Below are 72,089 nucleotides of genomic sequence, written 5' to 3'. Positions count from 1 at the left end.
ACCAAACATTTCAAAAGGAAATGTCTCACTCTGACAATTTTACCCTTCCCGTTTGATCAGTTTGTAACATGAGATATGCAGCATTTTTATCAGAAAACATAACGTTTTAACTAACATTACCGTTCTGAAATATGGATGTCTTTTAACCTGAAGACATGACAGCCAGTGACGTATAGCGTAGTGACGGGCGAAACATGGAAACATTCTTCCACGAGATGGCAGAAGGTACAATGCAATGCATAAAATGCAAAGTATCTACCTCAACCTTTCGCTCTTTGCTTACGACTTGTTGTAAAGTTGGCCATCTGCCTCGGTGACCCCACAGAGCTGCCTGCCTGAGAAATTGCATGCGGCGTCCCTTCCGAAACACCCCTCCCAATCCCAATCATCGGCGTGCTGCTGTCACAAATAATACAGTCCGAGTTCATTCAGCCGGAATGGCAAATCACCATCGTAATTACGTCGGCGTAATCGTATCCCGCAGCAATGAGTGTTACTGGAGAAGCGCCATTAGCTTGACTGCGTGACCAATTGGCTGGTCAACCAGGGGACGCCACAATCACAGGATTTCAACGGCGTAGATTGTGTTGTGAAAAAGCTTAATCGTGGCACACATATACCGTTTTTGTTTTTTAATGAGAGAGTATGACAGCATATTAGAGTCACCCAGTGAGAGAGAAAAAAAGCAGAGACGTGATTTAAAGTGATCGTGATGAAATTTAACATCAGGATGAGATTTGAAGTCAACGTTTTGACATGAGGAACCCTGTTAAATTAGAGCTAACATATAAAAATTAACAATTGACGAGAGCGTATCCTCGTGTAGCGACCGAGGCCCACGCGACCGTCCATCCATCCATCCATCCATTTTCTGAGCCACTTCTCCTCACGCGGGTCAGCCTATCCCAGCTGTCATCGGGCAGGAGGCGGGGTACACCCTGAACTGGTTGCCAGCCAATCGCAGGGCACATAGAAACAAACAACCATTCGCGCTCACAGTCAATTTAGAGTCTCCAATGAATGCATGTTTTTGGGATGTGGGAGGAAAGCGGAGTGCCCGGAGAAAAGCCACGCAGGCACGGGGAGAACATGCAAACTCCACACAGGCGGGGCCGGGGATTGAACCCGGGTCCTCAGAACTGCGAGGCTGACGCTCTAACCGGTCGGCCACCGTGCCGCGACCACGTGACCGCTGATCCCAAAATAATTTCTTTACTACAAACAATCTATCTTTGTTCATCTATCTATGCCAGTGACATATCGTGACCGACATAAATAAATGCTTTTCGATTAGATGGCATTATTTCAGTAAACTGCATGTACAACCCCAATTCCAAATCATGTTCAACCTATATTGAATTGAATACACTACAAAGACATACAAAGATATTTAATGTTCAAACTGATCAACTGTATTGTTTTTAGCAAATAATCATGAACTTAGACAGGTGGCAAAAAAGACTCATCAAACACCTGTTTGGAACATCCCACAGGTGAACAGGCTCATTGGGAACAGGTGGGTGCCATGATTGGCTAGAAAAGGAGCTTCCCTGAATTGGGGCCAGGTTCACCTCTTTGTGAACAAGTGCGTGAGAAAATAGTCGCGCAGTTTAAGGAGCATGTTCCTCAACGTACAATTGCAAGGAATTGAGGCATTTCATCATCTACGGTCCATAATATCGTCAAAAGGTTCAGAGAATCTGGAGAAATCACTGAATGTTGCAGCCGTAAAATGCCAAGTTAATGCTTATTTGCTAAAAACAATACAGTTGATCAGTTTGAACATTAAATATCTTGTCTTTGTAGTGTATTCAATTAAATGTAGGTTGAACGTGATTTGCAAATCATTCTATTCTGTTTTTATTTATGTTTAACACGTCCCAACTTCATTGGAATTGGGATTGTATATATGACTATATGAAATATATATATATATGGGATAGGCTCCAGCACGGCCGCAACCCTTGTGTGGATAAGGCGGTACGGAAAATGGATGGATGGATATGAATATCATAATAATATATGAATGACTGTAGTCTCCCACCTCTGCTGAGCAATGGTCCAAAAAGAATCTTAGTATAAGGAGGCCCGTGAAGGATTGTAGGTCTTCATCCTGCAACAAACAAAGTAAATAAGTTTGTAAATAGTGAATAAGAATCTTGACAGTCTCCACACAGCATTTTGACGTTATCAAAACTCAGACCCTCAATTTGGACACAGCGACTGTTTGTCCCCACCTATTGTGATAAAGATTGTACCGCTGCCTTCCTGGATGGAATGAACAAACCCGTAATTTGCAACAGGAGGCAGATTTGTTTGTAGTCACTATATAATTTGCAGGAAAGTCAACAGTGTTGGTAAATTGAAGTTGGATTGAAGGTTTGCTTCTGGTGTAACAGCAAAATGCAACATGAATGGATGCTGTTTGGCCTCCTGGAAAAGGTAAAACTCAAAATCAAGTTTGAAGGCTAGTTTAACCTTAAGGACTGTTGCAGCATTCTGACTGGTCGAGTGGGTAAAACAACTTTGGACAGACTTCAACTTTAACCTTAGATATCTTGACCTAAGGCTTTTTGTTTGTTTGTTTGTTTGCATTCCATAATCTTGCCCAGGTAAAGTACAATGACTGAAACCCCTGAAAGTTTGAAGAAGATTGTTTAAGCATGGCGACTGGTAGACAGATGACCCCCCCCCCCCCCAAAGAAAATCTACAGTGGTTCCTCTGTATTACAGTAAATATTTGTATGAAAAACACATTTAAGGTATCAAAACCAATACAAAACCATCGAACAAAGACTTCTTTTATTGTGGTTTAAAATTAGTAAACAGTTTTCTTAAGGTAAAGAGCAAAACCGACAAAAGTTTACAGAGTATTTATTAATAAAACGATTGTTTTGATAGGGACAACGGTGAAAACAACTTGTGACCTGTGCTTCCTAGGCTGTCTGACAAAGGATCCTTAGTCTTGCAAACTGATGAAGAAAACAAAACAACAGACCTCAGCCAAATTCGATGGAGTCTCTTGGCTTTGCCGGAGCCACACTGACAATTCCCTGTTGTCTATGTAACCTTGACGACTGAGCTTCTCTTTGTCGACCCGTGCTGACTTTCATGTGTTGGCAGAACCGCCCTGCGACCCGGCATGACAGTCTTGGCTCGGCGTGATTGTCACCGCAGGCTTTGACGACGTTGCGGCCTCCGCTTATGCCCCCTTTGTCTCCAGTGATTCGGAACATCGACACAAGGTAGGAAGAGGGCCACTTCTTCCATTAAGGAAGCTCTTGGCGGCCCAGTGACACGAGGATAATCCAAACAGGAATCAATCATGGCATTGTTACTGGGGTAATAGGTGAGCAAATATGTTTCCTGCTGGCCGTCCTTATTATTCCGCTGTTGGCAGGCCCCCGGGAGCCACTGGAGCAGATGGAATTGAGTTGTTGTCACTACCGGGTGAACGTGTAATGTATTACTGCAGGACAAATGGGACGCCTCACGGGAGATGAGGAATCCTCCCACAAAGAGGGTGAACGACAGTATCCACAAAGACTCCTTTGCTTTTTGGTTTTTGTGTCCCTTGGCAACTAAAAATACATCAACCTTTGGAACAATGGGGATTCTCTGACAGAAAATATTTTCCAAATCAAACCTGACCTCCTCGACCACCAACAATCGCACCATATTTGAGCAATTTCCCTTACTTGTGATTCTTAGATTATCCTGAGAGATAATCCCGTGGTGTGAGGTGTGTTAAGAGTGATTTTTGTTTTTTATTGAAAAACAGTCTGGGCCGACAATCGTAACTGTCAAACGTGGAGCAACTGGTGGTGTTGAGTTTTTGCATCCTTTGACGGAGTAACAGGTGAGCAAATATGCTTCCTGCTGGCCGTCGCTACCATAGTAAATATAAAAAAGGACTTTGCAACGGAAGTTTGGTCCGCATGTCCGGCAGTAAGTCGGACTCGTTTCCGGTGAGGGTTGGACTCCGCCAAGGCTGCCCTTTGTCACCGATTCTGTTCATAACTTTTATGGAGAGAATTTCTAGGCGCAGCCGAGGCATAGGGGGGTCCGGTTTGGTGGCCTCAGTATTGCATCTCTGCTTTTTGCAGATGATGTGGTTCTGTTGGCTTCATCAAGCCGTGACCTCCAACTCTCATTGGAGCAGTTCGTAATGGAAGTGGCTGGGATGAGAATCAGCAACTCCAAATCTGAGACCATTGTCCTCAGTCGGAAAAGGGTGGCGTGCCCTCTCCAGCTCGGGGATGAGATCCTGCCCCAGGTGGAGGAGTTCAAGTATCTTGGGGTCTTGTTCACGAGTGAGGGAAGAATGGAACGGGAGATCGACAGGCGGATCGGTGCAGCGTCTGCAGTGATGTGGACTTTGTATCGATCCGTTGTGGTAAAGAAGGAGCTAAGCCGAAAGGCGAAGCTCTCGATTTACCGGTCGATCTACGTTCCTACCCTCACCTATGGTCACGAGCTGTGGGTCGTGACCGAAAGAACAAGATCCCGGATACAAGCGACCGAAATGAGTTTCCTCCGCAGGGTGTCCGGGCTCTCACTTAGAGATAGGGTGAGAAGCTCGGTCATCCGGGAGGATCTCAGAGTAGAGCCGTTGCTCCTTCACATCGAGAGGAGCCAGATGAGGTGGCTGGGGCATCTGATTTGGATGCCTCCCGGACACCTCCCTGGTGAGGTGTTCCGGGCACATCCCACCGGGAGGAGACCCCGGGGACGACCCAGGACACGCTGGAGAGACTTCATCCTTCGGCTAGCCTGGGAACGCCTCGGGATCCCCCCGGAAGAGATGGATGAAGTGGCTGGGGAAAGGGAAGTCTGGGCATCCCTGCTAAAGCTACTGCCCCCGTGACCCGACCTCGGATAAGCGGTAGAAGATGGATGGATGGATGGATGGACTTTGCAACCGTAGTGTAGTTACCAAGCAAGCTAACAGTTGGCCTAGCTTCTAGTATTTCCTCTTCCACTTCCACTACTACTTTTTCCGGCAGTCTAGGTGCCCTATGACAGTGTTTCCCAACCTATATAGCGCCAAAGCAGATATTTTAAATGAGAAAAATCTCACAGCACACCGCCAAACAAAAGTGTTGCAAAAAGTACAACCCCAATTCCAATGAAGTTGGGACATTGTGTGAAACATAAATATAAACAAAAACAAAAAAGACTGAGAAAGTTGAGGAATGATCATCAAACACTTGTTTGGAATATCCCAGAGGTGAACAGGCTCATTGGGAACAGGTGGGTGCCATGATTGGCTAGAAAAGGAGCTTCCCTGAATTGCTCAGTCATTCACAAGCCAAGATGGGGCCAGGTTCACCTCTTTGTGCGTGAGAAAATAGTCCAACAGTTTAAGGACAATGTTCCTCAACGTACAATTGCAAGACATGTAGGGATTTCATCATCTACGGTCCATAATATCATCAAAAGGTTCAGAGAATCTGGAGAATTCACTGCATGCAAGCGGCAAGGCCGAAAACCGACATTGAATGCCTGTGATCTCAGCCTTTTTTGCCACCTGCCTGTCCCAGCTTTTTTTGGGAACGTGTTGCAGCCATAAAATTCTAAGTTCATGATTATTTGCTAAAAACAATCAAGTTTATCTGTTTGAACATTAGACATCTTGTCTTTGTAGTGTATTCAATTAAATATAGGTTGAACATGATTTTCAAATCATTGTATTCTGTTTTTATTTATGCTTAACACAACGTTCCAACTTCATTGGAATTGGGGTTGTATTTCAAATACATATTTTCTGTACTGTACATACTGTTTTTTTCTGATCCCGACTGCAGTTCAGCACCAGTTTGAGAATCTTTATGGCCATCAAACCGGCGCTGAAGTGCAGTCGGGGACAGAAAAACCAACTGGCGGGCGGCAATTTTGCAATGCTGCTCTGATGTCCTTCCCATGGGCAAGGGAATGAAAATGCTTACAAAAAGCTTCAAAGCCTCAGCTGTCAAATACTGTTGGCTTCATGTCTGCCCAATGATACCTGAAACGAAATATAAAAAGGGAGTGTATAGTGAATTTTGGGACTTTTAAGTACTATGTAACAGATGTCAACGCTGTTAGCTAACAGTCTGTGCATCCCCAAAAACTCAATGCAGTTCTGCTCATCTTGTGCAAAGCCACCACTATCTCATTTAACCATATCCTCTCCGGAGCGTAATATAAGCAATTCTAAAAACATTTTGTTGGGGCATGTCAATTTGTCTTTTTACTTTACCGTTGTACTTTTTTCGCTATTCGCAGCAGGGCTCAGTCCACATCCAACCCGAATAGCGGGTATTACTGTACGTCTACTTTGAGCAGACTGAGTAGAAAATAAAAAATGACATGGCAGTGACCTACATATTCAGCACTTTGGTCATAGCGTGTATATTAACCTCTCCTGTTGTTTACCCTCTGAGGACATTTTGGAAAGCTAAAGTGCCCCTCTGGACATAAAGAGTGTTTCATACCAAATGATGTAAAATGACTTCCACAGCAGCACAAACTCAAAGACACGCTGATATTGAAGACTTTTCGAATGGGTCGTGCACGCCACTGCAGGGTGCAGATTCAGAGGCCAGCTGCCGTGGCAAATGTTGGCGTCCTTTCCCTGCAGGGGGGCATGAGTTATGGAACACATGGAAGACATGACTTTCCCTGTGGTACCGTCACTTGGCGTTAACATTTAACATCTCAGCTTTCATCCTGATTGAGTTCCAGTGAATTAACACCGCAGATCACTAATTGGAAAATGAATTATTTTAAGTATAACGAAGCACACGTCAGAGGCAAAAGCGGATTTAAATTCCTGATCAGATTGCTTCAAGATCTATCACCTGTGATTAGACCTTTATTTGTAGTCAAGAGGCCATTTCACTTTCCATCATCTCTCCACGGCAGCAAATATCTCATCCCTTTTTTTTTTTTTTTTTGCATCTTGGATGTGCTCCAGCTCTGCTAGAATTGATTAACAGTGGCTTTAATTCCACGGGAATGCTGACATGCTGCTCGGCAAAAAAGCGTGTCCTGAAGACCTGCTCCTTAACACTCTCATCATCACGAAGGCCGTTCTGCACATCGGGAGGCGACTGTGATTGATATGTCGGAAATAAACAAGCGCCTGGAATCAGCGTGCTCACCGGATGGTTAGTTTAGCTGCTTAGTATTCAGTTTGCACTTTAAATCGAACTTCCTAGGTGTTTGAACTTGTGCAGATGTCTGATAGATCACCTTAAAAAAAAAAACAACCTCTACACACTTAGGGTAGATCTTTAGTTTATGCTGCGTTAATTGACACTGGGAAATTTCCAACCTCTGATGATTCGAACGTCGCTTGATAACTCGTATATATATATATTCACTGCTCAAACGAGGTGCGCAAGTTGCACACATAGCACCCTGTGGTGTGGTCCGAAAACGTGTTTCTCACGGTGGAGAATGAATTCTCACATATTGCTCTAGAGGTGCTAAATTGGCTAAGTTTGGAAGCAGTCAGCCCACTGATGATCAGTTGTGTGTCTACACCACTTTGACAGGAAGTGACGTGACGATATGCAAATGATCCACGTTATTTCTTCCTTTAAAAAAAAAATTATGATTATTAAATACATTTATACAAATAAACTTGTCACCTGACGTGACAATGGGCATCCTGTATTATTATGCCAATAAAATAAAAAAAGACAGCCTTTCATTTTTATTCATTCACTTTACTTTGTGGTTAAGGAAACATTAACAGGAAACTTACCTACTGTATTTAAAACGACAGCATTGGTAAATCTGCTCAATCGGGTTGAACCTTTCATTGGATTATTTTTTTTGGGGCTGTAAATCTAATGAGTACTTAATGTTGACCTTATAAGATTAATGAGCTGATCTGTTCATCTCGACTTGGACTTAAGTGGGAGAAGAAAATGAGAGGGGGGGTGGAAAAAAAGCTTGTGTTCTCTGAAACAGGACACAACGGCTGTTAGCAATTAGCATAAATAAGACAGCGGGTTGACTTGCAGGCTAAAGGGCATACGTGAGGCTCTCTTGAAAAGACACCTCTTGTGGTAATCTGCATTTCTAGACTTAAAGGGGACATATTATGGAAATGTTACTTTTTAATGGCTTGTATACAAATAGGTGGGTCTCTGGAGTGCCTGCCCACCCATCAAGTATGAAACGAAGCGAACAAGTAAAGTCTTTTGTCTGTTTCTGAATACGTACCTGTGAGCGAGCCCTGCTTCACTTCCACCCAACTAATTAACAGCGGAGCTAATTTACATATTAACCACCCCCGTACTGAGTTTGTCCACCAATGACCTGGCAGCTCGGCTCTGTGAAGTTCCAGAACGAAAGAGCCGCTAGTGCGGTAGCCAAAGCGCTATCATGTCAAAATCAAAGCATTTGAGGATGTCTTGTCTAATTAGGTGGCTTGATGATGCTATGCAATCTAATCTCGAGCGGCACTCACTTTAATTGTGTGTGTTTGGTGAGGGTACCGGGAGCAATATGTTCAAATTTGCCACTGATGAATTTGTACACGGTAAGCAGAGCTACATTGAGCTTTGTCAGAAGCATAGGTTAGCTTTAGCTAACACCATTGGCTTCTGTTAAGCGGTACATACTTGATTGTTGACACGATGGAAATGCTGGGTGCACAGGTTACAGCAAATTTTCTTTATTTGCGTAGGTTAGGGACCGCACTATATCGCGAAAAGCAAAAAAAAAAAAAAAAAAAAGGAAAACAAAGTCTTTGGAACTAGAATGACAGTATGTTAGCAGTTTAAACCATAAATATATGACAGGTTATGATCACCAAACACTTTTTTGAGACTCACCTTATCACATTACACTTAAAAAGGAATGGTTTAAAAATGCAACGGAAGTGCGCATTACATGTAAATACGGCAACGACTCTCTGTAACTTCCACTGACAACCCAGGCTAAACTTAGCTCATCCCGACATACAACACTTCGACGTGCTTCCTCGATACAAGTTATTATATCACTTACCCATTTCGATAGGGCTTTGACAGCATCTTGTGGTATCAGAAAGAGCACAAAAAATGTAATTAGTGAGTTTTTCATCAGAACACATTAGTATAGATTCCACAAAAAGAAAAAAAAAAGAAATTGAATAGGTGAGTTTATAAATAGTGAACGGGCATAGGTTAACTAATTCTATTTTGATAAAGGAATGTCACAAACATGCTATTACAACACCTGAGACCTATTTTAAATTGTGAAAAAAATCAATGTTTTCTTTAAAAACCATGTCAAATCTGCAAACTCGTGTTTGGGCCCATCTTGCATCGTATAGTAGCACCGAAAGCTACTAAGACCGTCGAAGAGAGGGGAATTCACACAGAGCCAAGCTGTTCAAATGGCTCTAAGTTGGATTTGTGCCCGCGGAGACTCACTTTCGGATTAATAAGTATAGCTGTAAACTCATATGCAAGCTTTTAATGCGTGAAAAGCCAGTCATTATACTGTAGGTGATTATAGTGTGTGAAAGCGGGCAAGCTGCCGTAAAAGACAGCAGCCGGTCGGTCGGTTGGAGGCGTAATCTCAGCACAGGTTGGCAGTCGTGTTGGGTGACCTGAAGGTGAAAGTCTTGAGAGTGAACATTAATCATTGCAGAGAAAAGTGGCCCAAACGGTGTTTACATGGGCGGGGAGGGCTGCAATGTAACAAATGTGGCGGTCTGATTTCGACAGTAAGCGGCGGACGTGAGGGGTCGTCTATCGTGTTAGGTGATTGACGAGGAAACTTGAATTCAATTGCATATTTTGAGATTGATCTGGAATGGAAATTCACCAGAGGCAGCACGTGGTCGAGTTCACGTTCACGCCAGGTAAAGTAGTCAAATTGTTTTTTACACTAGTATCTGTACTTGTACTTACAGTAGGAAGAGAATACGAGTCTTTTTTCTACCTCTGCTCTGAAGTTCCATGTTCAAATCTCAGCTCAGGCCTTCCTTGTGCACTTTGCAGAGGTGCGAAAAAAGATCAACATCACATTATACAGGTATAATGTCATTCTCATTAAACACCAGCAGACAATATCGATATTTGCAGCCGTCTAATAAACTTTATGAGGAATTCAATACAATGTAACTGTCAAAACTGGTTAGTATATCTGTCCAGCTATCCCAGGTTTGAATCCCGTATCCAATTCCTTAATTGGAGTGTGTCAAAGTGTGAGCCCTCGCAGCAAAATGATGCAATTTGACTTGTGTGCATGGATCCTCGAAACATTTTTGTATGTCCAGTTACGATAGACATTCCCACTGACTTTTATGGCGATTGCTGAAATTGGTCACATGAGTTAGTTTTCCAGGGCGCGCTACGGAGTGAAATGGCCTCGCACTGATATATATATTTTTTTATTGCCAAATGTTGACTTAAAAGAATTAACATTCTTATTTTTCCCAAATATTATATATTTTCTGGAAGGCTTTTAAGCGTTATAATGATGAGTCATTGTGGCATCATGGTGCATGAGTGTTGAGCACGTCTGCTTAGCAGTTCTGAGGTCTGCGATTTGAACACATCCATTCTGTTTTTGTGTTGTTGTTGTTGTTTTTCATTCGAGGCCTTTTTACTGAAAAATGAACGGTTATCTTTCATTATTTATGACTGGCCGCAGTCTGAGAATCATTTCATAAAACGCCAAACTTGTGGGTAAACTCCCTTTTTTTATTTCAACATTCAAGGCTAACTCTTGATATTTCAAAGCGCAGCTGGTTTGAATGGAGTCTCTGACCATACCAAAACCAGAACTCACTTCTTCCTTAAACAATAAATCATAACAGTAAATCTTGATGTGGACAATGGCGCAGTTATAAAGTTGAAAAATAATGTCCACATTAACACCAGTATCTATGAGTTTGGTCCAGTCACGGAAGGCAACTTAACGATTGAAATGCAGTATTTTTTTTTTTCTAATATGATATTCAAAAATGTATATGTTTGACAAATGACAAGCGAGACCAGCGATTAGTGGTCTGCCCCACAGTCCAGATATACTCAAATCTGAACAAACAACAACAAAAGGCGTCATATAACAGGAATATAACATAAAAGGCATAATTGTGAGTTGGACTCTTGAAATTCACTTTTCAAAAGAGTATTACTTTGTTCGGTCATTAAACTGTGAGGTGAGAAAAAAATTGGAGTTTTACTCTTCAAATGTACCTTTTACTATTAACAACAGTGACTTCCAGAAATGTTTTTTGTACTTTTATTTCTTTTCCTATGTCTAACCTCGAGTCATCTGGATAGCAAAATTGAGAACCGATTTTCAGAGTACAAATACGGTACAGTGTGATAGTTATAGAATACATGACATGACATCATACAACCCCAATTCCAATGAAGTTGGGACGTTGTGTTAAACATCAATAAAAACAGAATACATCCATACTTCCATTCATTTTCTGAGCCGCTTCTCCTCACTCGGGTCGCGGGCGTGCTGGAGAACTAGCCCAGCTATCATCGGGCAGGAGGCGGGGTACACCCTGAACTGGTTGCCAGCCAATCGCAGGGCACATACAAACAAACAACCATTCACAGCTACGGGCAATTTAGAGTTGTCAATTAACGTACCATGCATGTTTTTGGGATGTGGGAGGAAAGCGGAGTGCCCGGACGGAGAAAAGCCACGCAGGCACGGGGAGAACATGCAAACTCCACACAGGCGGGGCCGGGGATTTGAAGCCCCCCGGTCCTCAGAACTGTGAGGCAGACCATGCCGCTAAACAGAATACAATGAATACACTACAAAGACCAAATATGTATCTGGTGCCTTCACAGATGTGTAAGTTACCCACGCCATTGGCACTAACACAGCCCCATACCATCACAGATGCTGGCTTTTGAACTTTGTGTCCATATCAGTCCGGATGGTTCTTTTCCTCTTTGGCCCGGCGGACACGACGTCCACAATTTGCGAGCTGTAATGGGCTCTGCAAAATAATTTGTAACAACTGAGCATGTCCTCTCAATCAAAAAAAGTGCATAGGCTACCTACTACATATGTAGACTGACACACCAATCCAACAATAAAGCAATTACTCCTCTCTCCGTGAGCTTTTGGGCCAGTTAAAAGCCTTGATATAATTGTGACATAAATCTGACATTTGTAAATTAGCAACGTTTTAATTCCTACGGAATTTATGGTTACACATAGCAGTTGTGTTTTAATTGGTGGTAGGATCAAGAATTGTTCCTTGGAAAAATGTCTGCCCTGTCTGGGCTCCCTGGACACAAAAAATGTGCGAACCCCTGATCTAAAATGTTTGCGACTTTCTTCGGCTTTATCGAGCGCCTTCCCGAGCTTGCCCTTCGGCGCTTATTTAGTTTCTCTTCCTTTCTCAGCTCTCCTCTGCTTTTGACGGCACTCCGAAGGAATTATTCAGCGTGACCCTCGCCGCTGTGACAAGGTCACGGGCTTACCGTCTCGCCTTTCTCGCCACGTCTGTTCTCGACGCGTAATTGATCTGCTTAGGCAGAGGGAGGGAAGGTCACGGGTGGCCGCGGACACATGCTCTCCATCAGCGTGACACAGGTGTCGCAGACGCCTTTTTCGCCTACAGCCGCCTGTGATGAGCTCTAATTAGTTTGCTGTGGAAAAGAGACGGTGATCATTTCGTAACACGGTCATTGCGACTAAAATGATTCTTGTGAGTCGTATTATCGCAATATTGTTAGAAGACACAGTGCACCGAAATGATAAAACAGCAGCAACCAAAAGGAATTTTCATGCATGACCCCCCACCCAGTAAAATGTACTGAAAATGAGAGCGGAATAGCAAAATGGGTGGTTATCACAACTTCCTCACGGGGTTGGAATCCGGGCTCTGGCCATGCGGTGTGGAGTCAGAATGTACCTGGCACCCTCTTTTTCATGGCAAATTCTCAATATCACCATTGAAGCTTGACGATATGCTCTGCCTACATTAGATGCAGTTCAGATGCCCCCCCCCCCCCCCCCCCCCCAAATAAATAAATAAATAAAAAGCTTGGCAATTTACTGTTGCCCATCTGTTGAGGATACCTGCTTATGATTTGGAGCAAGTCCCGTGTCCCAGCTGAAGGAGTGATTTTCCGTTTTCGCTTGAATTTGCTTCTACGAAATATAATCGTCCATCCATCTTCTACACCACTTATCTCACTAGGGTCCCAGTTGTTGCTGGTTTCTATCCCAGCTGACTTCAGTGAAGAGGCAGGGTACATCCTGGACAGGTCATCATCCAATCATAGCGCACAAAAAGACAATTTAGTCTATATCTAGTCTTCAGTGAACCTAACATGCATGTTTTAGGAATGCAGGAGGCAACTTGAGGACAAAAAAAAATCTAGGCAAGCACAGGGAGAACATGCAAATTGCACAAACGAAGCCTGGGGCCCAGAGTTCAGAACTGTGAGGCGGAGATACTGCCTAAATATCCAAGCAGTGGATATTTGGTTACGCATGAAAAGTACAATTACTCGGGTTGTAAGAGGTCGTAAAAGACTGTGGGAGTCGTAGCATCTGTTTTGGGGCAGGAAATATGTTTGTTTGCAGAACGGCCCGCGAAGGGTTAGGGTGAGCCGTTTGTGGCCCACGTACAGAATGCGACGATGTCACCCAAGTTATTATTTGCCGACTGATTTAGACAAATGCTTAACCCTGATTTTAGTCGACAAAAGAAATAACTGCTTCAACCAACAGAAGATAACTTCCTGTTCAACTTTGAGCAGAGGTTTTGAGAGACCTTTTCGTGTAACCTGTTATGACAGACATGTCCGCCCAATTTTGCGCCGATCGCTGCAACTGATGTCTGGAGCTAATTGTTGTTAGAATGTATATTGTAAATGTCGGTCAGCGCTTCGACTGTGTGCTAGTGTTTCGACTGGCAGAGAAGGCTTTGCTGGCTCAGACTGCCCACTACTACAAGAGTTAGCCTGTTAGCCGTTCATTTTTAAGAGTAATGTCATAGTTTGTGGCATATTTGTATATTAAATGTAGCAGATTGTGTTTTTGTAAGCGATCAGTAGCATGTTGCTAATCATATCTACTGTTATGTCAACTCCTGTCGTGTACTGCTAAGGGCTTGTATCTGTGTTTTATCTTTCTGTAATAAAAGCTGTCAAAAGCTCACCGTGCCTTTGCAGCACCGGTCGGCTGGTCACACAAACGAAAATCTACAGGTATAGTTTAATAGGAGCGTGGTTGGTGCAAGAAGGGGATGGGATTCAGAAAAGAATGCAAGGTTCAATTTGCACAGGCCCGGGCTGCCTTCTCAAACGGCTCGCCTTCATTAATCAGCCCGGGATTGTTCTTGAAGGGCGTTCAGCTGACTGGATCGGGCGAAAAGAGATGCGGCTAAAAATCAGAGCGTAGATCAGAATGAATTTCTCCGGTCTGGGAATCAATCGGGCAATGCCTCGCAGTCAAATAGACCAAAATTGCAAATGAGACAATTGACTCGTCGGCCATTGAGGGCTTCTGTTGACGAGATGTGTTTGTTTATGCGAGTCAGCAGAGGATGTTAATAAAAAGAAATTGTTTCAACATGAGCAATGAATCTTTGATTCCTGCACGGTTTTGAGGCCGTTTGCTCATTAGTGGACTGAAAACTTGCTTATGTTGATAGAACAAAAACACTAGTCTGAACAACATTCTTCATAGTTTTGAATTCTAAAAAGCATACACCATAATAATCTGAACTAGCTTTACTGTCCTATACCGAACAACAATTAAAGCCTAGAAATATTTGGAAAATTACGAGGAAAAATCCAAGGTTTTTTTTAAATCAATTTAATAAAAAAATACATTTAATTTATAATAACCATACTTTAAGATGTAAAATTATGTGCAATAAGTATGTGCAATAATTCAAATTTTAATAAATAATAGTAATAATAATAATATAAAATAATTAATAAAACTATACTGTTACTTTTCACACGGAACAGGAAGGACTACCAGTAATAAAACATTTCTTAAATTTATATTTTAAAAACATTAAGCATGGTGAACTACATTTGTATAAACAGGGCGGCACGCTGGCCGACCGGTTAGAGCGTCAGCCTCACAGTTCTGAGGTGCGGGGTTCAATCCCCGGCCCCGCCTGTGTGGAGTTTGCATGTTCTCCCCGTGCCTGCGTGGGTTTTCTCCAGGCACTCCGCTTTCCTCCCTCATCCCAAAAAACATGCATGGTAGGTTAATTGAAGACTCTAAATTGTCCGTAGGTGTGAATGGTTGTTTGTTTGTATGTGCCCTGCGATTGGCTGGCGACCAGTTGAGGGTGTACCCCGCCTCCTGCCCGATGACAGCTGGGATAGGCTCCGGCACGCCCGGCTCAGAAAATGGATGGATGGAAATATACTCCAAACTTATTATCCCAAAACAGTTTACTATCATTTCAAAATCATCTGACAATTACTACCCTTAAAAATAAATGGTTTACAGATTATTTAAAAAATTAAAACAAATAAAATGCACCACAGCGTCCCATCTTTTTCGGAATGTGTTGCAGCCATAAAATTCCAAGTTCAGGATTATTTGCTAAAAACAATCAAGTTGATCAGTTTGAACATGAAATATCGTGTCTTTGTCGTGTATTCAATGAAATATAGGTCGAACAGGATTTGCAAGTCGTTGTATTCTGTTTTGATTTATGTTTAACACAACATCCCAACTTCATTGGAATTGGGGTTGTATAAGGTTACGTGGCAGCAGTCACTCTATTTCCCTGAGTTCTATATATATATATATAAAAAAGGGTTAAGCCCTGTCGCAGCTTGTATCCCCCTTCACAACCTCCGTGAACAATTTGGTCCTTGGGTGTGTTTTCCTCTCGCTGTGTTGACCTTCTCTTTACTCATGTCCTCTTTGACAGCAACACCATCAGATGGCTCTCTCTCTCTCTCTCTCTCTGGTGGCCCTCGAAAACGCCTCCGAGGATGTTTTCGCCGATACACCTCTCTCAACTTATCTCCGAACAAATATTTGGACTCCGATGTTGTCAGGGAGAGTACCAAAGGAGTGACGGACGCAGGTCTTCAGAGTGAATCGAGCCTCTTTTCGAGCGTGACAAATTCCCACCCTGTGATGGCAGGGTTCAATGGCAGAGCTGGTGTCAGAGCCTCTGGAAACAGGATGTACGTTACATTTAATCTCCGCTCGGCGGCTGTCGGTCCATCAAGCGCGCATTCTTGTCACGATGTGCACTCGGTCAACTCTGTGGGCTTCGCACAGCCATTCAATCCCGCATTGCGCACTGCCGCTTGATGACAAGCAGAGGTGGGGAAAGTGCGATCACTCTCCACAATCTGTACACACTCACTGTACACTGTGTATCATTTCTATGGTCAGAATGATTGGCCTCTTCAATCCAGTAAGCTGTGCAGCTATTATAGGCTTACCTGTAGACAGTATGCATCATTTTTGGAGAGGATTGGATAAAAACTGTGGATACTGCTTAATATTATTTTGAAGCAACGCAGTCAACATCGAATGTTTTTTGTGCTTATTTGTGGGACCGTGTGAGTGTAAAGCAAGTTTGTCGACAAACAAACAGGCCAAGTGAAGCATGTCTTGGCTCCTTTGTGCATTGGCCAGATAAACTGAAATACAGCAATTTATTTGTCATAAATTTTTGTCAATAGTTCGGCCTTGGCACACATTTCCCCTCTCAAATGGATTTCCACAATGTTTTTATATTTTATAGTTGGGCATCCGGCATCTGCCTCACAGTTGAGTTAAGTTTACGGTTTGAATTCCAGCTCGGGACCACTTAAATAGTGAATATTTGCCCGCCCTGCTATTGTATCTATAATGCTAATAAATACAGTGGCTACACAGTAAATAGTAAATGGGAGTGAGCCCACATCCGTCACCATTTAAAGAGCCTCTGAGTACCCTTCAATAAAGTTCTGGTGTTCTAGAAGGCTTTTCCTGACATTTTGTTTTTGCTTTCTCGCAGAAGCCTGAAGATTTTGCAATAACACATTGTCTCCACTTCATGATGACTTTTTCCACTGCGTTCCATTGCATATGTAGCACCTAGGAAATTATTTTGCACCCTTCTCCTGACTGATTCCTTGGAACAATGAGATCCATCCAATGCAGTGGATGATCTCCATGGCTTGTGCTGTAAGATGTGACTACAAAAATGTCAGGAAAAGCCTATTAGGACATCTGAAGTTTGTTTTTGGTTCATTAGAAGCACTTTGAAATGCCGCAAGTGTGTGCCCAGCCTTGTACCCAAGTTATGAGGGTGTGCACGCTTGTGCAACCACATTATCTCAGTTGTGTATGTTGCCGCGAGGCCGCAATATTTCGTGGGAGGAGCTGCAAACAGCGGGTGGATAGAGCGGGCCGGGGGGGGGGGGGGGGGGGGGGGGGGGGGGGGGGGGGGGGGGGCGTGAATACTGCCGCATTAGTTTCCGGGTGTCCCGCCATCATCGTCGAAACGAGAAGACGCGCTCGGGATTTGAAAGCTTGAAAGGAAAATAGGGGACATTGATTTATGGGCTCCTGCCGGCGTCCGCCCTCATTCTTCATGCTGTCTAGGCGCACGTGCACCACACACACGCACACACACGGCTGACGTCAGTCCCAGGAGCGGGACTTCCTCTTCCTCACGGCTGACCACTTATTCTCATCTCGGAGTAACGAGCATAACTCCTCTTCCCCCGTTTGACTGTCACACTTTGGCGGCGTGAGCTGCAGGCCGTGAAATATTGCCACATGTTGTCATTTGTCAGATAAATGTATTTTTTTTCCAACCTCCACTCCATTAGCGCCGTGTTCTTAGTTGTCAGCTAATTAGTGTCTGTTGTTTTGAAAGTTATTTGTGATAACCACCACCTTGCACCATAGCGATAGCACAAAACAAGTCAACCAGTGGCATGCAAAAGTGTGTTGCCGCCGAGGGCGCACCAAGCCCAACCCATTTGGAGACTGCTAGCTTAACGCTAACATTATAACGAAACACCACGAATGGGCTAATGGAAATTAGCATCGATTTGACGGTAATTATAAACCTTCAAACAGCCCTGCGTGATGCACTTAGCCTATCTTCTAGTTTGATAACAATGGGAAACAAGTACAGCACGTGCACGTGCACGTCTGCATGATCACTCTTCAGCACACCATCACGATTTCACTTTACAAAACCTGACACGGGGGAAGCTACCGTATTCTTGAAGAGGCTAACTCAGGCCGACCCAACAGCTCTGTAGCTTTAACTAATGCACTCAACTATAGGGATTCTAATGCATACTTCTTACTTTTGAATGTGGTAATTCAGTGTCTACAGTAAACATCACAGGCTAGAAATGATCGTAAAGTCTGACAGAACTATTACGCTGCTGACAACTACTGTACTGTAAATTTAAATACAGGTAACCCAATAAATGTCAGTTTCAGTGCGCTACTGACCACAGTTTTGACATTTCCACTGAGGCTATTAGGAACTGTTCAAAGAGTAAATCAGAGAAGAAAGAAAAGAAATGAGAGCTGGTTTTCGCATGCCCATGTTTTTGTGAAGCAGCTTTTATATTTTTTTACAAGGCTACAAACCTCAGGATCTGTGCGAATCATTTATTTTTTTTGCTGAACTGCTGTGTCAAGAGGTCATATATATAAAAATAAAAATTCCATTTGATTGCAACATTTCCCTGCTCAATACTATTTGGGATTAATAAAACGACAACACTAAGTAGCATGATGCTAACTAGCCCGGTCCCTCGGCCAAGGTTTGCTAAATAATTGAGCTGATTGCGTCACTATAGCTCACAAGTCCCCTCAAAATCGAATGACCTCATTCAGGATGCTTTGCGCTTTGATTTCTCTACGTTCTATGGAGAAATATTAGCACATTGGTGATGAACATTGAAATGAGGCTTTGTCTTTCAATTGAGTAAAATACACGCATTCGAATAGATCATCAGGGAGGCGGAAATGTGACAGACTTCTCATGACTTATGTTTTGCATTGAGAAAAGGTCTTGGAAGACCAGGGGTTTTCCATCCTCGCTCACCTTACATGAGCGTCGGCTCTTATTTGGCGTGAATATTACACGGCGTGTTCTCTAACTCGCCGCCTTCTCTCAAGGCGACTCGCAAAGTCAACCCCAATTTATTTGCGCTGGATGGACCGCGGCGGTAACAGGCTCATTCACATGCAGCCGCTCACGCCGCATTTCGTCTGCGCGTCTTGACAGGGGCGTCGCGGCGAACCCCCGGTCGGCCCGAGTAAATTAAAAACAGCGGCGGCATTCGGATGAAGGCCCCGTGGTTAATAATTCAAAAATGACCATGCAAAATGTTCAGCCTGGTCTTCGTATCAGTTGCGGAGTGTGAAAATGGTTTGCTCCCAAATTCCAAATGATATGCTATTATCCCACGCTTCCATTACGTTTAAATATCATATGTGTCACATCATTAAAACCCAGGTGCTCTCTGAATCGAGGAAGGTAAAATGAATTTCTTCAGCAATACAGTAAGGAAGATCAGAGGTAGTAGAGTCAGTTCCTAGGTTCGAGGTTTGAATCTCAGCTCTGACTTTGCGCTTTCCTGTGTGGAGTGTGTGTTCTCCCTGTGCTTGCGTGGGATGTTGGGTTCATTTTGAAATTAAAAAAACCCATAAATAAGGCTAAAGCAATAAACGCATCACTTTTGCCGCCATCTTGGTGCCAAGGAACTATGTTGAAGTGAGTTGAGAAGGTTCATTTTGACAAAAGTAGCGCTTTGCCGACACAGCGCACAACACAACTGCGACGCGAATGTGCTCACCGATTACCCACCGTGTCGCGGGAATTATGCAATTTCACCGAATTGACCCAAATTATTTATTTACTACAAATAATGTACCTTTTGTTAATCGATCTTGGACAGCAACAAGCAGAACAATTAAATGTTCTTCCACTAGATGGCAGAAGATACAATTAATCTGTGTATCCACCAGTTGTCGTTCACACAACCGAATAATAGTTTAGGGTTCAACTAAACCGGCGCAGATCCTTATTTCAGTTTACATCTCGTGACATTTTTGTTCGGTGGTGTTTTCAGTGTCAAATACGTGCCTTCGATCAATAAAGGTTGAGAAACATTGCGCAGTAGTGTAAAAGCATGGTTCACGAACCAAAAAAGGCTTTTGACAAGAAGCACAATCCAGATGTCAAACAAGTGCACAGATATATAAAGGATAAGCACACAAAAGCCAAATTGAATCTATCAGCTCACATCTTGGGGAAAAAAAAGAATACTCGCTGACAGAAAACAACTTTTGATTGGACGGTTAAAAGTGTTTCATTGCTATTTGTCACCCGCGGAGCGAAGGGAAAGGCAACGCACAACTGCAGAGGGAGTATTTGTGGTTCAGAGCAATCAATAAATGTATCAGTGGGCCACTTCCAACCGCTGCCATGCATCAAAGCCTTCGATTGCAGGGGGCTTTCTAAGCTGCCGCAACACAAAGTGCGAGGGAGCGGCCATGCATGAGTTGTTCTAAAAAAAGGACATGAGATCTAACAATGGTTAGATATGCGGCATTGAGCCAAGAAATCCAGCTATCTTCTGTGCGTTGTTTGGACCCCACCGGCTCTGTGCATCTAATACCCCCGGGGGCGTGCAGATATCCAGCATAAGAACCCGCAACTCCGAAGGATGAAGTTGGTGGAACTCTGCTTTCTCTTCTCTAAGCCAAAGCGATTGTATTCCCAGATTTACAGAGTCGTGCCTCTCGAAAGCCGCCTTTGCGATTGTCGATCAATTTTATGCACAACGGATCCCAGGCCGCTGTTGTAATTGTGTTTGCATTAGATCTCTTTTGGTAGCACACTGGCAAACAGAGCTGAACCACCCACTTCCACTCCACTGAACAAGAAAATGGGGCCCGGGCTTCGTTGGATAAATTTGCCACTCCTCGGAAACGATCACACGTCTGGCGGAGAGCAAATGTTTGCCGTGCACGTGTGCAAATACGACCGAAAAATAAGCATTTTATGAGTTGAAAGTACTTCAAAATAGCTGTTCACATCTGTGCTAATACTCTCGGACTGACATTCAAGTTGAAGGAGCAATAAATCATGTGCCGAAACGCCTGGGGATGCACCTCGTTGACTGCCCGGGTTGACATGTGGTCTGCCCTGCTGCCCTGACAATGCCCGTCAATCTGTCTCATCCAGGTGTTCCGTAGGCGCGGACCGGCTGGATCGTTCTACGGAACGTCGCATGGTCATAGTGATTTAGTCGTGGCGTCTCCTTGAGAAGCTTCGACTGTAAATATAGCACAAAATATGATCCCAAAACACCTTCGACATCATTTCAAACCTCTCTTGCAACTTTACCCTAAAAGGTGCATCTTGTATGGAAATGAGTGCGTGGCGAAGACTCTCCGTAACTTCCGCGAACAAGCCAGGCTAAACTTAGCTCCTCCCTAACTTAAAAAGATCTTTGTCCCTCAATCAAGCTGCATCATTTTGCCATACTTGTTTGACTCCAATTACTGTACAGTACTACTTCCCTATTTAGCATGAGGCCGAATATCACTGAACTGTGTGCGGGTTTCTGCAACTAGTTGATATGAGTGGCCGACCGCCGGCCTCGAGTTTTGCTGAAATTCGAAATCTGATTTGCAGGTGAAAGGTGTCGCAATATCTCGGGTATATCTGCCAATCAAAAATGCCATATCACATGAGGTTTCACAACATGTTTTAAAGTGTGAAGCCAGATCCAGCCGGTTAAATATGTATAATTTCTTATGTATCTGTGGCTGAAGAAGCAAAGTGCTGAATGTCTTTGTCACTAAAATGCTGAAAGGCACCCATGCAGTCAATGCATGGAGCCAAGATCCTCTCAAATAAATTAATAGCATAAAGTACCCCAAGAACACAGCGACGACTCATCCAGGTCACAAAGGAACCCAGGACAGCATCTAAAGAACTGCAGGCCTCCCTTGCCACAGTGTACATGACTCAACAATGAGGAAGAGATTTGGCAAAAATGGCATCCAGGGCAGAGTTCCAAGGCAAAAACCCCACCGGTGACCAAAAAGAACATACGCATCTTACTTTTGCAAAAATAAATACATCTGAATGGTTCCCTAGAGTTTTGGGAAACTATTCTTTCGAATGACGAGACTAAAGTTGAACTTTTTGGAAGGTGTGTCTTGTTACATCTGCCGTAAATGTAACGCAGTCTGTCAGAAAAAAAGAACATCACACCAACATGTCAAACATGGTGGTGGTAGTTTGATGGTCTGGGGCTGCTTAGTTCCTTCAGGACCTTGACAACTTGGTGTGATTGATGGAATCAGGAATTCTGCTCTTTAACAGAAAATCCTGAAGAGAAAATGTTTGGCCATCAGTTTTGTGACCTCGAGCTAAAGCGCCCTTGAGTTCTGCAGCAGAACTTTGATCCAAAACACCAGCAAGACAACTTTTGAATGTCTTTAAAAAAATAACAAAATGAAGGTTTTGAATGGCCTAGTCAAAGTTCGGACGTGAATCTGATCGAAATGGTGTGGCACGTTCATGGTCGAAAAACCTCCAGTGTTGAATGAAAACAACTCTGCAAGGAAGGGTGCACCAAAATATATTTACAGAAATGCAAACATTCATATTTTCATAGTCTTTTTTCCTTCATATATAAAATCACCATTTAGAAGCTTAATTATATGTTTACTTTGATTGATTGATGAGATTGATCCGATTGTTATATTTGTTTGATGATCTTAAACATTAAAGTGTGGAAACTATGCAAAAAAAAAAAAAAGGCATTCTCTGCAAGAATTTGAGAAGGGGATTATCTCTGTATTGTTAATTCACTCTGTGTTATTAATTTGGGTGTCGCATCCGATGGATCCCACTTGAAATGAAACATGTAAATGGAACGTCCAAAAAATCTGAAATAGGCATTAAAAGCAGTATAAATGCACCGTGCCGCCTTAACCAGTTGGCCAAAATTATGTTAAAAAGGGACTTGAGTGCCCATATGTGCCTGAGTTTTCGCTGTTCTCGATTTGTTTCGACAGACGGCGAGTATTGAAAGAGCGCTACTGACAGCTACCGAATGTAAATGTAAAGCGTGAGCAGTCAAGTCTTGTCTCCCGGCTGCTCCATATAGTGTGAGCTTGTTAGCGTTTACAATTAAGTCAGTACAGTGTGAGTTGGGATTTAAAACTTTCAAACAGTGTCCCAACTCTTTGGTTCAGTGACTTTGTTCATATGCCCCATTTTTTTTTTTTGTTATAGTCATATCCAGGAAAAATCCCATCAAATCTGAAATGTTTGTGTGATGCTAGTGGTGGTTTGAATTGCCATTTTTGCGCGTCTGCAGTCTGTACACCGATTCAAGTTGGACATTAGCGAGAGCTTGACATCACTCCTCTCCTGTGTGATACACAAAGACGGATGTCACAAAGACGGAGGTGGGGCAGAAGAATAACTGTGTTGATATCTATTTGAAAGGTAACGATAACAGGCCGTGGCGTGACGGGGAGCTCAACTGCCGGTACTGTTTGTTGCTCATATTACGTTGGTACAGGCGAAATGCAACATTTCGAGGTTACAAATGGCCTGCAATGAACTAGTTTGTGCTGCGCATATCAATGAAGACCAAACCTAGATAAGTATTTTAAACTGCACATAAACAGTCAGTGCGGTTTTTCAAATGGGTGACATTGCGCAATATCCATGGAATAAAAAATGGAACAAAAAAATTATAAGAATTAATTTGTGCATCCTGATTTATGATGTTACTTATTATATATATATATATATATATATATTACGAGGCCAGCAGACAGTATAATGCAGACACAAATGAAGACGAGTTTCACAACTACTGGAAGTGACTCAGTAAGCTTCAGTAATATTCGTTGTCTTTCGTAGAGGATAAATAATATATGCCTGTGAGTACTGTTATATTGTTTGTCTACATCTTGATGTACCGTTTGTGTTCAAATATTGGTTGCTAAAAGTGTTATAAAATCGCAACAGAGATGCTATTCGTTAGCCCATCTATGGCGTTTTGCATTGTTTGCCAGCATTAAGCTAAGCGGACTTTCGTAAAGCAAAGCTTTAGCGAAGTCAGTAAAAAAATCAGCAGAATGACGGTGGTTATCTCGAAAAACTTGTATGATGGGTCACTTATAACTCAAAGCACCACTGTATACAAATTCCAGACTTTTCCATAATTTCCACCTGACCCTGGTCTGTTCGCCAGTCAATTGCACGGTATAAGCATTCGCACCTGTGGACAATTTAGAAAAAGTGACATCATTTTTTCAGTCACAATTGGCAAAACCTACAGAGCATGAGAGTCTTGAGTGGCTGCAGTTTTTCCCTTGTCTTCCCAAAGTTTGACACATTTCATGCAGCATTGTAACAGAGCCCGCAGGCTGAATATAAGGAAGTTAGCGTTTCACACTCGGCACTCAACATTCTGGAGACACGCTGCCCCCTATTGATTCACAGAATGGAAAACGAGGCACTATAGCATGTTCACATTGCCAATAAATTGGGCCTTGGAGGCTCTGCATATTCCACATCGCCTGTCTGATGTCGGAATTTGGAGCTTTGGCCACGATTGTGTGGGTGTTGCTTTCTCTCTGAAATGAACACATTCTGTACTCTCCTTCGATGGAGGGGAGCTGGCTGGATCCCCGCAAAGTCGAGGATGCGTGTCGAATGCGCTGTAAAATGTTCTGGTGTAAAGAAAGCCAGAGACGTGATGCACCTGACATTCCCTACGTGCTAATCAACCGCGAGGATGCTTAATACCTCGTACCGACTGTTTGTCCCCATGGTAACGTGCTCCCACGAGCGCACATGATTCTCTGAATGTGCGCTCGTTTGTCCATCAGCATGCATCCACGAAATACGCAGGAATAAACACCTCTTCTGATCTTTCCATTCTTCGCTTTTAAAAGACTTTGACAAATGTAGACGCCACCAGGCTGGGACGGACTGAAGCAAATAGCAATTAGATGTATTTATTTATTGATATCCACAACGATAAACAAGAATCATTTAGTGATGCAAGGCAAACACTTGCAGGAGAGGGGGAAAACCCAAGGTTTTAGGTGAAAATTTCCCCCTCAAAAACAATCCCTTTAATAGATCGCCCTAATAGAAAATACAAATTAAAACAGGTGATGAATGGGACTTACTTCTGCGAAGAGACAATTTGCATTTTTTTTTTGGTTTAGTTTCCAAAAGCGTCTTTTTGGGCAGACGGGGTTCATATATTTTCAGTTTTATTTTGGGTTTTTTTCTTGTAAAGCGCTTTGGGTTGCGTTCTTTTTTTTTTTTTTTTGTATGTAAAGCGCTTACAAATAAAGTTTGATTGATTGACTGATTGATTTATTTCTTTTGTACAAAAGTGGTAGGGTCATTGTTACAAAAATGTTTATAGTTTTTCCAAATATAGAAGTGTTTGTACAAAAATATGTATCCATATTGGACAAATTATAAATATTTTTTAACAAAATGGGTGAAGGAATTTAAACATTTTTTACTAATGTACAAAATTGTATATTCTAAGAATTTTGTAAAACAAAATTACAATTACAACAGCCAAACAACAGCATTCACACCTAGGGACAATTTAGAGTCTTCAATTAACCAAGAAATATGTTTTCGTAATACGGAAGCCGGAAATACAGATTTTTCAGTTTTGTGAATATAATTTTTAGATATTTTTTTCCAAATGTCAAAACAATGCATGTTTATAGCCAATAAATACAATGGCAGAGAAATATAAAATAAACATCCAGAAAATAAAAATCCAGAAAATATCTACAAAATTTTAGAAATTGGCAAAGTATGAAACACTTTTAATACAAATTTACATTTGGGCAAAGAGGGAAAAAAAAAGAAAAAAATTCTAAAAATGTACTTCTTTTTCTTTGGGCTTGTCCCGTTAGGGGTCGCCACAGCGCGTCATCCTTTTCCATGGAAGCCTATCTCCTGCGTCCTCCTCTGGAACACCAACCGCCCTCATGTCTTCCCTCACGACATCCATCAACCTTCTCTTTGGTCTTCCTCTCGCTCTCTTGCCTGGCGGCTCCATCCTCATCATCCTTCTACCAAAATACTCTCTTATTTCTCCATCCAAGTCTGCTCTCTCGAACTTAGTCTCCAAAACATCGCACCTCGGCCGTCCCTCCGATGAGCTCATTTCTAAATTGATCCAACCTGGTCACTCCGAGAGCGAACCTCAACATGTTCATTTCCGCCACCTCCAGCTCTGCTTCCTGTCGTCTCTTCAGTGCCACGGTCTCTCATCCGTCCATCATGGCTGGCCTCACCACTGTTTTTCTAAACTTTGCTCTTCATCCTCGCAGAGACTCGTCTGTCACATAACACACCTGACGCCTTCCTCCACCCGTTCCAACCTGATTGGACCCGTTTCTTCACTTCCTGACCACACTCGCCATTGCTCTGGACAGCATTTAAAGTCCTCCACCCTTGCTTTCTCTTCTCCCTGCAGCCTCACTCTTCCCCCACAACCCCTCTCATACATGCACATATATTCAGAATCATCTTTATTTTGCCAAGTATGTTCAAAAACACAAGGAATTTGTCTCCGGTAGTTGGAGCCGCTCTAGTATGACAACTGACAGTCAATTGACAGAGAACACTTTGGAGACATAAAGACATTGAGAAAAAACAGTCACTGAGCAATAAAGGGTTGCTAGTTATCTGGTAATGCCGGTACAATTTTTCTTTTCTTTTCTTTCTTTCTTTATTTATTTAGAGGGTTAGTGTTAGAGTCCTCTAGCACTTAGAGGAGTTTGAATGACTAATATAGCAATAGTCCGGTGCAATGACCATTGTGCAAAGGGCGCCGAGACTTCAAGGAGTGTATGCGGTTTAATGTGACTAGTAGCGCGATAATCTGGGACAATGTTGATTGTGCAAATGTTGCAGATACTCCTCAGTCAGTGTGCAAATGGGGCAGATGCTACTCTGGCACGAGTGGCCGGTATTGGTCAACAACAGATATGCAAATAGTGCAGCGTGGCGAGGCTACTACAGTGAGTGCACGAGTAATATATCATTGGCCCGACACAAATGTGACAACAAACTCAAGACAAAAAAATTGGGAGCATGTTGCAATGGAATTGTAGGTTAGCTGTTGCATTGATCGGTAACACCTACCTGAGGGAAGGAGCTGGAAGATCTGGTGACCAGGATGTGGAGGGTCCAAGAGGATTTTTCACACTCTTGTCTTAGTTCTGGCAGCGTGCAAGTCCTCAAGGGTAGGTAGGGGGTACCGACAATCTTTTCAGCACTTTTGATTGTCCGTTGCAGTCGGAGTTTGTCCTTTTTTGTAGCAGCACCAAACCAGACTGTGATGGAAGAACACAGGACCGCTGTGTAGAACTGTAGAACAACAGCTCCTGTGGCAGGCCATGCTTCCTCAGAAGCCGCAGGAAGTACATCCTCTGCTGGGCCTTTTTGAGGACAGAGTTGATGTTGATCGCCCATTTCAGGTCCAGAGAGACTGAGAGGAGTTCATGGATGATGGTGTTGAACGCTGAGCTAAAGTCCACAAACACGATCCTGCGCTGTCGAGGTGTTCTAGGATGAAGTGCAGTCCCATGTTGACTGCATCATCCGCAGACCTGTTTGCTCGGTAGGCAAACTGCAGGGGGTCCAGCAGGGGACCTGTTACGCTCTTGAGGTGGTCCAGTACAAGACATGCAAAGAACTTCATGACCACAGATGTCAAGGCGACAGGCCTGTAGTCATTTAGACCCGAGATTGTAGGTTTCTTGGGGACTGGGATGATGGTGGAGCGTTTGAAACAGGATGGTACTTCGCACAGTTCCAGAGATCTATTGAAGATCTGTGTGAAGACTGGAGCGAGCTGGTCCACGCAGACTTTGAGGCAGGATGTGGACACATTCTGTCTTACTTCGGCTAATCTTCATTCCTCTCCTTTCCAGTGCAGGCCTCCATCTTTCTAACTGTTCCTCCACCTGCTGCCTGCTTTCACTGCAGATCACAACGTCATCTGCAAACATCATGGTCCACGGGTATTCCAGTCTAACCTCATCTGTCAGCCTATCCATCCCCACTGCAAACAGGAAGAGGCTCACGGTTGATCCCTGATCCCTAAATTCCTCTGTCACACCTCACCGCTGTTCTGCTGCCCTCGTACATGTCCTGTATTATTCTAACATACTTCTCTGCCACTCCAGACTTCGGCATGAAGTACCACAGTTCCTCTCTGGGTACTCTGTCGGGGACATATTTACAAATTTGTGTATACTTTTGAATAAGTTTTCAAATTTCCTTTCAATTTGTTCTGGCATTTGTAAAAGTGTTTCACATTTTTTTTTTTTATTTGTGAAATAATGTTCATCTTCTCGGCCACTGTAAATAAAGGCATTATGTTACGTATGATCCAAATGTGAAAAAAGGACCAAAAATGGAAAAGTGACATTTATTTCAGGCGTCTGTTTAACATGAGCTTCAACAACTTGTTGTTTTTTCACTTTCTGCTTTTGAGTTCAAAATATATTTTTTTAGGGAAAAAAAGTTGAAGTGTGGGTGTGTAATCCACAGTTTGGCAATCCGTGACACAAGCTACGCAGCCTTTCTCTCTGACATTCCGCATGTTGTATTTGCCAAAGACTGAATGGCAGTTTGACAGTCTGGTGAAACGAGAACAACTTCTCAGCATGCTTTTCTTTCATCAGGCGTATGTTGCTGTTTCTTTGATTAAATGGATGCTGACACTGCTCGTGGGGTGACATTTCTGCTGAAAACAACCTTTGGAGTCATCCACTGTTCATAGAAAATATACCTCATTGACAAGTGAGTATGTAAGCGAGTGTATCTACAATATATGAATCAGTCATTAGTATAGCACACAAGTGATGTGTTGATGTCAATGAAAAGAAGAAATTCCTTCCAGAGAATGACCTCAAATGCCCCAATGCTTTTTTTTCTTTTCCCGACACAAGCTTAATGCGCTTCCTGTTTTTTTTTATGATGTTTTATTGTAATTTCATGACATAACGCAGCACACTGTGCGCAGACATGAAATTGTGTAACCGAGTCGATAACTAATCTCCGTTCTTGACAGATGTTTGCTTGGGGGCACGATAAGTGCGCCTCTCTGGAGTGTGACACAGATGCAGTTTTGCAGCCTTTGTGCTTTCAAAAATTAAATAGAGAACATCCCCACTGGCACAGGCACCCCCAGAACCCGCAAGTAATTGATGCCCCCCCCCCCCCAAAAGAATGTTTATAATTGCCTATATTAATAGTGTAAACTGTAAATATACTGTAAATTGTAACTATAAGGTGGTGGCTTGAGACAAGAGTTCAGTGCTGATGGAAATTAAAAAAATAATAATAATAATTTTCTTGAGCAAAATTCGGGTTTGTGGGTTTGGATTCACACCCATACATACACCTGGAGGGATGCGCCCCCTCCAGGTGTATGCTGGTGTGCCCCCCCCCCCCCCCCCCCCCCCCCCCCCCCCCCTTCCCACTGGGTTTACAGATGATTTGATTGAGAAAACTACACCGAGAAATGCAAGAACGATGGCATGTATGTCGGCGCAACAATATCGATTGTCAATCGCCGTGACTGTCTGTTGTCGTACGAGAGCAGCTCCAACTACAGGAGACAAATTCCTTGTGGTTTTTTTTTTTTTTTTTTTTTAAATAAAGACGATTCTGATTCTAATTCGAGGAAGAAGAAAAAAAACGAGAATCGGTGAATTCCTCAATAGCAAACTGCGATTCATTCTGTTGACATTTTCATTGTATTCGTAGCTGTCTGGAGCTCCACCCCATCACAGCGGGGCATTAAATCAGCTTTCAGGTGTATGGCGCACTGACCGTAATACACATGCTAATTCATTGTTCAGGTGGAGATGCACGTCCTATCAGGAGTTATTTAAGCCCAGAGGAGTTTCAAGAGCACACGCTCGCCCCCAGCATGCATAACGACCCCCGCCACCGCCATCAATAACCATAACGGTCACCGGGACATTCATGTTACAGTCGCCGACATGAATGATGAGGACGCTAAGTCAGAGGGCAGACTTTGACAGGCAATTATTTATTTATTTCTTGTATTTTAATGAATATAAAATTGCCATAGTTGATCAACATCCCCAGTCATTTTCATTGACAGCATGTAAGCACTTGAAAATATGATAGAAATATACTGTAAATATGATACAAATGGAAATTGATTTTGAAATGTTTTGTTCCAAAGGACGCTCCAATTTGAAACAAATTGAGTTTTCTGACACTTATTCAACAGTTCAACGTTTTCGAGGTCATCACCCTGCAGAAATTCGGACTTTATCTCCTGCATGATGTCAAGTCATGCATTTTGTTTGTTTGTTTGTTTTTTGTCGAAACATCAGCATGTTGTCCAAGACTGCCGTTCTGCGAGAATCAAATGTTCAGCTGTTGTGCTTTTTCTACTGCTACGTTTACAGAATCTATTCCAAAAATAAATGCGCCTGTATATTAGAAAAACACCCGGGAGACATCAAATGAAATCAGTTTAGCAGGCATTAAAGGATCTAGTAATGGGTATGGTTATGGTTAGGATTGTGGTTAGCATCGTTACGGTTATGCTTTATAGTTCAGGCTGTGATTACGGATTAGGGGTTAGGATTGTGGTTTTGGCTAAGGTCATGCTCATCCTGGTTATGAAACAGAGTTCACGGTTAGGGTTAGGACCTAAGAACAAAATCTTACATCTTCGCCAATCGGTTTCGAATTGAGCAGCCAATTGTTTTTACATGTTAATATTAGCAGTTGTTAATTCAACTTGACACTTCTATGACCACGGTGAGAGTTGGAATCAGGAACTGATTTATTTTTTTTTTTTGGGGGGAACATTTTCATTACTCCAATTTGGGGGGGGATGAATTGAAAAGAAATGAAGATAAGAGTACAGCACTCGTGATGCGCACTCTCACAGTATGAGAGGCGGCGTTTGTTTCAAGAGGCACCTGTGGTCATGCTGTGATCTGAGCGCGCCGACTTTGATATATATTTTTAGAGAGTTTAGTCGTCCACTGTGCCTTAAAGTGCCGTCACGTTGATCGAGTGTCCCTGGACTCCAGGAGCTCAACTAAACGCACACACACACCGGGGGTTGAAAACTCTGGTTTGTAAAGTCTTCATCGCACACATGAATTTCATGCAAGTGCTAAACTTGGGCTCTGCAATTGGCATGCACAGATGTAATTGAATTCATTGTAATGGCCATTAATGGCAGGTATCGTACTGTAGGCACCATGTGATAAGCTTCTTTTTTCCAATACTGCGTGTTTGTGTGGTCTTTGGATAATTTTCTGTAAAGAAAAAAAAAACATTATTGGAATTTTTGGGCGGATAGTCCCCGACACCAGTTTCACCCGATCAGCACAAAATTGGGTGGACGTGTCGATCATCACAGAATGCACGAAAAAGGTATTCAATTACAATTTTCCCAATAAAATCTGTGGTGTGCCTGTTGCGTATGTGTCATCATTGAAAAAGGTATTGAACGCTATGTTTGCGTAAAGCCAGAATATTTGGAGTTGGTCAACATTTCAGTGCGGGCAGGGTGCCGCCATTTTCTTGAGAAATGATGTTTGCTGAGGTTAGCCATCATTACAATTCCAGCCTCCTTCATCACTGCATTAATAATTCAAGGAAATGAAGTGTTTGGTCAGTGACATTTGCGTGACATTAGAACAGAACAAAAGAAATGGAAAGTGAAATGCTCTCCAGTGCGGTTACGTCTGACAGGAGCATGTCATGGCCTTCGAGTTCTCGGGTTTGTTGTTTTGGCTGGCTGAGGTCGCGATAAGCAGCGCGCGACAAAATGGCAAAGCAATGACCGTGACCTCACAAATGTCAGGAGGACAGATGGTCTGTGCTAAATCTGCGTTGAAGATGGGCCGTTTCTGTGTGCTTTCATGAAAAGAGGAAATGTCTTTTGAGAATGGGGTGGAATTGAATACACAGTCTCCATTATATTTCCCTTTATATCATTTGTGAACCATGGACCCGTCAACTGGCCCCAGGCTAGCTAAACACAAAAAGATTACCCCTGGGGTGACCCTTTTTCTTTAGCCCTGAATGTACATCGATAAATATTGAACGTTTCAATTCTCCATATTCATTCGCTTTACTTGTTTTCATCCTCTTGGTGGTTCAATCAGGAAAAAAACAACGGTACGGTTCCCTCGGTTGTTAAACTCAAATAAATAAGTCAAAAAACCTCCAAGGTGACAAGAAAAACTGGAGGCTGTTTGTTGTCCTTTCCTGACACGTCTTCAGAAAGGCGAGATAATCTGATGGTGTTGCAACATCAAAAAAAGTCTCCCAACAACACCCAAAAAAACCAAACAAACCCACAGACGAGCCTTTAGATCAGGCTCCTCGCGCCTGATGCGAGATGCAGCGTCTCTTCCCGTCAGCTTCTTTCTTTAGCCTCCGTTGGCCTCAGTGTTACACAGGTAATTGAGGGAGTCGGGACGAGGTGCTCGTCTCTCCTCAATGCATACAGCGGACGCGAAGAGATCAAAATCATCAATAAAAAGATCAATCCTTTTTCCCACCGTTATGTGACCTATATGCGGTGCGGCGCAACTAAAAAAAAGAACTGAAATCTTCTGGAGAGGAGATGCAGAAATAAACAACTGGCGATTGTAACTGGGTTCAGACTTAACCAATCACATTCAAAATGAGGTTCAAAGGGAGTCAGCACACACCTGCCACCATTTACAGTGCCTTTGATTAGTTCAAATGTTCCAGTAGGCTTTTCCTGACCTTTTTGACTTTGTATCTGAAGCCTGAAGGTTTCATGCTAACACTGAATGCTATTTGGAACTGTTCATAATTCCCTCCACCTAAGGCTCTACTACTACTGCTACCACTACAATTACTATGACTGTTACTACCCCTACTCCTACTAATTCAAGAGTAACCTAACCCTAAGACTATTCACAGCTGATATCACTTATTTTTCTGTACTGAATGTATGATTTTCACGCTGATTCATCCTTAACGTGGCTTTAAGAAACTGCATTTGAAGTTTGTTCGACACAATACAGTAAGAGTCACGGTACGCTATTCACAAACTCACCTTTTCATTATTTTTTTTCCCCTGTGCAACCTTTCCCAGCTATTCGCTAATAATGTAATAATATACGTCAACATCTGTATTTTAGTGTCGTCTTCTTTGTTGGTGGGCCAAAGACAATTTTCCACCTCGGTGGACAGCAACGAATTATTCTATTCTAAAATGAAAAGAAACTTTATTTGAGGTTTGTTCGACACAAGGAAAAGCAAATCGAACACGCAGACGTCAACAGTCAATTCCGCTCCACAAGCGCCGTGCCAGCAACATCTGCGCGGTGGAGCCACCTAAGATACTTGATCAGAGTGATGGATTGTGCCGAGCTCCGCCGCGCACCCCCGACATGCTCACCCGCTGCCTGCGCCCCACTTATTGAATCCATGAATCAATTTAATGAGCACAGGACGGGGTCAGGCATTCAATAAACACCCCGGTGAGCTCTCTGCACTCATGCCTCCACTGCAGCACTGAGGCAATAGTCTGGTCTTCAAGCTCAAGACGTTCAACTCCCCGTTGTGCCGAGAAGGAGTTCAGTAGGGGAGCAGAGACGAACGCGGCGCTGCTTGAGAAAGAGAAGGAGACACCTGACATCGGCAATCGATACCGCGGCAGTCAAGCGATCGCTTGTGCCGCGGTACGTCCCATTTAGAGCGGGTCCGTGATTCCCCTCAGGAATTCACTCCACATCCACCCGCTCTGTGGTGCTCTCGTCACCCCCGCTCCTGCCGCCATCATTCGCATCCTTGTCACACTCGCTGTTTTGCTGCATTGGCTCCATTTTCCCGCTGGATTCCAGATCAGGTCGGAAAACTCACAAGCAAGAACTCTGAAAATGAGTACTGTTTAACTGTCAGGGGTGTCGGAGTGGGGGGGGGGGGGGTCAAATTGGAACATCTGGAAAGTTCCTCCGCCCGACGCCAACCTTGACAAATAATTTCCCAACGTCAAAGACGCTCTGCGCCTCCCTGCCTCTCGTCAGGAAATAATTTTGGGAAAGTCCATCCATCTGCAGCCCCACCCCACACCTGTCAACAAATAATCTTCAAATGGGAAAGTCTGTCTGGCTAATTAATTGGTGTTAAAGAAGTATGTTGAAATCTTGACTTGAAGACGAAGATCTTTGTTTGTTGGGGAGGAGCTACTGTTGCTTTGGTTGTTAGCTGAGATGATGGCAAACCTTCGCCACGTGCGTTTTTTTGTGTCCGCACTTCCTCCCGCGCTGTGATTATAAACGCGCTGATTGAGCCACAAGCGGGCTCCCGTCGTCATGAGGTCATCGCACAAAGGACGATCGGTCGCAAGTTAGACGTCTGTGCGGCAGCGCCCTTGAACCGAAGACATTTTTCTTCATCCGCCGGCGACGTGGGGCCTAATGGAGCATGAGAGTGACAGTACCCCCGCCCCCCCTACTCCTTTTGCCAAGTTGAGTCACAGCCCCCCTTTGCAGAAGCGCTGCAGGCGAGAGGCCATGCTGTGCGAGTCAGGCCTGATTCACGGTTAAACATGGCTGGCGGTAATTGGAGAACAGCACAGCGGGGAATTTCATACCTTTCGGTTCCGCGTGATTAGGTCGAAAAAGAAAACTCAAAGTCGCGAGTGCAAGCGGCAAACTAAACACTGTAGTCATCAATGACGGTTGCTTACATAGCGTCACATCCCTGCGGTCTTATCAGACAACTGTGCCTTATCGCAACACAAACACGGCCGCTATTTTGAACTGAACCACCTGAGACGAAATTATCGCAGTACGATTCCGTTGCGTGATGCATTCCCCCCCCCCCTCCACTTTTGTCCCATGGCAGCCTGCTAAAAACATGCAACGAGGCCAAGGAGCAAGCAAGCGAGAAAGCAAAGGTGTTCACTATTTACAGGACTTTTCACATTTGGGACACAGATGATATTTGTAGCCTGAAGGCCATCATAGATATTTGTAAGATATTGGATATTTTTGACCAATAGTAAATACAGGAATTTTGTTACTTTCGATAACGGTGCTTTTAGGTTTAAATTTACACTCCAAAATATAAATATTGATGTTTGCATGTTCTTTTACAATCCAGTATCAATACACCAGCGTCCAAGATTTGTTGAGGACTAAATGGTTACGGTACGGTCTGGTATGCTTTTACAGTCAATCCACAATATGTGTGGAAAAATGTCTTTTTCGAGGCCCACAGTCACAAAAACCATAAAACTACTTGAAGACTGACTGGCCTTCGCTGTTTACAAAAACATGCATATTAATTGAAAACTAAATGATCGCGATGTTTGCATACAACACTAGGTTCCTTAAATAGTCGATGTATATGTATAAACATTTATGTATAAACACAATTGGTCCACTGAAGTCTTAATTGTCTTTGATGTTTGCAAAAACATCTGCAACAGCATGTATGCCAAGTTTGTTGTTGTTTCCTTGAAACATTTCTGCCAATTATTTTGTGTTGATTTTAACCAATTTTATGGCGTATTTAATATGCACTGAAATGTTCGACACACACTTTTTACCATTTTGAGCATTTAGTAAGAAACGAATCTCAACTTGTACTCTGAGGCCGACTTTTTAAATGTTAGCAATTATTTTTTAAATCGGTGTATCGTTAAAAACGTATATGCAGAGTTTCATTCTACTAATATCAAAGACAATAAAAACCTCATGAGGTGTTGATGTCTTTTGATTTGATTTGTCACGGTGCTCTGCGACTTGCTTTTGTTCTCCGTGAGACATTTATTTGCTTTGTTTAATTTCCATATGCGCACCATTGCTTTGACTGGTCGCACGAGTAACTTTTACTCATATAAAAGTTTTTGGGTTTGGAACAAGAGCGAAGACATAAATTGTGTCATTGCACTTCATCACTGGACTCGTTCACAGCAAGCTGTTTTACTGCTTTCATGAATTTTATAAGCGCTGTCATTTATTATGGCGGCGGTATATCGGGCGTGAAATGGCGTGCCGCCGCCGCCGCCGCCGCCTTCCGCAGCAACGCCTTCTTATTAGCTCTGCAAATGACTGAAGGGAAATATCTAATTTACAACTTTCAGATCCATTCTTTCAGTGTACTCTCTGTTAATGATGCAAAGTGACATGGCGCACTTCCTGCCCCAAGGGGCCTCATTACAAGCTACTTTTAATTAGTCTTTGTAATTAAAAGATGAATAAAGGGTGCCGAGAAAGGCTGCGAGCGAAATTGATATGCCAATAAACATTTGCATGTTCGTTGGTCAGTGGTCTCGTTTGGGCTCAAGTTGAATTGCAGAGGGATGACAAGGAGACGTATGACGTCATCTCGAAGAAGTGGCAGTCGGGTGTTGCATAAGGGCGCATGGAAGTTGGCTGTCTGGAACTTGTGACCTATTTGGGCTGACGATATGCTGCAAGATGGCGTCTGGAACCCCCACCAAATTCTCCTCCAAGCATTTCCCATTAAAAGTACCCGACAGCGCTGCAGTGATTCACGGCGTCAGGTTAAACAGACCATAATCACCCAATGATTTCCGGTTTTAATGAGTTGTATAGACCTTTTGCACTCCTCTCAGATTGAGATCAAGAGTAACCAGTCAAGTTAAACGCCCCCGAGGCTGTAACAACTGAAAATAATATGCCTCGAAAGCCGCGCAACCCAAACCCCGAACTCTCCCCAAACCATTGCCTGTACTAATTAAGGGATTATGATAATGATAGTTTGACCCGGGAATGGATTATTTAAATCTTTATGATTTCCTATCTGGAAAATTTGTAATTCTAAATGACAATATGTGGGAAAAAAAAAAATCTGTGGGGAAAAAAACTTTTCATAAATCTCTGCCAGTCAGAGCTGTGTGATAAACTCACCCCCCCCCCCCCCCCCCCCCCCCCCCCCCCCCCCCGCATCTCGCCTCTGTTGTCCCATCACTTTGGCCTCTTTATTAACACATTTGCCAGGTTTAATAAAAATGGAAATTCCCCGAACGGGGCCAATCTTTAAGAGGAATGGCAATAAGAGGAAAGCGTCGCCTAGAATTGGAGGAGATTTATAGGAGCCTCTGCAGACCGTAAAGTATGCACTTTGCTTCCCAAACTTCCAACTAGCGACGCTTTTATTAGTCCTGCCGTGACGCTGACACCTTATGACCGGCTTTGAATTTTAATAAAGAGGGATTCTTTTTTTTTTTTTCCCCCCCTCTGTGTTTCGCTGCCATCGAACTAAAGCGGTGCAGTCATATTTCAGAACATGAAATGACATGACACGGAGCCTCTGTGAATGTTTAACCTGTGGCCTCTCGTCTTTGCTAGAGTAAATGGACTTGTTGGAATCATTCCCCTTTGGAACTGTCATGTTCCGTGAGTTATGAACGTTGAAATGACTTGCATTGCAAGAGACGCATGTGAGGCCTATGGATGTTCGACACAGAGTTCTTATTAGATTGTCTTTGCAACGGTGGATGTTATTATGAGTACCTGTTACGTTGTTTTAAATGCAGCACGTGCCGAAACAAGGTAAGAATGGATGGATGGAAAATAGGTAGGTTTCACAACCAGACAGGGAACATATACAAACCCACCAATCACACTCACATTAAGTAATGCAAGGGATGAATGAATCAAATATTCCTCACTATGACCTTTATTCCAAACACAGTTATGATGTTTTTGGTAGCAGCAGTTTGAGTTGACAGGACTTAAACTTGCATTCATTGTGCTCGTTAGAGGATCCACACAGAGGAGAGGCGGGATACACACTGCACTGGACACAGATAGACAAACGAGCATTCATGCGCATATTCACACTTATGGATCATTTCGATTGGTGTCAAACATTGTTGTTACGGCCACATTGTAGTTTCCCTCTGAGGGCCATTACGACTGTGAAACAAATTAAAGTAGTAATTAGTGAAGTAGTAAGTTAAAGCCACAAAGTTGTGTCCAATTATTTATTAGATTGTTATATAAATATATACATTTCATATATGCAATTCAATGCCAATTTGTGATAATTTAGCGAGGTGCAGATATTTTATTTGTCCACTTGAGGTCACCCTCCACACACTCTACACAAGCAAATGCCTAATAAAGGTGGGTGTGCTCTACTGAAGTGATGTTATCGACAGCCAATGCGGAAACAGTGGAAACAGGTGATTTCCCGCCTCAAGCATGGGCAATGTTCCTGACACTGACGGTCATGGCAATGTCATCAGCAAAAAGCATTATGGGAACCCAGAATTCATTGTGGCGGTGTTTTTAATTACCGTACTCTAGTTCTAGAAAATCAAGTTAAACGTTGCTTTTTACTATCATTTGTTCCTGTCAATATTGTTATGAGTGTGTGCATTAGCAATTCGTCGGGCTAAGGTTGGTATGTATGAATTTATTTCGTGAAACTTTGACTGTGGCTTGTGTTTTAAACAGGGGCTTTGCTTTGCTTTGCGGTCATGTTCTTTGTATCCTCAAGCAATTTGGTGACTTGCCAAATGTAGGAGTTGAGATTTTGCAGTAATGGTTCTTTTTCTGCTAAGAATAAATACCTAATTGTCTTTATGTGAATGATTGGGTCATATAAAATCATATAGCCAATAAAATTACCTGTATCTCCACTGCACTTACCTATGAAAATAAATGTGGGAAAAAAAAATATCTGATTAAACTCCTAAGTCAAGGCTCTGCTGTATTTGTATAAAAAAGAAACCAACTTTTTTAACGACAGTGCCATCTGCTGGATCTGATCGAGCTCTTGCCTCCTCCACAAGCTTGAAATACGTCTTTATCCGACTTTGTTAGCACGGCAAATCCAGAAACAACTCGACTGTTTCCACTCGTGCCTTAAAATCTTTAAACTGCATAATTCAAGAGTCGGACCCCCGCAGAACCGCACCGCAGTTCTACAGCAAGAAAGCCTGCCCATAAAATAAAATATATGCTGATTGCTGCGCCTGTACTGAGCTGAGCAGAGCCGGGCGCGGCTGCCTCTGATAGCGTGTGCATTGGTGATGTGTCAGGCTGGAGGAGACTTGCACGATGCGCAGTGTAGATTGTGGCTCTCCAGTGTATTTTGTTGGGGATGGGGTGCTCGTGCAAGCGAATAGATGCAAATCAGTGTCATTTGTTTAAGCTTGCAGGACCGGATCAATGCATCCTCATGCAGCTCCAAAAGGCAGCATATGAATGTAGAAGCAAGTAACATGATGGTCATTGTGCATGTCTGACATACAAATGGAGTTCATTTCATTGCATGTGTGCATTTGATGTCAGTTTCGTAGTTCCAGTCCAAGACTACAGTTGCCACACCAAGGACGTTCACTTGTTACACGAGCATAATAGAAAAAGTCATAAGCAAGATATATCTTCCATTCATTTATTTTGACATTTTATGTTTTGCTTTTACATTTTATATACATTTTGTATTACAAAATCCATAGTGCAATATAGCTGCATTCATTGTCTCGTGCAATAATTTTTCATCCTACCGTCATGTTCAGGGACACGTTGTGATGAAAAGTAATATATAGAGAATGTGTAATTATAACGATAATTTAGGATATATTATACAAAATCTAAAAAAAATATCACAAATACATAGTAATGTCTTGAAATCCGAGTTTTATTTGTTTCATGACCACGCTCGTAACTCAAAATATTCATATCGCAAATTAACTTTCCTCATTGAAATGAATGGTAATACCATTAATCCGTTCCAGCCTCCCCCAAAAAACTAACAACAAATTTTGTAATGTGTTTTTAATGAGGAATATAGCAGTATATAATAGTGTACTTTATAAAAACCATACAGTAATAACATAATGAAACAGAATGTAAATAGTTAAACAGTTTGTGCATCATGTTTTAATTCATTGTGGCTCTTGGTATGCGCAACTGGTCCACCTGGGGATAGTATAATACACAGGTGCGTAGGAATGTGCTACATTTACTCCGTTACAGTTACTCAAGTAACATTTTGGATAAATTGTACTTGTCAGAGTAGTTTTAATGAAGCATACGTTTTACTTTTACTTGAGTATTTATGTTTTAATAAGAAACGTTACTTTTACTCTGTTACAATAATCTACCTGCTGCTCGCTACTTTCATTTATCAATAATTGCATGCGTGATCTATTTGTAGACTTTCGTTTTCGACCTCTGCATCGGGCGCCGTTGCGTCAATCCACCGTCATTACCGCAGTGATATTTGACTCAAGTTCACCAATCAAACGACACAAGAAAGTCACATATCCGCACACAAAGTCTTCTATTGGGTTTCGCGGGCCAATCAAAGTGAGTCGTGATAGCCTCGCACGACTGGCGTTTACATTACAGACTGAAAAAAAAAAAAAAACCAGCTTTAACATGCAGCGTACTTTAGTCAGTACCCAAACGTGGATAGTTCAGCCCACTTCTAACTTGAGAAAACACCTTGCGGTAAGGTGCAGATGTTTTTGCTGTTGTTTTGGCTGTGCATAAGGCAACATTAGCACTATTTTATGGTCACAAGGACAGTAACTGTAAAACATGCATCCTCTGGGTACATTGTGTTCTCTCTTTCTGTCTCTCTCCCTCTCGCTATCTCACTCACTCACTCACTCACTCACACTCACACACACACACACTATGAATAATTCTGATCAGCAAACAGCTTCTTCATTCAGTCATTTTAGTTGATAAAGCAAATACAGTAATGTTTCTATTGGCCCTATGCATGCGTTGTTGTTTTTTCCACCTAAAAATGAAAATGGTGGCAGGTGTGTGTGGACTCCCATTGAACATCAGTTTGAATGTCATCCACATGAATGATAGCCACATGCCAGTTATAAGAGGGAGTGCATCCCTGTGCAACTAGATTTATTTGTATTGATTTTATTGAAACGTTATTTAACCAGGTAAAAGTTGAAGCAAAATATCTCTTTCGCAATGGTGACCTGGCCAAGAAGGCAGCAAGTTAAAACGTCAAGTCCAAGTTAATCACATTCAAGGTTATTTCAGTTTATTTTCACCTCCCCTCTCAAAAAGAGACAAAAATCAATCAGTTGAGTTTTAAATGTATACAGTTTTACAATTCCAGGTCACGTTAATGGTGGAAAAAAAATGTCAAATGTCCACATTCTTTTAGAACACAAAAACCTGGCATTTGAACCAGGGGTGTGTATACTTTTTATATCCATGGCAGCCTTGTTCCTGTTTTTGTAATCTGCCTGGTTAGCCTGCAGCACTGGTGTCAAACCGGTGGTCCGGGGGCCAGATCCGGCCCACCACATCATTTTATGTGGCCCGCGAAAGCAAATCAAAATGGCTAATTGTGTTCTGGTGTAATACCATTGAGATATTTACAAGCATTTTTTATTATTTTTTTTTTAAAGAAATGTAATAGTTGAAAAACATGTTTTTATAGGCTTCTGATTTCAAAACTGGTAAGTGCAAACAATATAGGATAAGAACATTACTTGGAGATGAATTTGTCTTAATTGGCTATTTCACAAAGATTTCGTTTTGTAAAGATTTTATTGATTATGTTTTAGGTGAAGTGATATTGTTCAGCATTCTAAGAATTTGCACATTCATATATTATTTAGTTGTTTTTTTAATTTGACATTCATACTCTGATTGAAATAATAAATCAGAAGTGAGTCACGAGTTATGCAGCACATGAGTAGTCTTCTCACTGAGTACTTTCTTACGTCATTATTTGAGGGGCTACTTTTTACTTTTACTTAAGTCATATTATTCTAAAGTAACAACACTCTTACACTCTTAGTACAATATTTGGCTACTCTACCCACCTCTGATCATGCAGACACAAACAAACAAGACTTTGACAACTGATGTGAAATGACTCAGTACCAGCACTAATATTTTTATTTTATTTTTTTTATATATATATACAGGATAAAGAACATATGCCGGTGAGTTTTGTTGTCATGCGTTGCCGCAATATGTTGTGATCAAATATCCGTTGCTTAAAGCGTTATAACACCGCCACATAGATGTTATTCGTTAGCCCGTCTGTGGCGTTTTCCATTATGTGTTAGCGTCAAGCTAGTGGATTTAAGAACCTCTGACCTTAGATTTGTCATACTGGTATATTTTTGGTTTTCTAGATTGCAAATATTTTCCATATGTTTATATATCTACATATTTTGGGGATTTTAAATATTTTTCACATTTTTATTGTTTTCATTTACGTATTTTATTTATTTTACATATGTCTTTGTTTTTTATTACATGTACAGGGCACAAGGATGAAAAGGTAGGCAATACACCTACATTTCTTTTGTCAGGTCTGTATTATGTTGATGTAAGACTGTAAATGTATAACCTAAAATACAAATATGCATATTAAATGAAATGGCATGGTCTGATTTCTCCATCATTGAATTTATTTCTGTATTGAATATTTGCATTCAAGTGCAGTTGGATTTGAGCATTTTAAAAAAGTGCTTTTTTTGGAACGAAAAGTGATCATTATTATTTTTTCTTTCATTCACATTCAACTAAATTGATATGCGCCGTGTCATTTTGTGCTATTTTGTGGAGCACAATGGTCCATTTTCACTGATGGCTGTAATTTTGATTACCACACAATTGCTCGCGCTGTTTTTTCAGCAAGAATCCAAATTAGGAAGCATTTTAATTTCGAAATGAATAAAAAGCTGTCGAAAAGACAGTTTACCGTCCTGTACAATCTTTTAATTGAAAGAGTGACACTCCCACCTAGTGGACAAAAGTGGCGAACACACGAAATGATTCCTTGGGCCTGTACAAAAATGAAAACGCTACAGAAATAAGGAGACTGATTTAGTACCAGAACTATAGTTTACTTTACTGTATTTGACCCAACTATGTATTTATTGCCAGGAGAGTGCACTTAGTGGAGGCATTTGATTTATTTATTGTTTTTAATATTTGAAAATATATTGTACATTCTTTTAAATGTGGTATCAAAAATATGGAAATCCTAAACTTTTTTTAAAGAAATCTATAAAATAAGTGCAACGAAGGGAGAAATTGAATTTAACTTCTTCTATTGTATAAAAAATGCTCAAAATCTGTACTGGGTTTTATAATAATAAAAAAAAGTAATAATTAAAAATGAAAATGAATTCATTCATTTTTTCAATTTTTAATATTAATTCTTCTAAAACTTTTAAAATAAATTATTGAACAGATACGTAATTGTTTTGCATTTTAAATCATTACGATTAAATTCATTATTGATGAAAAAGGAATTAGTATTAAATTACCTGGCTCATCTGTCCATTTAAAAATGAAATGTGACACCCGAGCACAAAAGTTTGCCCACCCCTCCTTTACATTCTGTGTATTTGTGTATACTACTGATCGAACGATGTCCTTTTATTGAGACCTTTTATTCAAAACACCTGAGAAATGTTTTTAAATTGTGGGGGGGGGGGGGGGGGAAAGCAAAAAAAAAACAGCACAATGTCTAATTTGAAAATCACTTCATATGCAAATGTTGCTTTAATCGTGAAAGACTGAAATCAACAACATGGCAGAGCGGTGACTGTTTTCGGAGCGCGTGTCCAGCAGCAGTTCAAGTGTTTAGTGCAGGGCTTATCGCACACAAATGAGAGCCGGCGGCTGTAACTTGACCTTGGCGCTCATGAAATGCTGTGACAATGGCGCCCCGTCCGGACCCTCCTATCGTGCTCCAGTCCAGTCTATTTATAAAGAGCAGACGCGGTGCAAGAGGTCAGTCAACGCGAGGTGACACCAACTCAAGAACAAAAGGTGAGAAATATTTGCTGTGACTGCGCTCGCTGCTAAACATGCTAAACCTCTGACACAAAAGATTGGATATATATTCTTTTTGAAGAACACAAATAACAATGTGACTAATATGGGGGTCGTTGCAGAATTGGAGGGGACAATTTAGGCAGCAACATTTTTGAAAAGCAAAACATTTATCATTTTTGTGATAAACCATCTTATAATTTCATTTGTCCATCTCAACCATTTTAAAAGAGATATTTTATGTCATGTGCTGTATTTGGTGCTAGCTGGGTTAGTTACAGATGCTCAGGCACCTCAGAAAGAAAAAAAAACAAACATTCAAAAAGGTTTGCTGAATAGCCAAAGGATGTGAAAGCAACTTGAAATGTCTGTTGGTTTTAATAACTTTTTCCCAAAAAGATAGGTTAGGGTGAGTTGTATGAAAAATGAATGGAAAGATGGGAAAATCACATTATGCGCAGATACTTGGCAAAAGTAGAAATGGTTATTTAACTCCTTTACTAAAGTAAAAGTAAAAAAAAATGTGTGATATCAAAACATCATGTTCCATTAGCTCTGTTATAGCTGTGAAGTGACTGGCAAAAATATGCTAAATTAGCTAATGATAGAAAGTAAAAAAATACGTACAACTTTCCTTTGTGTGTTTTTATTTTCAGATTAGATTTGAATCACAAAAGCTGGTGGTTTTTAGTCTGGCACAAGACACAATGCAATGCATTCCCCACGAATACTCTGGGATTTGAAAGACGAGCAAAATAAGTAAAATGTCAGAAAGAAAAATTCGCCAGTACAGTTACCTGAAAAATCCATCTTAATTACAGAAAATGTAGCGTGTGCGCAAAGTTCTTTCCCAACACTGAAGAGGAGCCAGTCTAATCGCTTTTATGCGCAGGAGGATGCCAGCGGTCCGCCACGAGCACTGCGAGCGGTGTTACGCCGTCCACTGCCAGGCGCCACCGCGGGTCTCCGTCGGCTGCGCGGTCGTCCGATGCCCCAACGGCTGCGGCGCCTTCCTGCACGCTTGCAAGGAAGATGAGCACCGCCTCCTGTGCCCAAACGAAACGGTGACCTGCCTCAACGCCGACTACGGCTGCCCGCTGAGCATGCCGCGCCACCGGCGGGCCCCCCACCTGGAGGCCTGTCCCGCCAGCGTGGTCGGCTGCTCACAGGAGTGGAACCGCTGGCCCGTTCCTGACAACGACCTGACTTTCTACAGGAACGTGTCCCAACAAAGCGAGGGCCACCTTGATGTCGCCTTGGCGCTGAGGGATCAAGAGCTGCTGTTTAAGTCTATCAAGATGAAGAGCATTTTCCCCGAGTTGACATTGACGGATCCTCGGGAATTAGATGTCGGGGTCGCAAGTGGAGATTCATGTTTAGCCTCTGGTGGATGTACACAAAATGACTCCATGGGGGTAGGGGAACCAAGTGATGTGGCAAGGGATGTGCTGGATGTGGAAAGTCTTCAGAACTACAGCTCCTGGGACAGAATATTTAAGAAGGAGATGAACGGGTGCGAGCAGACCAGCAAGAATGTAGCGAAGAAAACGGAGCGCGGAATGAAAATTGACCCAACTGGGGAAAGTTCCTCATGCGGGAACGGGGTATCTGGCCTGGCGCCGTGGCAGGAAGGTGTCCTGGAGAGGCTAGGTAAGGAGGCCAACATTAGCGAGTACAACATGTACCTGGTGCACAACGGAGCCATGCTCATCAACTTTGGACAGCTCGCCGCCTGCACCCCGAGAGAAAGGGACTTCGTTTACGGGAGCCTGGAACCCATCGAGGTGAAGTCCGTCCGCTCCTTCAACATTCCCAGCAGCTATCGAGCCAAGCGCTGCCACCTGAAGGACCCCAGTCGCAGGATCGATGTTGCGCACCAGAGCGTGGACACGGTGGACCTAGGCGTCTCTGCGCAGGACCTCCCGAAGTGCGACGAGGTGGGCGCCGCACTGCTGTGCTGTCTGGAGAAAGAATTCAAAGGGCATCTCATTTCAGAGAGCACCGGCACGGACGGGCTGTACGTCAACGTTGGGACACAAACGTACGACTTTGACTCTGCGCCGTTCCCAGCTGAGGCGTCGCTCGCCGACGTGGTCGCCGACAAACCGCAGTTTCTGCACGTCTGCGCCGAAGTCGAGTCGGTCACTAGGCGACACAACAAGACAAGCTCGGCCTTCAGCTACAGGTGCGGCCTCTTCTTCCGCCGCGACGAATACCCCTCGCACTTCAGGAATGTCCACTCTGACATCCAGGCCGGCCTCTGTGGCTGGTTCTTGCGACGTTGCCCCTTGGCATACCTCGGCTGCACTTTCACACAAACTAGATTTCACCCAGACGGTCAACCGGCCGAGGTCAAATACCACAACGGTGTCGACAAGCTGGTCATCCGGCCAGACGTCCCCTGGGAGCTCCTTGAGGATGTCAAAGCCTCGCGTCACCCTGACCCTCTGAGCCGACTGCCCCTGGAGATCCTCCAGCACGTCGCCGGATACCTGGACACATTCACCTTGTCACAGTTGTCGCAGGTGTCGCGTGCGATGAGGGAGGCGTGCGCCACCATGTTGCAAGCCCGAGGGATGGTCTCCCTCAAGTGGGAGAAGAAGACGTACTCCCACGGGGGGAGCTGCTGGAAGAGTCGGAAGAAAGCAAGTATCCAACCCGTCCATGTTCTGTAGTGCTTGTCCACAATAGTGTCACGAGTGAGCTGGAGCTGATTTCAACATGTATTCATTGTGCTTGTGAGGCGAGTCAGAATACACCCTTTCCGGTATATGCGCACCCCACTTCTGATTTCAGCAAAACGAGTCGAAGCACTTGTCTCGGTTCGGGTCAACGGCGAAGGGGGCCGTGACAAAGCAACCGAAGGGACTTTAAACGTCCACCGTGTCTTTTTTTAACAGAAGACGTCAACACAGAAACACCAAAGATGACAATATTCGATGTTTAGGCTATGTACGTTTTTACATATATCATATTTGTATAAATAAGTGAAATACACGTATTTTACTTTTGTCCGAAGACACCTGCTATAGATTTATTTTTTTTTTTTTTTAAAGTCATTTTGGCTTCAAACAATCACGTAATCAAACTGTAGCCATGTTCGTTGGCGTAGCATGCACAGGAAGTCAGCTATCCCGTTTTCAAGGGTTTGGTCACATGACGTTTGGCACATAGCGGATTGGAGGAGACAAATAGACAAACATGGGAGGAATGTGTGAATGTGCTAGGAAGCAGCAGAACCCGAAGAAAACCCATGCAAGCGCAGGGAAGGAATGCCAACACCACACAGAAAGGCCTGACCTGAGATTCGAACCCGGAACCGCAGACAAGTGAGGAAGACTTTGCTAACCACTATGCAGAAAGCAAGTGTCCTCTCACGGCACCACTTGTCCTCTCATGGTGTTGTGGGACTTCAGGTGACAGAAGCTGGGTACCAGTCAATACCAGGCCACGTACAGACAAACCTCCATATCATAAAAGAATTTAGAGCAGGGGTGTCAGGTCATTCATAGATGAGACCAAAACAAAAAAACAAAAATTATTGTTTATTTTGATAACAAAATCATTAGCGGTTTTTAAATTCTATTATTTATAATTAATTTCATTGTACATTATTTAACAAATATATACGCTAAAAGGTACTTTTACCAATTTACTGATTATGATTATACATTTTATTTATACAATCAATCAATCAACCAATGATTTTAAAGAGATAAATGAATCCAAAACAGAACGAATCAATTTTAGGAGAATAAAAAGCTAAATGAATACAATAAATATTACAGTATTCTTACAAATGTACATGCTTTCATAAATGGTTAATTGCTTTATTGTAAATAATCATTTAAAAAAATAGTATAATGAACAATTTTCAATATGCAGCGAGCATTTTGTATTTATTTTCTTAAATCATTGTGTAATTGTTTCGAATTAAGTACATTATAAATAATGCAATTCAAATTGAGAATGAATTATTTGATTAATAATAAACTATTTTCAGACAATGTATCTTGTCTACCCATGACCAAAGCCACCTGACCGTTGTCAAAAATCAAATGTGGCCCTTGAGTCTTTAATTAGCCCGGGGGGGGGAAACAAGTACAGGGAGAACATGCAAACCATGTTCCTACTGAGATTCGAACCCGGATCCTCCTGACTGCGAGGTGGCAGATGTGCTAACCACTCCTCCTTTATTTTTTGGGGGGGGGAAATTTCATTTTTGGCAAAATGTACCGCGTGCAATGCACTCCAGGCTGCAAGTCCCTGTGGCTTCCTTGCTTGGTGTGTGGCTCTTGGTCTTGTTAGCTGTCAGCGGAAAATGTCAGCCATTTGACACAGCTGCTGCATTGTGAACACCAACCGGACGCTCAGCACGCCTCTGGAACAATACAAAGTATGATGGAAAGATTTCATCAGTTGACTATTATAGACCTTAGTAGGTCACGATTCAGATATGCGCAAACGTCATGTGTCGTACACTTGATAGACAACAGTATTGGGACTCCCCCACCCCTCTCACCCCCCTCCCAGCTTCCTCCGCTCTGAGAAGACCTTCGACAATTGGAATTCAATCTCAAAGGTGTTCTTCCATCACGACCTCACCTTTACGGATCTGGCGTTGTGTACCGAGAGCAGACAATGGCTTTTCTTCCAATATGCTCTCACCAAATTGGAGCATACCGGGTCTTCTTCGAAGATTCTGCGGTTCTCAAACCGGCCGTCGCTCGGCGGTCAGCAAAATAACCAGTGGTTCTCGACTGTTGGTACCCTGGGACCTTCCTATTGCCGTAAAATTGCAGCCCACTTTTATAAAAAATTAAGAACGAAGAAAATGTTGTTTCAAAATAGTTTTTGAAAACGTGCAGGATTTTCCATTTTCAAACTAAACCACAGTATCGTTTCTTTGTTTCCTTTCATGCCGCAGTGATAGTCACGTTTACGAGACACAATTTCAAATTAGTTTGCTGTGCCACTCCTACATGGATAAAGTTTTTTTTTTTTTTAAATAAGAATAAAAAAGTTATTGTTGCGGGGGGGGGGGGGGGGGGTGAAATCGGAATTTTTCTACGACAAAAGACATTTTTCGAGAATACAGTCCCATTTTTTCGAGAGTAAAGGCTCCTTTTCAGAAAGGAATGCGTCACGTTACAAGAATGAAGTTGAACTTGTCAAAACATTCACTTATTCAAATATGACTTTCCTCCCGAATGAAACTGACCTGAATATCGTAACACCTTGGAAACATGACTTTATTCTCAGATCTTAGGTTGCTCTCGGACAAATCAAATGACCAAAACTCATAAAATAGATCACAGTTAATATTTCTATTCAATTTCCTCCCTCACGTTCTTTAGAATGAAGTCTTTGGTGCTTGCTTTGCTAACGTGCAATGGGTTATGCTTATCTCGTGTTGGTCAGAAATGCTGGTTTCTCATGTAGAGTAGAACTAGGAGAAGAGACGGTAGTTATATTGTTCTTCTTCTTTTGCAGAAGTAATGATCAATATATTTCTGTATAGACGGGGATCACAAGACAAGCAGCATGCATTCGGTGATGTGATGCGAGTGACACGGAATGGCCTGACAGCAGGCCAGATAGGCGATCGTTCATGGAAACAGTACGTTGATAACCTGACGTGCGGAACAGCTGAGCGTGTGCTCCCGGATGAAGGTCGGAAATTGTTGTTTTGAAATGGAGGCAAAAAATAACACCCTTGCACTCAGACGCAGTGTGTGAAATATTTTGTTCCTGCACTTATCTGCACTTTACTTTCATACTTTTTTGAGAACTTTGTACTTTTAATCCCTGCATTTGAAAACAGATATGTAATTTCTAAAAATAGGCTTGTTACTTTTGTCAAACTCCACAAATAATGACACGACAAAAAAATATGCAGTGTAACTTGAAAGAGGTAAAGTCAAAAGCGCCAAAATCTTGATTGATTGAGACCTTGAGTATTATAAAATGGGGGGACAGCAGTGACATGGAGGAACATGAACCAGAAAGAATTAATGACAATGACACAACACATACAGAGAAACAAGATTTTCCCCATCCATTGCCTTATTTAATATAAATGTTTGATGTTTTTGGCTACATGAATGGTTTGTGGCGAATGCATTGTCTTGTGACTAAAAACCACCAGCTTCTGGGTTTAAAAATCTCCATCTATTCTGAGAAGAAAAACAAAACAAAACCCACACAAACAAGTAAGGTGTATTTTTTCAGTTGTCATTAGCTAATTGAGCATTTAAAGTGAGTCAGTTCACAACGTTCGCTATGGGAATACATTTTGAAAAGACAAATCAAGCCAAGGATAGCTAGCTTTTACACGACAACATATACCGTAAATTCTTGAGTATAATACGTTCTTGAGTATAAGACGCACAGCCAAAGTTGCCCTTTCGCATCTGAATTTTTCCTTGTACCCTTGTATAATACGCCCCCCCCCCAAAAGAAATTGCTGGTATCCATGCTCAAAAAAATTAAGTATTATCCGAAAAGTAATTTGTATATTATTAGTTTTTTCAAAGAAATCACTAGTGAGAAAAGCAGAAAACCAGGCGAAGAAGTGAGTTTGGCCATTGTTTTCCTCACCAGAGCCCATGGCGTGTGGTTTAGTCACTGAGGGAACTGAGTGCTTGTTGCAGTAGTGGCGGCGGTGAAAGTCCGGTAGGGTACTTACGCGCGAGGGGCCCACAGCGTTGGATGAGTCAAGTCGTTGGTGTAAAGTCCACTGGGCTTTGCTATTTCGGCGGCCAGTGTTGTGCTGCGAGTCTGGAGAGGCTGGCAGCTGTGAGAGCTAGCGGCAGGAGCTAGCTTCAGTAGCAACGTGGAGTAGCAATCCAAGAAGGGGTAAGTTTCCTTAGCGGAACATTTAAAAGGTAGCCAACTGGAGACCATGTTGCGATGCAAAGTACTTGTAGGCGGAATACTGTAAGTCAGATAAATAGGAAAATATATATTAGACAAATAGGACAAGATATATTATACGACAGATATCCATAGGGCAGCAGCAACGAGACCGCCATGATACTCTTTGAACAGTTAAAATTATGTACCGGTAATTACATATAAATTTATATCATCAGACATTACATATCATATCATAATGGAAGTACTGTGCACCTTTTTCACAACCCCGAGGTACTGGTATATGTCAATACGTTTCTCATCGTTTCTTGTACCTATATATAATGTGCATCCTCAATTTTTCACTTTTTTCCCCCAGCAAAAACATGCATATTATACAGAAGAGAGAAATGACAGTCGGGATTTTTTTTTTTTTTTTATCTCAGCACAAGCACTATGAAAGAGGGAAAATATTTGGTATTTTTTCCCATTGTGCTACATTATCAATACGGGTATTTTGACGATAAAAATAATTACTTTTGGATTTCAATGGGGAGTTTTGCAGTTTTAAAACTGATTTAAACATCAACTCATTTTGCAAAGTGTGCCCCTCATTCTTTTTCATTCCCCAACATGACCATTCATAACGGTGATTATGAAAGTCCGTAGTTGTGATAAATTGTCACACACAAAAACGCGGTCCTGATTCAACAAAACAGCAGCACTAGCACTAGCACTATACAATAAGCTAGCATTAGCACTGTAAACGAGCTGAAGTTGGCCACAGCTGCCGCATTAGTAGCGTGACATATTCGTAACAGAGTATTACTATAACACTTCATTTATTGGTATTTTTGAGAATGTACAATCAATTAAAAATCAAAAAGAGGTGATAAACGTACAGTACCAGTCGAGCAGAAATGTTGCTAATTCCGCGTCGCTTCTGAATCCTCTGAAGTTTGCTAGTCTTTCCCAGTTGTGTGCAAATGAGGAATGGACTTTTTTCGCTCTTTTTTTTAGGTAGAAATTCTGCACTTTTTAAAAAAAAACAACAACAACTTTTACTTAAGTATAGGAGTTGAAGGAGCACTTCTACTTGTAGCAATTTTATTTTTATTCCCCCCACAAGTTCCCATACTTCTACTTAAGTATATTGCCTGAGTACTCTTGCCACCTCTGCTCACATGTGATGAAATCCGTCAACCCTGCCCGTGTGTTGTGCTCCACAGGTTTGGGAGTTCAGCTCGCTGTTTTGCCCGGTGGAGCGATGGCGCTTCAGCGACGCGCCCCCCATGGCGGACCACCTCCGAACGTGCCCCTTTTACCAGAGAGCGCAGCGCACCGAGCCCGTGGCCTTAAGGGGCCTGCAGGAGGTCAGCAGAGAGGCGAGACAATAAATGCTATGCACTGTTATTCCCCACATAGCCACGGTTAACTATTCTCGAATCCACCTATATTCTTTTTTTTCCCCCTGTGGCGAATATACACAGCTATTTACTGGAATTATTATTTGCGCTCTTTTGGAAATCAAAGCCCTGGTGTAAAGACTAAATACAGTAAATGTCAAGAAAATATGTTGAAGTGATACATCTAGACTGTTTAAGATCTTTGTATATCTGGTAGGAGCTAAGTTTAGCTCGGGTTGTTAGTCGAGTTAGTCGCCTTTGCATTTTTTTTTCTTTTCCAAATTAAGTGATCCGTCAGTGATTTATTTTCAAAAATATTGTTGTAAAAGGAGTTTGAAATGATATTAAACTGTTTCGGGATCAAAGTTTGCGTTATTGTTTACTCTTTCAACTATTCATGTTCAGGCAATGATAGAATCATTAAAGGAGTAGGGCGTCAATAAAACGAACCTTTTCACACTTGGCGGCAGATCTTGGTCCCTATCCAACGCAAAGGGTCGGATTATTTGACATGTGAGAATATGGTGCGTTAAGAATACTTTTGTAAAAACAACATTTTTTTTGTATTGGATTATATTGGATTGTCCAGGGACTGTGCCTCTCATGTCCTTACACTGCCACCTGCTGGTTAAAAGCTACAGTGCATTTTGCGTAAACGCTGAGGAGGAGACAGTGTTTGCCTTAAAGATAATAAAATTGTCAACAAACTGTTTTATGCGAGTAAGAAATGGTCAACCCTGCCCCATTTTCTGCTGGACCAAACGGCGAGTCCGAGTCATCACAATGACGGCCGAGTTGAACCCTTTTCACCAACGAGGTGAGCGGCTTCTTTCTGGAGTATTTGTGGAAGTGCGGGTGTTGAAACATTTTCCTTAGAAAAGTATGGGTGTTGAAATAGGAGCAACCCGTGAGGGTGTGACAAAAGTGTGAGTATTTAAACCTTTCACCTGGAATATTGTGGGTGTCAAATGAAAAGTGCAGATGTGAAAATGCTACACAGGTAAAAGTGTGGGTGTTGAAACCTTTTGCAGGTAAAATTGTTGGTGTCGAATCACCCACACCCACAGATTCAGCGAAAAGTGTGGGTGTTGAAACTTTTTGCTTGTGGGTGTTGAAACCTTTCACCATGAAAAGTGTGGTTGTCAAATCACCCACATCACAGGCAGGCGCAATGAAAAGTGTGGGTGTTGAAACTTTTCGCTGGGAAATGTCTGGGTGCCAAATCACCCACATCCATGGGTGCAATAAAAAGTGGGCGTTCGAACCTTGTGCTTGGAAAAGTGTGGGTGTCGAAACAGCCGCATCCCGTGCGGGTGTGATGACAACGTGGGAGTTGAAATCTTTGTCTGGCAAATGTGTGGGTGCCAAATCACTCACACCACATGCACGCCCGATAAAAAGTTCAAGTGTAGTACTTGGTTGTTTAATTTCACTCTTAAGGGGTTGGCAGGCACTATTTGTATCCAAACAAGTAAAAAGTCCATTTTTGACCATATGTCTCCTTTAAGATGAATAAAAGCTGGTTTATGGATCGCGTCTACAGTGGGCGCTCGCAGACGTCGGGGTTGCGCAGCTTGCCGATGACTTGGCACAGCATCTTGTTGCAAAGCGCCGCGTACGGGTTCAGCAGGACCGCCTGCCGGCGGGCGAACTCGCTACCGAGCGTCGCCGCCTCCCGGAAGTCCGCCCGGGCCCCGTCGTCCCGGCCCGCCAGCCTGCGCAGGAGGCCCCGCTGCACCAGCGCCTGGCAGGCGGTCCGACCCCGACCCCCGCTCAGGGAGATGGCTCGGTCCAGGTCCTCCAGAGCACCTGAGCGCAGAGAAAAATCACAAGAAAGACCACGATTAAATTGCCTGCTACGGTCCACTTGCATGAGCCGCAAGGATATCCGGCAGATGAAGCTACATGGGTGTTGAACCCTCTGACCAGGAAAAGCATGGGTGCAGAAACATCGAGTGTGCGTGAGGAAACCTTTCATCGGAAAAAGTGTAGGTGTTAAGACACCCACCCAATACAAAGTGTGGGCGTGGGAAAATGAAACATCCACATCGTGTGTGCCCGTTAATATTGTTCACCGGGAAAAGTGCGGGTGACACAATTCCCCAAAAACTATGAAAAAAAAGTCCCATTGAAAATGAATAGGTCGCCGTGTACATTTTTTGAACATGGTTGCCATTCGATATTTAAAATGTAACAGTAACTATTTCCACTCTCCAAATTTTCAAATTAAAAGCCCCAAATTTAGAAAACTGCAAGCCTCAGAAGTCCCATACAAAATGTCCACAGGAGTTTTCTACTCGTTATTATGAGTTGGTACCTTCTGTGTTTCCTTGCAGTCGCAGTGTCTGCGCCCGGTTGTTGTAGGCCGACGCCCGGTGGGGCAAAACCCGTACAGCCCCGCTGAAGAGTTCAAGGGCCCCCTGCAAATCTCCCACCTCGGCTGCAGAGACCGCACGAGTCTCCAAGTCCTTCACTAGCCTCAGCGAGTCCTCATCAAAGGGGCTGTCTGGCAGGGGGGGGACACACACAAACTGGTTGAAAACATAAACTCTGAAATGTCACCCACACGTCATGCCGGAATATAACAAAAAAATGTCATGCTAAAATTGGTTCTAGGCTTTTTTTCCCCCTAAACACAAGAGAAGTGTGGACATCCCAGGGCGACATCTAGGCTCACCGTCGTCCGTTAATTCCTGCTCCTGGTCCAGGCCGGGGACATCTCCGAAAGGCGAGTTGGGGTTGAAGATTGCTTGCAGGACTGCTCTGTCATGCGCCGACGCCATTGTGGGCACACAAAAAAACGATTGAGAAACGTAAAGAGGAGAAGTGCTGCTCGTTTACAGCAGGAGTGGAGAGTCGGTGATTTAGGTCTCGCTTCCCCCCCCCAAAAAAAGGTGTAGCCAGCCAATCGGGTGAGGGGGTGGCAGAGGAGGTGGACTTTGAGCACATCTGGCTGTGATTAGCCGGAACGCCACTGCACAATGTCGTGGAGCCTTTCAAACCAGCAAAACAACTGGACTCAATGATACTGTATCAGAAGCAGTGTCGGTACAAAAAAATAAAATGAAATACAATTTTTAAAAAAGTATCAACAGTATGACAGTGTTTCTCAAACTTTTACGACCGAAATAAAATACTTAGCTCTGCAAGTACCACCATCATGACCAACATTAAAATGCAGTAGCATAGTAGGCCGATGTGTTTCTCCAAAATGAGAGAGATCTTTTATTCCTATCAAGTATATTAAATATTATAGTGTCACTGTAGCATTATGTACAGTTTGAACTTTAAACTGTGCTGAAATGTAGGAAAATGTAAATATATATGTATATTTAATGGTTTAATTAAAATATTTTGCACATGAAATTGTACTGGAATAAAAATAAACAGTTCTTAAAGAGTAAATGCAAATATATTGAAGTTAAATATTAAATATATAACTATATATGATATATATATTTAATATAACTGAACTGAATTGAAGTGTTTTTTCCCCCCCACATACCACTAGAGGGAGCCCGCATACCACGACTGGTACCTGTAACCACGCTTTGAGAATCATTGCCCAATAAAGTATGGATTTACTTTCACAGGTTGACTCACACACTCGCTTATTATTTCAATTTAATTATATTTTTATTATTTCAGAAGAACAATTTCACTTGCTTAGAGCATTTCCTCTAAAAATCTCAAGGTATGAAAACGTATTCTTGTTATAACCTACCCCCCCCCCCCCCCCTTTCCACATCCCCCCAAATCTGCTATTTATTATGTCAATTAAATTTTTGTTTGATTTTTGAAATGCCTTTTTTAACTATACAATATTCTACTTTTTATCATTCATTTTCTCTCCATTTTGTTTTTGCATTTCAATTTAATAGTTATTTAAGCTTGCTTATCTCTTATTTTTTTTCAACACATATTTATGATAAAAATGTCCTCAATTTGAATGAATTCTTTTGACACATTGACTATAAAATCTGCAATTTCTTTTAACACCACACTAATATGTGACAATATTATTTCAACCTTTAATCACTCCTAATCGAATTATGACATGGTTATTTGAATTGATTTTAGTATTTATAATTGTTTTGATTTCATATATCCAATAAGTATTTTTTTTCCATTTTCCTCCATTTTATTTTATTCCATAATCCATATATACGATGTATGTTATATGATATATTTTTTAATTGCTTTATTTTTTTAAACAAAACAAAAAATTAAGTAATGACATAATATTATTTCATGTAATCATACAACTTTTATCAGGACTACAAACCTGAACCTGGAGGAATGAATAAAATACATTTATAAAAGTGAAATTAAACTAAACAAACCGAGACACTACTGGTAGCTTCTTCATCGACTGCAAATTGACTTTAATTACGCCACTTAATCAGCACATCTTCAAACGAAGATGACGAAAGATGAAAAGAAAAGATATGATAGCAACCATGCGGCACGGTGGACGACTGCTTAGAGCGTCTGCCTCACAGTTCTGAGGATCAGGGTTCAATCCCTGCATGTTCTCCTCGTGCTTGGCTGGGTTTTCTCCGGGAACTCCGGTTTCCTCCCACATCCCAAAAACATGCACAGTAGGTTAATGGATACCTTTCCAACAATGACGAAGGGCTAATACACGTTGCGCTAGGCCACTGTAAATGTGAACACGATTAAAACAAAGTATACTAATCCGGCAGAGGTTAAATCAATAAACAAAGCGGCTCATTTTTCGGTGCCATAAAGTAGCAACAGGCTGAGACTAGTTTGGGGACCACAGCTTTATGTCTCGAACCATCACGTGGCCTCTGAGCTAAGACCTCACGTACCAAGAAATGTGAATTCAGGGTTGGGCTTTCAAATACGGGTTAGGGTGTGAAATTAGGGTTTCAAACAAGAGTTAAGTTGTCATATTAGAGGTTTAATCCCGAGTTTGGTTTTGGTATTAGGGTTTCGAGCCTTGGGTAGAGTTTCAAGTTTGTGTTTTAAACCTTGCTTGGGGTATCAAACAAGGTTAAGTGTTTCAAACGCAGGTTTTCAAACAAGGATTTTGACTTCTTATCATCATAGGCCATTTTGAAGGTTGTGGTGTAGAGTATGATTTGGGGTAAGAGTTAGGGTTTCGAATTAGGATTTCAAGTCTTGGTTAGGGTTTCCAGGCAAAGTTAGGGTTGCAAACAAGGGTAATGATTTCATATTAGTGTTGAAAGACAAGGTTGGGGTTACAAGTTATGGGTAAGGGTGAAGGTTTCAGGTTCGTTTACAATTTGAGTTTCACAGCTTGGTTCGGGTTTCATATCACGGTTTTAAAACAACGGTTCGGGTTTAAAGTTCAGGTTTTGAATAAGGGTAAGCCTTGGTTAAGGTTTCAAACAAGAGGTTTCAAATTTCATATTAGTGCTTGAGGACAAATTGGGGTTACAAAGTACAGTTTTAAGTAAAGATTAGCGTTTCAAAGTAAGGTGTTTGAAAAGGGTTTCAAGATTTGTTTTAGGTTTCAAATTGTTTTGGTTTTTTATTCAAACAAGGGTTCAAGGGTGTGCTATAATAATCAAGCATCACTCTGCTCTCACCCTTGAATTCCTTGCCCGCCATTTGTTGTGTCAGTAACGTCTGCTGTGGTCTGTACAGAAAACGTGTTGGGGAGGCTACATTTGAATGTGACTCAAGTAACACAATCTGAATATGATTCACGTATTAATAGTCTGCTGGGGCCCACGCAAGCAGCTGTGTCATCACACTATTATTTGTCGGATGCGTCCCGGTTCGGAGGCCCGAGGACGAGCGTCCCGCTGCGCTTCCAAGGACTGGCTGACACGCTGGATGGAATTCAGGCTCTGTTTTGTTGTTTTTTTTTTTTTGCGTCTGTGTGTGTGTTGGGGGAGTGAGCAGACATTTAAAAAAGTGTCAACTTCGTAAGCAGCTTAGTCCATTTTGGCAGCGCCTCTCTTTGAAGTTTCGAGATCCCTACCTCCGCAGAGGGCGAATAAAAGCACTAGGGCCTACACAACAGAGTTCTGTTAAATCTAAGGAGTCGCACATGTGCTAAATTGCGGTTTCCAAACTTCTTATTGCACCTAGGCACACATTTTACATGAGTAAAATGTCACGGCACGCCACCAAGCAAATATGTCACAAAAAAGCATATACACACACACACACACTATTTGTTGTTGGCAGTTCACAAACTTGCCGACAGTTCAGTGGTGCCTTGAGATAAAAAATGTCATTTGTTCCGTGACCGGGCTGGTAACTCAAAGCACTTGTATCTCAACTTATTAACTTTCTTTCCACATTGGAGTGGATGGAAATGCCATTAATCTGTTCCAGCCTTCCCCCACCCGAAAAAAGTCACACGTTTTTTTTCTTCTTTTAAGTACAAAAAATAACACTCAAATATTTAAAGATTAGACTGAGGGAAGCTCATTGTCAGGCAGGGGCAAGTTTAACCTGGGTTGTTAGTGGAAGTTACAGAGAGTTTTTGCTGCATGTGTATGATAATTTTACCCTCCGCATTTTACCCATCACAATATCGGACACAGCAAACAGACGCATTGTTAAGGACATACTCTGGAGCAGGGGGCTACTTAAGCACCCGCGGAGCAGTTCGGGGTATCGGTGTCTTGCTCAAGGACACCGCAGCCGTGGGTCCAGGGGATGTTGGGGGTGGATGGTACGTCGCTGCATCCTCTCAAGCTCTGTCGAGCTGACGTTTTTTTGTTTTTGTTTGTTTTTTGTCGGTTGGTGACTTGAACTGGGGTCGTCACAGTGGCAGGCGATGAGGTTAACCTCTCGGCCACAGCTGCACTAATATTTAGGGTCCAGCAAGTATTTTTAAATGTTTTTTTAAACTCATTCACTGCACGCCTTCCCAGTTAACATGGATATTTCACTTCTAAAGCCGTCAATGGCAGTGAATGTAACAGTATTGTTATAAGTTTGAAAGTGTAAAGTATTAAAGCATTTGGGGGGCATAGGTTGTGGTATTTGTAAGGTTTAAGATATTAATATAAGCAATTAAAAACCTTTTCGCAGGGGGGGGGGGGGGTCAGTTACTTGAGTTGCTTTTCGCGGGATTGAGGGTTTGCTGTACCGTGAACCCCCGCGTATTCTTGGTGAGGAATTCGGGTATTTGCAGATATTTTGGGGAACCTCGTTTCCATTATTTGGTGAAAGACTCACCTATTTTGTTTTTGTGCTCAGGCCATAGCCATGTCTGATAGAAAAAATAATTGCTTGTGCCATGTTGGTACGAGGAGGAGCTTCATTTAGTCGGGCCATAGACTCGGTGAGTGGAAAAAATGCTTAGCTGCCATCTTGTGGCATCTATAGGCAATTAGAAATATTCTTGGGTGGGTGTCAATTTCTCATGGATTTCGCTATTCGCGGCAGCGCTTGATCTCCGTTCCGCACGAATAACGAGAACGTCCTATACTTTGGAGCCATCTTGTGGCAACCCGCAGAACGAAAAAGTACAAAAATACGTTGAACGCTGCAAATAGTTTGTTTTTCAGTGAATAGCTGAGGATAGCTTCCACAGAAAACAAGGGAAACAGGTGAACAAATTCACATTTTCATTTTTACCCTCCGAGACAAGTGTTATCATGACAGGATGCACTCGAGAAACTGCTCTGTGGTTGTGTGTGTGTGTGTCTTTGCGTGTGTATTCAAGCAGGTCTTTGAAAATCCACTATTAGAAATTGAAATGAGCTCACAGGAAAATCCAAGGAGACCGCTTTCACCTCCTTTCACCTCAAAACGCAGTCACGGCTCGGGAGCTTTTTTTTTTTTTTTAACAGTTTGATGTCATGCGGCTGAGCGCTTTACACAGGGACGGCTGAACTTATTTGGAAAATGAAAAGGTACTGTAGCAAAATAAATGGCAGGTTCAAGCGGCCTCTGTTCGGATGGTCACCTCCATTTTTCTGTGTGCAGTGACACGTGGAAGCCAAAGGGTGGCGCTCTCACACTTGGCCTTCCCAACGAGGTCTTCTGGATGAGAGGTTCATCTACATGTTAACACACACACACACACACACATACCTGAATAAAACATGGCTCGTCTGTATGCCTTCAGCAATACAACATCAAGACGCGTCTGGATGAGAGGAGCCATTTTGTCTTCGGCTGGAATTACACTACAATTCCCATTTAATACCTATATCAAATATATATATATATATATATATTTTTTTTTTGACTGTCAGTTTTCACTTTCTGTACATTTCAAGTGACACATATCCCATACGGCTGCGTTGACTCTGATAGAACACATGAAATAACCTGAAATAAGAGATCCACATTGAAAGGATCAAAATAAATAACACAACCCTGGCAGCCGTCGGCAATGATTTACCACAGGAGTCACCAAAATGGTGCCCGTGGGCACCGGGTAGCCCCCAAGGCCCACATGAGTAGCACACGGGCCAATTCCAAAAGCAGCTCAGCAGTGATGGGACATTGTGATTTTCTAGGAATGTTGTAGAAGTGATCACTTGAAAAATGTAAACACTTGCAGAAATGGTCCCATGTACCCAATCTGTGTTAACGCTATACTTGCACTGGCAGATATCCGATACATCTCAGCTTTTTATCCGCATTTGGACGAGGCCTGATTCCGATCTGAAAATATCTAACTCCACGATGGCTTCTGCTATTGGCGACGCCATGACGCATGACACCAACCCACTCCACCCCAAACACACACACACACACACACACACACACAAAAATCACAATTGTCTCAAATGAACCATAACCACAAAACTGCCTTCAGTGGACACCAAATGTTATTGACAAAATCAAGAGCCATAAATAGTCCCTAACCATTTCAAACAAAAAGGTATTCATAAAAAGGATGCTCATAAATGCTGTTACACGACTCTGCCCTCCCCCACTGCCCCCACATATTGTTTGTGACGCTCCACAGTCAGCTGAAGGCGAAAGGCGCTGACCTCAGTGCTGCTTGAATTTATCACCGAGAGCCACGCGACGACCCACAAACACATGCAGCAGCAGCAGCCGCTTAATGAATGGAGAGAAAGAGAGAGAGAGAGAGAGAGAGAGAGAGAGAGAGAGAGAGCAGTTTCTCGATGTCCAGATATAGTCGGAGGCACCTGAAGGCACCACGCCGGAAAGCCACAGATGCCGCATCCCTTTGCTGTGTGCCATTTTCTGCGTCCGTTTAACCTTTAAAGCGTTAAAAACACAAATAGAAGGTGGTCCTCGGTTTACAACGGTCCCGACAGACGACGTTTCAAGGTTAGGAATGAAATAGTTTGCGCAGTGACATAAGTATACCTGGGCTCACGCACAAGATGGCCTCTCACTTACAGCGTTTCTTATTAACTTTCATTTGATTATTGTTTATTTATAGCTTAGCAGTGGAGATCATACAACTATTCGATAGACTGGAGGCATTCCATAAGGCTCTATACTAAGTCCACATATGTTCGCATTATACGCTACATAAATGTCACAATTACTTGCTGTTACAGAAAACTGGTGGTGTTCCATAAGGCTCTATACTAAGTCCACATATGTTCGCATTATACGCTACATAAATGTCACAATTACTTGCTGTTACAGAAAACTGGTGGTGTTCCATAAGGCTCTATACTAAGTCCACATATGTTCGCATTATACGCTACATAAATGTCACAATTACTTGCTGTTACAGAAAACTGGTGGTGTTCCATAAGGCTCGCTAATCATTCCACAGATTTTACAGTATATCCAAAATGAAAGTTAAAATAGCTTGGCATTTCAGTAGAAAACTAATGACGTTGCAAACTTTTGAAGCTCGGGCCATTCTGCATCAATGTCCAAAGATATATAAGATAAACAGATACAGGGGGTCCTCTGTTTACATCACTCCTACATATGAGTAAAGGTTACTAGTTTGTGTAGCGGTATAAGAATACGTGGTCACGCTCATTTACTGCTGTACCCGTGGACTTTTATCTGACTGTTTGATATGTATTACCCTGTACACATATTTACTATAACTATAACTCTACTGCATTAACCTAGGCTAGTGAAAGACTACAGCGCTTTCTGACTTATACATTTTTGTTCCATCACCACCGTGGGAACGGAACGCCACCGTACACCACAAATCACATTTCCCAAATATCAAAGTCATTAAAAGCACATCTGTTGATTATGATGATCATTGTGACAATTAGTCCATCATCAAAGTAAATACTGCCCATGTTTTCCGACACTGGATGATACAGAGACTGAAAAGGAACAGGTAAAGGTTTCATCCTTTGACCTCAGTTACATACCCTTGAAAATTGATAGCCTCGGTTGCTCACCGGCTGGAACAAAATCTGATTTGTTCGGCCATCCTGGTCAACAGTCAATTCGCAAAGGTTAAATAGAGGCAACTGGAAAGTCAGTCCCAAGAGAGTTTCACCTTTTTAATCTGTCTCATATCATTCCTTACCCATCTTACCCATCTTCAAAGTGTGCTCATATTAAGACAATAACTAAAACAAGTCTTAAGTCTTATGTTGTTGAAAGTGTAATGCAAAGATGAGTCATGTCTTGCATGCTACTTTACTGACTTGTCATACACGTTATACAAGTTCAAAATAAGTTACCCCCCCCTTGATAGTAAAGGTGTTGCTGCGTGTTGTTATGAGGAATTATTGATTATGTTGATTGATTATGATTATTCTAAGTCCCTCCGAGCAGCCCATTCCAGCAAGTGTCTTCGTGCGGGCAAAAAAAAAAAAAAAGAAATGAAAAAGAAAAGCTACTAAAAGGCAAAAACACATTTTTATAATAAGCAAAATACAAGGCTTGGTTGTAGTCATTTCATTCAAAAACGTTGCAAATGTTTGGAATGACATCTTGATTATTGTCCCTCACAAGTCATGGTGTGGTTCATCTCATTCGGTCAGAGAGGATTTAGGAGAGCCGACCATCTGTCTCTCTCTTGGCTCGTATCTGTGCAAAAAAAAGACAATTTGCAGTGTACGCATACGTGCACACACACACACACATGCAGACAAAGAAATCACTGAAGCATGGCCTTCACTTTTTGTCAACACTCTCTCATCTTCAGTAGTTTTATATTTGATTAACAAGAAGATCATTTCTCTTGGAAACAAGTCGTGTGATTATAATCATGTTGAACAAAAGCCAATTTCTTGTCATTTGCGTTTGGAACTCAACAACAACAACATCAGTGCGAGAATCAGTCACCTGACTTAAACTGTGCAAAAAAATTCACTTCCTTTCGTCCTTTTCACGCTGCCTATTAACGCTGGAAATGTTACGCCTTTATCCAGTATCATGTTAGTGACACGAAACGGGGACGATGAGGCCAACTCGTCTTCAGGGGTAATAACGGAGGTAGAACGGTGTCTGAAGGTGACCAGACATTTTTCCCCAGTGTTGGAGGTAGTATGAGTCATGTCAAAGAGGCGGGACAGTGTGCTGTATGTAGCCCCTTTAACGCAGCCCCCAAAGCCGGCTTTTTTTCAATGCCGCTCTTCGATGTGAAAGGTGTGACACAAAATCGGGGGTAAGAAGGTGTCCCTCAGAAATGGCACTGCGGCTGTGGCTCCTTTTCCACTACCCGTCAAAGCTGGCCTATTCCCGTTTCACTCTTCTGCTTGAGAGGTACCCACAGTATATGGACTGGGCGGGTGAAGGCAAGCTGCCAATTTGCCATTTTTGGAGGTACAAATAAAGGCGGAATGATATCTGAAGGTGACCGGACAATTTCCCCGGCATCAGATGTGTACAAAAGGTGCGATGGCGAATGTAGCCCTCTTCAAAAGGTGATGAAAATCCTTTTTCCCATGGCGCTCTTCTACAATATGTGAAAGGTACCGACACGGATTGGGAATGTGAGGGGCGAAGGCAACCCAAAGATTTCTCGGATTTAGAGGTTGTATCAGACGTGTACCACCATCTGTCAGAGACAGGGACTCAAGTCAACACGACATGTACTTGAGTCAAGTCACTGTTTTCATAACTTGTGACATGACGAAAATGAAAAGACTGGAGAATTGACTCGCTATACTTGACAGATTTGATTGCTGCTATTTTTGTATTTTCAGTTCAACGATATAATATTCAATTAATGAGGGTGTTGGTTTTCAAATGAAGTCTGCTTCTGCTTTTTGTGCTTGAGCTTGGGAAACAGGGGTGAAAAAACAACAACACATTGAGCCCGGTCGGGTGAGTAGGGATGTTGCTCCAGCACGGCTATGCATTTCTCGGCCAGGAACTGTCAGACGCTCATAGCGAGCAGGCACGTTGTCCTGCCACAACTCTCTCCCTGTAGATGTTGCAGTCTTGCTTTCATTTTTCATTTTCAAGTTGTTTGTCGTGTGAAACAAATTTACTTTGACACTTAAATATTACTGCGTAAACTAAGTGCCGATTATTGAAGTTGTCTTATCAAGTGATGCTGAATTGGAGTGCATCATTGTCTTAGGAGCTGTTATAGATACATAAATTGGCCTTTGACTCACAATTTAACCTTATTGATTTCTCTTTACGAAGACCACATGCGGCAGGTAAAAGACTGTATTAATAGGATGACATGACTTGGGACTTGACTTGCCAAATACAAAACGTGGCGCTTGCTTTATACTTGAAGTTAAGACTTACTGTACTTGAGACTTGCACACGTGTGAGTTGAACCCATCTCTGTGATGTCTGTATTCCCTTCCATACTGCCTGTCAAAGACAGATTTTTATTACATTTTTCGTAACCGTGTCGCTGCTCTGTGAGTAAGGCACTGCAGCGGTTTTGCAGCGCCTTGTCAATAGTCTTCTTTCTCAGATTATGCCATTATATATCACAATATGTCGCTTTTCAGGGCAAATAGTAGAACCATGTGAGCATTTTGAGAAATGGCATATCGAATCTTCATCCAACTATTATTGAACAAATATGTGAAAGTCATACTTGGAATAACATATGAGATGCTGCCGCTCGTTGGCCCGACGGCGCGAGGCAGGTAAGCGGGCGAATAAATGGATGTCACTTTAATAAATGTATCAGACTGCCAAATCAATTAGAATTGATCCCTATTTATGAAACTTGGCAGGGACATTCATTAAGCCTCTGAGGGTTTGCCAAGATTGATTAAATGGTCCGAGCGGCTGCGTTGGCTTGTCTCCGTGTCAAAACAACAACAACGACACTTTGCAAAGTGCCCGGTCGAGCACGGCAGGTACTCCGTTTATGTACTCCGTCAATGTTGACATTCTTTAAAATGGAAGAAATCTACAAGGGCTGTTATGAACAGGTGTTACTTCTCATTCATATTTTAGAATCTGTCTAGCATTAAGATTCAAACCAAGCCGGAGGCTCGGCACTTGATCCCGAAACAGAGATACTGTTATTTGCAAAGCAAACAATTATTTGAACAAAATTAAAGACGTAACGGTACGCCAAAAATCATGGTTTGGTATGTATCACGGTTTTAATTTCAAATCATGTATACAGAGAATCCCCGCCTTTGTGCTTTGTTATTTGAGAAAAACGTACAGTATTTGCGGTTTTCTTTCTGTGGAACCTATCCGAAAACTCATGTATTTGCATATTTTTGTGCTCTTTCTGTAATGCCCTAAAATACCCTGATTAATAGGAAAGTAGTAATCCGTGTCAAGGAAGTAATAAAAGACGTGCTACATCTTGACTGAGAGAGATCTTTGAATGTTGCGCAAGAGCTGAGTTTAGCCCAGGCTGTTGGCGGAAGTTAAGCAGAGTCTTCATTGGATATGCATGTATAGGCACACTCGGAGTGCATTTCTTTATTTATTAAAATCATCTGTAATCCATTTATTTTTAAGGGTGAAGTTGTAAGATGACCACATTGATATTTAAGTGTTTTGGTGTCATAGTTTCAATGACTTGCAGTTTTTTTTGCTATCAGTGGCAGGCCATGGTCCCTATTTTCAGTATGTATTAAAAAAATATATATTTTCTTTTTCAGAAATTGCAATATCAACAGTTTGTCTTCTTTTTGGCAAATGGTACAAGACAAATACAACAGTCACAGTTTGAACAGTCTAAATATTACAAGAATAACAATAAAACTACTATAGTTATGTATTGTACTTTATGAATGAATCACTTGGTGTAAAAAAAAAAAGCAAAGTGAAGTAATTTGTTAGCTTGTGAATCGGTAACACAAACTGCGTGTAAAAGTCAGTCACAATGTGCCACAGGGGTCCATGCTTGAACCAGTACTATTCTGTCGTTACTCGCTTGCCCTCTGCGGTATAATTGGAAGGCACCCTTGTTAATTCACACTGTTACGCAGATGACCCACCCAATCCAAACTTACACTGTGTCTTGGATGACCAGCAATTTCTTCCTATTGAATTCTGATAAAAGTGTCAATTACAGTCCTTGGCTCCCAGGACCAGAAGCAGAGGACTCTAATGGCTTAGCTGCTCCAGAAGGCTTTGGGCTCCCCTCCAGAAGCACCAGAGGGAACCTTGGCGTCACCTTGGATCAAATGTATTGTTCTAAAAGTTTCAAGGAGAGCATTTTTCACTTCACACTGATGCTGAAAAAAAATTAGTCCATGCTTTTGTGACCTCTAGGCTGGATTATAGTAACTCTATTAGCAGCAAGTCTCCAAGACTCTGCAGCTGCTCCGAAATGCTTCTTGCCGAGTACTTAAATTGCAGGTTACCTTTGTACCCCCATTTCGTGTCAGTACCTTTCAAAAACAACAGTGACTCAGGGGGGGAAAAACAACTGAGCAACCCTTTATTGCTCAGTGACTGTTTTTTGTCAATGTCCCAAAAGTATTCTCTGTCTGTTATCGTGCTAGAGCGGCTCCAACTACCGGAGACAAATTCCTTGTGCGTTTTGGACATACTTAGTATATAAAGATGATTCTGATGATGATTCTAAATCGGAATAAATGTACTTTGCTTGACATCAATTAAAGAACTATAACAGAGAAAACTACTGTAATGGTCTTTGGTGGCATTTGGCCCTCTTTAACACACAGATTTGCTGCAATTCAATTGGAGTCATCAGATTAGTTTGGGACAGCAAAAACAATGCCGAAGGCCACCATGGGAATCTTTCATCAACATTTGGACGCCATCACAAGTCAGATGTCGAATTTACATTTCGCCAAATTCCGCCAAGCTAATTAAAGATCTAAAGATCAGCGAAGTTTAGTATTTGTCTACTTTTGTTTCCCTCAGGCTTTTCACTTCATTACTACTTCTTACTACTTACTACGACTTAATTACTTTCCAGCTATTTATAGCCATTAAGTGAATGTTCTTTGGCATTCAAATGTTTGTCTGAAAATGTTTCTGTCTCTCTGTGTGGTGTAGAGGGAGATGAAGTGTCACAAATCTATCTTTAGTCGACAAACAAAGAACATTTTGCCTTCTGAAAACGGTCAAATTGAAACCCTAAGAAAACCACACTCAAATTTCAGCACAATATAAATAAATTGCTTCTGACAACAAAGATAAAAGGACGTGCTATTACATGAGATTCAGCTGAAAGAAAAATGAATACATTGAAAACAGGTTTTGTTTCGTCAAGCGCTGACTATGTGGCGTTGACTTAATTGTTATTCATCAAACCTCGCTCCTATACTTTGGCCACAGGCTAAGACAAAAACTAATCTGTCACAATTTACCATTGCCCACGTATCTAGCATACGTGATTCAAATTTGATAGCAATCGGGCAGCATTTCCAGGACAAAATCATTTTTGAACGACACCTGCAAACTGCCAAAATGACCTTTAAAATGGCGACTTCAAACCAAAATGGCTGACTTTCTGTTCCGGCATGGGTTCTTGAGACTACTCGTGATAGATATGTCCACCAATTATCATGTTGCTAAGACAAATTGGCATGGGTTCAAATCTAGTAGCAATTGGCCAAGATTTCTGGGAGAAGTTCATTTTTGAGGACCCCTTAACACCACCAAAATGATCCTAAAAATGGCCACTACAAATCCAAATGAAAGACTTCCTGTGTCTTTTGAGCATGGGTACAATTTTGTGGTCTACTCGTGATAGACACGCCAACCAAATTAGTTGCTAAGCTTTTATTGAGGAAGTTGAGAACATAATATTACGCACTTGCCCGCAGGCAGATTTGCACTCAGAGATAATCTAATGTCAAACTCCTGTCTGAGTGTTATTGACTTCGTGTTGTGGATTTGATTTGCCACCTGAGAGTTTAAAGTCCGTTTTTGACAGTTATTACACTGGATGGCATCTTAGCTGTGCCTTGTCATACTGTTGTAGCAAACCAAGTGCTGCCCCGTTTGATGAATGTGTACTTCAACAGTTGGAGCAGAAAATTGAAGCTTGTACTACCTGAATGCAACATGAGATTTATTATTATTTTTTTTTTAAAGTGAGCCTTTATGGTTTGTCTTTAGAATGAAAACACTCTTAGTTTTCCTGTTTGGGGTTTCATCCCAGAAAAACGCTCAAGCAAGCTTAGCCAACGAAGGTAACATGGCTAGTTACTTGCTCCGAGTGGGTGAATGGATAATTGTCAAATTTTGTTGGCACGTTAAGACAATTGCTCACATTATGCTATGAACAAGAGGCCTAGTTACGATCAGAGTTGGTAGGAAACTGAGCCATATACGCTAACAAAGCTCGTTAGGTCATCCATACAATAGCTGTAAAATAATGGTAAGCCACATAGGCTAACACAGCTAGCTAGCGCTTATGTAATCATATAAACTTCTGAAAAATTATGGTATTCTGTTGTTAGCTCATTATGCAAAATGCTATGCTTCCAACTCTTATATATTAGGCCTATATCTTTGTCACTTGTGCAAGATTAGTAAACATTTGCAAAATTATCGCCACACTTTGTACTGTCTAAGGTTGCATATAGGCTATGCTGAGCAAAGCAATCACCCACCCAAAGAGGGGAAGATCATCTGGCGTGACTCTCGTTGAATGGTCTCCAGCGCGCTGTAAACCTCTTGTGTATGAATTGCTAATCTTTTTAATACCAAATTAAACTCATTCTCGGCCTGTTGTCTCCCTTCGCTGTTAACCCACCGCGACAACCGTGCTTCTGCTCGGTCCTGTGTCCGCTTGCCGAGAGCTGCTTTTCAAAGGACGAACTCAAAGTCACTTAATGCTTGCAATTGCACCAAGCGCTGGCCATCATATGCTAATTTACTGCGGATACTGACTCTTTTTGGCGTTGTAGGCGAAGGATTTTGACGAAAATATCCATGACTGTCCCACACCACAATGCAAACAGCTGCTGATGGCGACCAGAGTGCTGCTGAATGATATTTTGTTAGCTTGTTATCGGTCCAGTTTTTTAGTTATCGGACCGATGACTATTTTTTCCTAATATTGGGCCGATAGTTATCGCTCTGATAGTTATTGTGCATCCCTAAATTGTAATCAAATATTATCTGGAAAAGAAGGTATGTTGTTGGCTAGTTAAAAAAAAAACGTTAACACTATGCTAGTAATATGAGGCCTAGTTATGACCAGTGGTGGTAGAATGCTTAGCCAGCTAGGCTAACAAGGCCAGTTAGACCCTCCTCTTAAATATAATTTTTTTGTAAAATAATGGTATGCTGTCATGACCTCGCAAGTGTCAACGTCCTGTTACTAATGTGAGCTAATGCTAACAAGCCGAGTTCGGTACTCCTAGCCGAATGTGTGATTTGTGGTATTCTATCATTACACAAAACTGACAGTAGCATTCTACATTATCAATTTGTAACTTCAATCTCCCGTTTGACAAGGCAATGGCACCATTCAGTGAAACATACCGGGATAAGAGAAAGGAAGAGGAAGAAATATGGCACCCAGCGCAAATTACTCTTTTGTTTAATGTCACTTTTTACCGTCAAGTTTTGCAGAGTGTGACCAAAGGAAAAAAAGGTACGAAAAATTATGAAGCAGACGGGCAGCACATTACCGGGGATAAATGACGCTCATAGCGCAGACAGCGTGTGGCGTCTTTTCAGACTTTTTGAACCAAATAACTTGATTAAATATCTTTATGCATACTTAGGACAGAGCGCAGACTGTGACTATTCGGGAAGTTTGTTCCCAGACTTTTCATCTGTGGGGAAACTTGCAGAACAAATGAAAGTATACAAAACGTTCCTTGGTTATACAGCATTATACTCCTTGAGCCTTCATTGACTTTACCCTGCAGAGAGCAGCATATTAATCATATTGGAAGACATCAGTAAACTAATCAAGGGGGACGGCCCATGTAAGCAATAAGTCTTTTTGATTCCTGTAACTTCACATATGTTGGAATAATATCATAAAAAGTGTCATTTTCCCCAAAGCTCTTTTTTTTAGCAATGCATCTGTCCACATTGTCATTTCATTTGGTCAAAAATCAACAGTGAAGTGAAGAACGCGATATTCGCAGTTTGCCCTTTATACAATCTCATCTTTTTGCATTTTTTTCCCCCTAAGATCCTAAGATGCCACAAGATGATGCCAAAGTCCTGGATAATAGGAAATTAGTAATTGGTGTCAAGGAAGTATATTGAAGCGACACATGTAATTGAGTAATAATCGAGTAATTGACAGCCCTAAAGAAACGTTTTAAACTATGTTAATAGTTTAAATGTAAATATACCACAAACAATGATGCCAAAACACTTAAGCATCATGTCAACCTCACCTGACATTACCCTAGAAAAAAAATGGCTTACAGATGATTTGAGTTTGAACAAATGCATCGGAAGAGCACATGCACATGCACATGCGGTGCTTGTGCATGAACTTCCATGAACAACATCGGATAAACTTAGCTCCTGCCCCTTATACGAAGCCTGTGGCTCAGTTGAGATGTATCGCTTCAATAATACTTCTGTACTACTTTTCTATCTGGACAGGGCTTTGGTGGAATATTCTGGCATTTAAGGGCAGTTAAGAAAACACACCAAAAGGAGAGTTTTTTTTTTTTTTTTTTTGTGTAAAGTTTCCACAGAGAAAAAAACACAAATAGATGAATTCATGACTAGCGAATATGAGGAGGATTACTGTACATATTAGCAGTAATAGCTTCCTGAATATGGACAGGATCAAGGGGTGGGGGGGTATATTATCTCCTGTCAGGATTTTGAGCCAGTGGATTCTTTGAAGTGTAAACAAAATCCCCCTTCCTCTTCCGTGATGCTCACCTCACCTCCTTGCTTTTGCCATTTTCTGCACGAAGAAAGACACTGCCGCTTGTCTTCCTCACTCACTCTCATTGGCTGCAATCCGTTACAGCATCTTCGTCCGTAGCCCGCAGTCTCTGCATAAAGCAAGTTCAACCAAAATCCTTGACCTTTGTCTTCTACTTTCCGTGATACCATACAAAGGGAGACTGCGCTGCAAAAACTAAAAATTTCCCCCCAGTGTGACATGTATCTCATTTTGTCACGTCAATATAAATAGCACAATTCCAATTTTTTAAAAAGCCGACCCAAGCCTCTTTGGTATGTGGCTATAAATCGGACATGTATCCGATGCGAGTGCAGTAAGGATGCTCAGGTCGCACTCATCTGACCTATACATCATCAAAAGGCGACAAACGTCACATAACGTTTGTTCGACAAAACAGACACACACAACAGGCGATGGCGGACGAAGAAGCAAAAAACAGTCAGTGGTGAAAAGATGCTGTTGTCGTAAGATGTCTGTATGATGAAGATGCCAATACTTTCGGTCACTTGAAAAGTGGGTGGCTTCAAACAAAAGGTGCTCTGTTCTAATTTGTTTAACAAATCTAGATGCAAATACCATGAAATGAAAGCTGGAATTCTGAACTTTCGTCTCATCATTATCTTTTGATCTGAAACCTAAATGTCTTTTCTGTATACAACAAAAGCAAAGGCATTGACCTTGTCTTTCTAATACTTTTGGAGGGGACTGTACCTCAAATCAAGATAAAACCTTTTCTTTCTTTGCAAAGATATTTGTTCTTATTAGGCAGTTTTTGTGTATGGGCCTTTCACTTGCTTCAAGCATATTTTCCC

At 42.1% G+C, this 72,089-nt stretch overlaps 2 protein-coding genes across 2 annotated transcripts; one reads left to right on the top strand and one right to left on the bottom strand.

Moving 5' to 3' along the window:
* Positions 1–43,718: 43,718 nt before the first annotated feature.
* Positions 43,719–52,453, top strand: LOC133482605 (F-box only protein 40). Its single transcript, XM_061782913.1, has 3 exons — positions 43,719–43,824; positions 44,720–46,472; positions 51,912–52,453. The coding sequence occupies exons 2-3, from the start codon at positions 44,724–44,726 to the stop codon at positions 52,077–52,079; spliced, it is 1,917 nt and encodes a 638-aa protein (XP_061638897.1). The 5' UTR covers positions 43,719–43,824; positions 44,720–44,723; the 3' UTR covers positions 52,080–52,453.
* Positions 52,454–53,497: 1,044 nt separating this feature from the next.
* Positions 53,498–55,283, bottom strand: ttc36 (tetratricopeptide repeat domain 36). Its single transcript, XM_061782914.1, has 3 exons — positions 54,766–55,283; positions 54,406–54,594; positions 53,498–53,897 (listed from the first exon to the last, which is right to left on the bottom strand). Exons 1-3 carry the CDS (start codon positions 54,869–54,871, stop codon positions 53,626–53,628), a joined length of 567 nt encoding a protein of 188 aa, XP_061638898.1. The 5' UTR covers positions 54,872–55,283; the 3' UTR covers positions 53,498–53,625.
* Positions 55,284–72,089: the final 16,806 nt, after the last annotated feature.

Source organism: Phyllopteryx taeniolatus, chromosome 8, assembly GCF_024500385.1.
Source record: "Phyllopteryx taeniolatus isolate TA_2022b chromosome 8, UOR_Ptae_1.2, whole genome shotgun sequence".
Lineage (NCBI taxonomy): Eukaryota > Metazoa > Chordata > Actinopteri > Syngnathiformes > Syngnathidae > Phyllopteryx > Phyllopteryx taeniolatus.
This window is presented reverse-complemented; position numbering and strand designations above follow the sequence as displayed.

Bases quoted from the DNA above. Each gene is read 5' to 3' on its own strand.
- LOC133482605 (XM_061782913.1), top strand. From the start codon at position 44,724: ATGCCAGCGGTCCGCCACGAGCACTGCGAGCGGTGTTACGCCGTCCAC. The intron at 46,473-51,911 runs GCAAGTATCCAA...TGTGCTCCACAG, and splicing joins GCTGGAAGAGTCGGAAGAAA to GTTTGGGAGTTCAGCTCGCT.
- ttc36 (XM_061782914.1), bottom strand. From the start codon at position 54,871: ATGGCGTCGGCGCATGACAGAGCAGTCCTGCAAGCAATCTTCAACCCC. The intron at 54,595-54,765 runs GTGAGCCTAGAT...CCCCCCTGCCAG, and splicing joins GCAGGAATTAACGGACGACG to ACAGCCCCTTTGATGAGGAC. The intron at 53,898-54,405 runs GTACCAACTCAT...CTCTGCGCTCAG, and splicing joins ACTGCAAGGAAACACAGAAG to GTGCTCTGGAGGACCTGGAC.